Raw genomic sequence first — 58795 nt, 5'->3', positions numbered from 1 at the left:
TTGTCGGGTTGGCACTTTGCGATAAATAAGTGAGGTTTGGGTTGCAATTTGGGCACTCGGTCTCAAAAAGGTTCGCCATCACTGCCCTAGAAGAAACATATTACAGCTGAACATGCAGTTGCTTGAAAACCTGCCTCAGCCCCAATGGGCCATCTTCCCCGAAGCCCTATTCAAACAGCTACAAAAGGAGGCAAGATGAAGTAGAAAAATGCATAATTCTTTCCTCCAACCCTACACTCTCCTGTCCCATGTGTGATCTTCAAACACAAGTTTATTCTTTCAAAATTTTATCTGGACCCTGGATCAGTGTGAGATGTGATTGGGGTGCCATTTGGGGTGGGGGGAGAGAAAATCAGCAGGGAAAGTCCCCGGCCCCTCCATGATGCGGCTGGCCTCTACCCGGGCCAGGGCTTTTACGGCCCTGGCCCCTGCTTGGTGGAACCCTTCGGGGGTTGGGCGGTCTATAAGACTGAGAAATAAATAAATAAATAAATAGAAATAAACACTCTTCCATCAGATGTGCGGGCCCTGCGGGATCTTGGTGAATTCCGCAGGGCCTGTAAAACCGTTCTGTTCCACCAGGTCTTTGGTGAGGCCGGCCGCGGATTCCCCCTCCCGGATGCCCCTGTGCTGCATTTTATTGGCATTTTATTGAAAGTCATTTTTGCTCACCTTTCTAAGATATGTATTCCAGAGAGATAACAAAATAAGTTTAGTGGCACCTTAAAAGACTAACAAAACGTATATGTATTAACAATACCCTTCTACTATCTACTTTGTGCCTACCCAACATAATAAATTGACACAAGCCAGACCATTCAAACTCATAACATTGAGAAACTGAGGGGGAACACTGTAATCTTCCAGGACATACTGTTGTAGATTGAATGGTCACTGTTCTACAAAAAGGAGGAATCCAGTGTGAAAGTGTAGAAATAGGATTCATTAAAAAATTTAATGTGATCTTTATATCACCCTTGTATACTTGGTTTTCCTTATGCACTATAATGATTAACAACTCAGCATAACTCCCCTTTTGTAGATGTTAATCAGTCCTTCTTATCACATTATATGTCTTTACAGATATCAATTTTCTTGTGTTGTACGCTCCGCCTGAGCCCTGTAGTGCAGAGTGGTAAGCTGCAGTACAGCAGTCAAAGCTCTGCTCATGACCAGAGTTCAATCCCAATGGAAGTCAGTTTCAGGTAGCTGCCTCAAGGTTGACTCAGCCATCCATCCTTCCAAGGCTGGTCAAATGAGTACCAACTTGCTGGTGGTAAAATGTAGCTGACTGGGGAAAGCAATAGCAAACCACACCATGAATATAATTTGTCTAATAAATGTCATGATGTGATGTCACCCCACGGGTCAGAAATGGCCTAGTGTTTGCACAGACCATCTTTACCTTTACTTACCCTGCACTGTCCTTGACTAGACTTCATCTTTATCCTGCTCTGCCCTGCCCATCTTCTACAATTAGGAATGGCTTTATTACTGCTTTGACTGGATCTTTCTGTACCTGCACACCACGAAAGGCTGAAGCCTCTCCAAACGTCCATTATGTGCAGCAACCACACTTTTCAGTTCCTTTCACACCTTAGTGACTCACAACAGAATTTACAACAGATTCTGCTCTGCCACAATTCGCCTCGTCCTTCCATTTATTGCTGCAAAAATTTCTGAAAAGTGATTGCACACTCCACATACACCTGAAGAAGAGATCCTGACTCACAGCAGTTTATGCGGGAAAACTGTATTAATCTGGATTTGCCCGTGAACTTGCATGGCGGGCGTCGCAGTTCCTCAGGGGACTCTGATGCTTGGCCTAACTGTGATCACCTATTGCGGCAGCAACCAAATGTCACTCTGTAGCGGAAATGCCAGGAGGCCGCCTCGCTCTTGAGATCAAAAGGGGACGAACCATAAGCTACCCTTAATATGACTTCCGGCCTAAAACGGAAGTAGACCGTCTCCGCAGCTTTCTGGTCTGAAGTAAAGGATGTCACCATGGAGATGCCATAGTCTAGAGCGGCGCGTGAACTGTGGCCAATCACAGCCTTCGCGTTTTTATAAATGACAGTTTGAATCGTGCGTCATTCTGTTGTAGCGGCAGAAAGTCCAAACAACGGAAAACGCAAAGGATAATGCTCTGTAGACACCGTTACTGCTTCCTGTGCCGTTCGTCTTATAACTTCCGGGGTCTGTCTGGGGCGCCTCTGTTCTCCCTGGTCTGTTAGGAAGGTAACTTGCGCGCGAGTAGGCGTATTGCGCAACGATTCCACTTTCTCCCCTTCCTCATGTGCCTTTGCTCCCATGTAGGTGAATAAACAGGCGCCTGATGATCCGGCTTCGCCTGATGCGCCCCACACACCCTCTTCCCCATACCCCAGCGAAGTAGGAGGGAGGAGCCTTCAGACAGCCCTTCCCCACCGAGGCTCGGGGCGAAGCGGCGGGCGCATCTGTCGCGGCTTCAGTCTGGGGAGAAAGGAAGGAGCCCTCGAGCGCCCAGCCCGGGCCCTTGTTTTAGCCAAGGGCTCGCTAAACGCCTTCCCTTCCCTCCAGTCTGACGGTAATAATACTAGTCTGCCTGCAGGGTTGTTGGACGGGTTACTGTGACAGTGCATGTATGAAGAGCTTTGAATATTGAAGTAAGCGAATACTCCATATTGTTGCAAAAATGAAATTCATCATATCTTTATTGTTAGGACCAACTGAAATATCTCAACATAGCGTTAGACGTTCCCACAATTTTTGATGAAGCAGAATATTTTGTGTGGGTGGTGTTGGAAGGAATGTTGTTTTGACTGTGTCTCTTTGCTTGTAAATGAAACTTACTTAGATGTGTGTAAGTTCATTTTTCATTGCTGCTGCTGAGTTTGTATTGATTTTGTTAGGTGCGGTCCGTAGCATTGGAGAAATTCTCACTCTTTTGTTCTATCCTTCCATTTTATCTCTAGAGTACGCCTTGGCCTGAGTATTGATGCTTAAATAAGACTTTGAACACACCTCCTTTGCTCCAGATTCAGTACTTTAGCCACTACAACCCATTATCCAGCTGTTTTGAATTTTTTTAAAGAGTATCAGACCCAAACTAGTGCAAAGACTGTACCGTCTAACTGGTACTCAACTTAAACACTGAACTTCTTGGGTGGTGGCCTCCTCAATGGCTTAGCCATCAGTTCTTCTAGCTTTGCCAAGGGAAAGAAGAGTTGGTGACAGTATTGTAGAAACATGTTTGTTCTAGATTAGGCAGGAATTGATAAACTTCCTTCGTCTTCATTGGGTTTATGACATTTTGCTTTTTCCTCTCCTAGAAATCAGGTGCCATGTCCACCCAGGATGATGAAGCAGGAAAGGATGCGGCTTTTGGAGCAGAGCATCTGGCAGCGGAATCCATGGCAGCAGACATGGATCCCTGGGTGGTCTTTGACGCCCGGAAGACTCCACGGGCTGAATTTGAGGAATGGCTGCAAACCTACCAGCCATCCCGGGTCTTGCGCTTTGGCAATCCAGAGCGCAATGCAGAACCTGTGGGTTGGATTGCAGTCTATGGGCCTAGTTTCTCTCCTGAAAGTGGGGATGTGGTAGGGTTGCAGGAGGACTGGGAGCAGCTGCAGGTTAGTGGACGCCACATCACCTTTGATACCATCAAAGAGCTGGCCCTCAACCGGCGTGTGCTGACAGGGAAGTGGCTGATGCATCTGGACAGCGGCTTTAAGGTGGATCATGCCTGGTGTGGCATTGCCCATGCTGTGCTGGATGGACGCATTGGAGTGGCTAAGGCCAGCCCCTGCAGTCCTGAGCCGGAACGCAAGCAGGTCATCTGTGTCTACACGGATGATTTCACCAATGAGGAGCAGGTGTTGAGTGCTGACGCCGTCATTCGTTCCACGGGTATCAAGTGCTTATTGTCCTACAAGCCTGATGTTTATACTTATCTGGGCATCTATCGTGACAACTGTTGGCATCTCTGCCCCACCATCTATGAGAGCAAGTTTGATCTTGAGTGTATCCCCCGCCGCTCCCGCATCATCGACAAAGTGAACAACATGGAAGTAACTTAACTCACCCCCTTGATGTGCAGCACTTCCAGTGGGATGGTGCTATTACCAGGAACTACAAGTCCCAGCATGCAGTGCTCACTTAAAAAAAACAAACCTAGAGACCAGGTTCCTTCCAAGCAGTGGCTGGGAGGAGACCAGTGCAGCCTTTACAGACAGAATGGGTGCCGTATGTGCCACCCATGCATTTGCTCTTTTTAGCCAGTGCGCTGAAGGAACTATGTTTAAGGTGCCACAGAAAAGACATTTCATTTGTCTCTTAAAAGTGAACTTGTAGCCAGCGCTTGCTGTCCTCTTCTGTTTCTAAGTATCTGCTAATGTGCATTTTTGCACTTCTGCCTGTGTGTATCCTGCCATAAAGCCTCAGGGGCAGAACTCCAGGCTCCTGCGCTTCCTTTGGTGCTAAGCCTCTCATGGCTGCAGCCCTCCCCTGTGGTGGATCAGCAGACAGATTGCTTTGGGGGCCAAAAAGTGGCAACACAGTAAGTCATGTGTTCGACTTTGGATGATGATGTAGCAGTGTCCGAGTGCTCTACCTTCATGGCGCTTTTCTTGCAGCAGAATCACAACATATTCCATGAAACTTGAAAATGCATATGATAGGCTGGTTGAACAGAAGGTGTTTGCACTCGATGTGGGAGACAGCGATCTGTTTACAGAATGGTTGGAAAACGATGTCTTCAGTTTTCCAGCTTCAGTCTCTATCTAGGGCATCTCTTCCTAATGGAATGGTGTTTAAATTTGGGGGAGAAGCTAAAGGCAGACTTCTTCCTACCTCCTGCATGCACGCAGATTGTTGGGAGTGCTAGCGTCTCCTACAATTGGGGGTTGCTAAACACGTTTGGAGACTCACTGTTAAGTGAAAGACTCATTTGGTCAAAGAGGAAGTGGCTCTCTTGCATGTGTCCTGTTGAAGACGTGGCAGATACATTTGGCTCACTGAGGCATTCACTTGTAAAATGGGTTGAAAATAAAACCACATTTTTCTCTTCTGGCTCTGTGCGTATGTGTGAGTCGAGTGATGGTGGTGTGAAGTAATACAGGAACTCTGGGGTGGAGCACAGCTTCCACTTTCAGCCAGGAATAAATTCCTCTCCTTTTCCAGTAGGCAGCAATTGCTCCAGAATCTATTAGCTCAGGAAATGTGTCTGAAACTTTCTAGCAATGCTTAAATATACAGTTGTGGTTTTTTGACCACCCAGGCTCAGTGTGATTAGAAAGTATCGTTGCTGATTTCTCCACCCCTAGTAACTGGGATCTGCCTCTCTCACATAGCAGATGCCATGTCTCAGTGCACTGCACAAGTTTTGCTAGCTCTGCTTCGGCTGAGGTCACTTGCTCCTGAAATGGGCTGGAAAAGGAGTAGTTTTGGCCGATGTAGGGCACAGTTAGGCACAAGCTTACAGTTTGGCTGTGCTTGCATCATCTTGTGTTCTGGCAGAAAGAGTCAGGACTGTATGTGGCCTAGGATTCTACGGGAGTGGAGTCCCATAGACAGCCAGATTTCTGCTAATAGGAGCAGCTCCACAGTAGCTTAGGAGTGTGCCTGTTGGGGCATCCTGCAGCTTAAGGAGACTTGTGGGGAAAAGGTTTTTACAACTATCTCCTCTCCTGACAACTTGGGAAGATGATTACAGAAATGCTGCGTAGGCAACCTTGAATGATTGAGGTGGAACACAGAAATCAAGCTATTTGTGCTGCAGAAAACATCTAGGAAGAGCTCGTGCACAGCTGCACTATAAGTTGGTAAAGCATTTTTAGCCCTTGGGCTACAGACGGGCAGTCATTTGCTTTCTGTATGAGTTGCCAGCAGCTAAAGGCCCATTGGCACTCTTGGGGACGTGTCCAAAGGCCTTTACCAACACTGGCTTGAGAGAAAAGACTGCCTGCAGTCTGGGGGCCAATGCATGACAGGTGTTTCCTTGCAGCTTCCAAGGCTGTGGTTTAACACTCCCCCCACAATATTATTATTATTGTTGTTGTTGTTGTTGTTGTTGTTGTTATTATTATTATTTATTGTTTCGATTTATAAACCGCCCTATCCCCTGGGGGCTCACAGTGATTGTTTCAAGAGAATCTCAAACATCCCAGCCATGAGATAAACCTCAGCCTGGTACAATGTTCTTCAATTTATTAGGAGCTTACTATATAGAAAATGGTGAGTGCACCCTGTTCAGATACAAAGAGAAAATAGGCAATTCTGATAATAACAGCACTTAAGTGGTCAAACATTTTTCGCTCCTAATTCAGAAGAATCTCAAATGTCCCAACCATGAGATAAACCCTAGCCTGGTTGAATGTTCTTCAGTTTATTAGGAGCTTACTATATAGGAAATGGTGAGTGCGCCCAATTCAGATACAAAGAGAAAATAGGCAATTCTGATAATAAAAGCCCTTAAGTGGTCAAACAGTTTTAGCCCCCAATCCCCTCAAAACAGTATAAAACAAACAAGGCAAAAAATAAATTGGATGGGAAGACACAGTTACTCATTCCTGGAACAACCCAGCTTAAATGCCCAGCCATACTCCCAGTGGTGTAGCGACCAAATATGGTGCTGAGGCAAGAAGGGAGTCCCCCCCACCCTCCGCCTCCACAGCGCGGTCGCCCAGGCTTCTCTTGGCTAGGTGACAGGGAAGCCCCACATGGGGGGAGGGGCATCCTTCCTACCTGCCAGGCCCTCCTCCAGCAGCTCCCCTCTGATGGTCTGTTGGCCGAGCGCTCTACAAGCAGGTGGGGGGAGGGGCAGGCTTTTTGCATTTCTCCCCCGCAGGAGCTAGTTGGCAGCCCAACTGCGACTCCTGCACTTGCCCACCTCCAAGTGGGGCTGAGCTGGCGGCTTGGAGCCCACCCGGGGGGGGGAGGGGCTTCTGCAGTGGAGGGGGAGTGGGAAAGCCCTGCCATGGGGCTGCTGGAGTTCCTCTCCAAAGGTGGGGGAGGGAGGAGGGGTGTTGGGGGGCGATTTTCAGATCACCAGATGACTAAATGGGAATACATGGCCCCTGCATACTCCTGCCCGGAACCCCTTGAGTGTAGGCACTTGTCCATTATAGGTTGATGGGCTTCTTTCCCTTTCTAGAAGTCAGCTAGGATCTTAGCTCAGTCAGTTTTACTTGTGCGGGGAGGGGGAGAGAAGCCTATACCATCGCCTCTTGTGTGACCCTAGTCTTTGATGAGGAGGAACCATCTTTTTTCAGACTTTCTGTTGAATGGGATGATGGCACACCTGGAGGCTTCCACCACTCCTGAGTGAGCTACTGCGTAAGGTAACTGAAGGAAACTGACACCTCTGCTCCAAAACTGGGCCCAGGTCCCACCTCTTCCCCTTTCAGAGACCATGAAGAGCCTTTTGGGCAGCATCCTCAGCAGTCAGCTTCAAGAAGGGCAGTTCTCTCCCTTGTGAGAAAGGCAAAGATCTAAAACTTTCAGCCCATCTTTATCATCTACAAAGCTTTGCAAGTGGAGTCATGTGCATTCTTATGATTGAGTGGGAAGCTCTGTCTACATGACTCTCAGCAGCCCTGGGCACCACAAGCAGCAGGAAATAGAGAGAAGAACTGGTCCTTCTTCCATGTACAGCAGCCAAGTTGCTGGTTATACTGGTTTAAGAACCCACTCAGGAGGCTAAAAGTCCCATATAGTTGTTTCTCTTCCCTCCCCCACCCCCTTCAAAGGCCAAGACCTCCCCTAGAGAGCCCCTATGTACCCCAGTTCCAATTACCTCATGCTGCAAGATCTTTTGCTTCCTTCTCTGGAGTGAGTGACTCCAAGCATGTCCCCATTTTCTGCTTCTGTTCAAAAGTGGTTTTAGAAAGACCCAAGATAGAGGTGAAGAACTCTGGAGTTTGGAAGGCGTATGGGTGGAGTTTTTTTGTAATGAGTAATCTCCCATTCTCCAAAAAGCTGGTACAATATTTTTAAGGCATTCCGGCTTAAAAAAAAATTGTTTAGCAAATCATTTTCAAATAAGGCAGGTAAGAATTAGGTCTTCCACGTAACTGTCTCATCACAGATACATTCTTTCTCCTCCTGTTCAGAGAAAGAACCATGTGATAGATACTAACAGTTGCATTTACTGAGAAGCTGCTTGTTGTGACCTGAAATCTATCAAAAGGTAAGGAATTAGTAACACTAGCCAGCTGATATAAAAATACCCATCTGAGCATGAAGCGGGATAGGGTGCAATCCCCTTTTCCCTCCCCCTGCAAAAAAATATTAACACACACATCTGGAATTGATGTGAGCTGAGTGGGGGTAACAACAGCCAACTACCCCAAGCAACCAGCCATACCATTCCCAACATCTGGAACCGAATCTGCCCCTACCAAATCCAGGCCATCTGCTCCCCCAAAATGGTGTAGGCTAGGTTAGATTAAGTAGAACCTGTCCTAGTTCCAAAAAGACAGATCGCTAACCAAGTTGAAGGTGGCCTCATCCAGAAGTCTGGCTAGAAAAAGCCACCAGATGTAAGTACAAAATGCACATTCAGGCACAGGCAGAAGATAGTTGGCATTTGAGCCCAAGTCCAGGGAGACACGTATTATTAATTCAGCTGGTTCAGGATAGAGTTCAAGTCCAGGTCCACCATGGAAGAAAAGCTGTTCTCGCCTGGAAGGGTCCCCAAAATGCCATTGACAAGGCTGCTGGGGGAGCTGCCACCTCCACCGCCATCACCAGCCTCCTCTTCTGCCCGCTGCTGGCTCACCAGGCGTGTAATGGACTCGGGATAGGTGAGCAGAGTGCCCTGGTTGTCTGGGAGAGACGCAGGGATATTCCCCTCCGTGAGGAGCTGATGGAAATCCTCCGTGTTGATCCCATCCAGGCTGGTGTAGGGGGCGTCATCTAAGATGCCGCCGAGCTCCATGGCTCCCCCGTCCCCTCCCTCGAAGTGAAGGTGCAGGATTGCATCTGCAATGCTGGTCGTCGCCTCTGACTCGTAGGGCTGGACCCTCTGGGGCACACTCAGGCCTGACAGATCTTCCAGGTTTACTGTGCTGAAGAGAGGCTGCATGGCTGTCGCCAGAGGAGGGGTGTGACTGGGCCCAGGGAAGGAGAAGCTCGGGGAAGGCTGGGTCATGATCTGTGGTTTTGCAATGGGTGCTGGGAGTTGCCCTGTAGCCCCCAAGAGCCCTGGAACACCTGCAGAAGGATGGAAAAAGATTAGCCAATGAAAGAGAGCCACCTAACGGTGCCAGGCTTCTGTGCTATGCTTCCAATGGAAGGGAAAGGGAAGCACAGTTAGACAGGCATGTAGCAGCACAAGTTTTCCAAGCAGATCAATTCTCCACTAGTTAAGCAAGAGGTCAAGTCTGATGGAATGTTTTGAAGGGATGAAATCAAGGGGCTTCTTACCTCCAGTGCTGGGCCGGGCCGAACCATGCTTCGGAACAGCGATGCGGCGTGGGAGGCGGGAATCCGGAAGGGTGACTAGCAAAGAGAAAGGGAAGAAATGGGTGGAACAGAAAGCAACCACTTTGCTTTGTTTGTCATTCTGAATAGCTTACGGCTAAACAAATATAGTTTGTTTAGGAACATGGAAGTTCACCACCCATATGTCACTTGCTGCACTTTAGGGGACTCCATGGTAACCCCCCCCCCCTCCCCTTCTGCAGCTCCTTCCAGACAACCCTCCTTGCTTCCAGTTCTACCCACTTCATCATTTTCACACAGCTTCTGTTTTTCCCTCCCCACACAATATCCCTCCCTACCTGGAAAGGGTGCCTTCTGCACAAAGTTCTTGAAGGTCCCCAGCGTTCGTTTGCGTTTCTCCTCAATGCGATGGAAATCACCTACCAAGAAAGGCAACAACCTGCTTTGGAAGGGGCCAGGAGTGTCCACGGCCATTAATTTCGAAAATAACATGATTAATTTCTAAAATAACAGCAGCTGAGTCTGCCAGGCTAATCCTTCACATGTGTAGCCCATAAAAAGTTCTGCTGCTTTTTGTCCCATTTTTAAAAAAAGATTCGATAGTTACTTTCTGTACGGAAATATTAAAATAAATATAGTGAAAGGGACAGCCTTTGCTGATCTTTGTTTGGAAAGGATTCTTGTGGATTTCTTTCTTACTAGAATAACACGGTTACTTGCATCTTGTTTAGGCACTTTTAATTATTTTATGTTATTAAACCTGATATATCTGGGGGATTGCTTGTTAGTAGTAATGCCAAGCACAGTGTACATGTTCAGAAGCTTTCTCAGTATGCTGCATATTCCAGGTCTGGAGTTTTAGCATTGAAAAGAAAAAGGGTCAGAATCCTGCCTCTGGTAGCAGCTAGTCCCTACCAAAGGGAAGAATTTGGTTCCTCTTGCCCAACTCATTGGATAAAGAGGTTTCAAACAGCGAATGCTCTTCTTCTTAACCTGAAACAGATGGATAATGCCCCAAAGAAAAGTGTCCCTACAGAAGTGGAATTGTGTCTGCAGTGAAACACTTGACCCTATCCCAGCTTCAGAAGTCGAATCACAGAATGGGATGGGGCCATACAGGTCATCTGGTCCAGCCCCCTGCTCAGCATAGAATCAGCCCAAAGCATCCCTGACAGTGTTTGTCCGACTGCTGCTTGAAGACTGGCAGTGAAGGGCAGCTCACCACCACCCTAGGCAGCTGATCCCATTGCTGAACTACTCTTACTATAATTTTTCCCCCTAATATTTAGTCAGTGCCTTTCCACCTGTCATTTTTACCTGTTATTGCAAGTCCGATCTCATGCTGCCAACAGGAACAGCCCCCTGCCCACCTCTAAGTGACAGCCTTTCAAATACTTGAAGGGAGTAATCACGTCCCCACCCCCCAAATCCCTTAACTGCCCTTGTTTAAAAATGAAAGGACAAATGTACCCAGGAAGCTCTACTTCTACTGGCTCAGGGGCCAAATACCTTCATCAGGGAGGTAGCGGAACTCCATGGGGCCACTGACTTCCTTGTCCGACGGGCGGCGCAGCTGCATCTGAACGGTCACGGGTTCACGGAGAGAATGGTCCATGTAAGGGGGAGTCTTGAAGACGATGGCTACTTGGCGGTGCACGTCAGCTTGAGAGAAGGAGCCCTTTGCTTCCCAGGAGCCCTTGAAAAAGCGGACTTCAATGTCCTCTGAAATGGGAGTGGGAGACAGGTGTTACATACTCATGGGTCACAAAACCGAGAAATAGCAACAGCTAGTCCACTGCCTTGCCACAAGAAATTCCCTTCTGTTTTCAAACTGGGACTGATCACCAAATATTTTGAAGGAAACAGGCCAAATAGAAGAAGAGTTTGGATTTATATTTCCCCCTTCTCTCCTGCAAGGAGATTTATATCTCCCCCTTCTCTCCTGCAAAGGGTCTTACAATCTCCTTTCCCTTCCCCATCCCCACAACAAACACCCTGTGAGGTGGGTGGGGCTGAGAGACTCTGAAGAACTGTGACTAGCCCAAGGTCACCCAGCTGGCATGAGTTGGAGTGCACAAGCTAATCTGGTTCTCCAGATAAGCCTCCACAGCTCAAGGGGCAGAGCAAGGAATCAAACCCGGATCTCCATATTAGAGTGCACCTGCTCTTAACCACTACAACACGATGGCTCCTAGATAGTGTTCATCTCTAAAAGTAAACAAAAATGCTGGCAAACACAAGAGATCTTTGGGGCAAGCCTGCGTGCTAGTTTACTTTAGTGATCCTAATAAGAATTACTGCATGGCTTTTGTTGATAGGTAAGTTAACTCAGCCCCGATTGGTGGACCAAACTTTCCCCTTGGAAGTCTACAGCCTAGATATTGGTGGGAGAAGGAACAAAGGATAAGCTTAACCAAAACAATGACCCTTAGTTGTGATCCATTAAGATGGGGGTGAAGAAGACAAAGGGGTTAGGTATGTATCTCATAGAAAAGAGTCAGAGATGGTTCGCTATGGGTGTTCTAGGAGGGATTTCCAGACATAAGAGACAGGAAGGGCAATCCTCAAGACCTCAGATATTGCAAGCGTACCTTTCTGCACTTTGTCGCAGAGAAGAAAAATCTCGTCTCCCCCCAGGCAGCTCCCTGAATTACGGTTCACACGGCAGATCTTTAGCTCAGCTGTGTTGGGGGCACCTGGAGAAGGACGTCAAGTAAAGACCTGCATTAGTCACCACCAAATTGAAAAAAAATAATACGCACACAGGCTGGATTCATGCGACAAGAAGTTTACTCGGTTTAAGTCTCATGTTGGTGTCACTGGGAAAAAAGGCAGAGACGTTAAACTGAAGGGATAATCTAACACATCCTTGATTATTACTGAGTCTACTGGAGGCTCTGCAAGAGAGAGACTGGGATATTTAAACCCTCCTTATAGACTAATAACCTGTAACAACAAAGTTCCACAAGAAGGGGGATAAAAGCTGGATTTGGTGCAAGAAAAAAGGGCTGGCACACTTTTACCCTAACTTTTAATAACGGGGGTGCTCTGCATTTTTGGGTGCTTTTTGCTGATGAATGGGACATACACACACACACACACACACACACCCCAATCCCAAACTGACACTCACGATTATCATAGATTGGCTGCGACACAGACAAGGGCAACTGGACCAAGTGACCGCTGGCTGCATCTCGAATCCACACCTGGAAACACAGCCGAACAGCATTCAGGTCGTAGTCACCTTTCAGTTCTTCCAGAGGCACTGGCAGAGAAGAAAAGAGAAAGTGAAATCAGCTCAGTAGACCTGGGAAGACGCTCTCAACTCAGACACCCCACCCTCTGCCGCTGGGAGATGCCCTGCTCTGCTTCTCCTACCCGCTCACCATTGAAAGGGTTGTTACTGGTTTCAATCCGTTTGGCCACAGCTTTGTCCAGGTCCCGTTTCCGCACGCACTGAATCCCCAGGTTTTGGAAGCTAGAAAGAGCACATGAGTAGTTGCAGTTAGGGAATAGAAGACAAGAGTGTGGAATTTTTTTTAAAAAGGAGGTACAGAAGAGGAAGAGGGTGGGAAGGAGGGGGTGGAGAACAGGAGGGCAGAAGGCAGAAGATGGCAGAGAAAAAGCCACAGAGAAGCAGCCACCCCTAAATGCCTCCCAAGTGGATCCCCTCTCACAGGGAATCCAGCTCACCTTCCTATTTATCTCCTACATTTCTTTCCCTCCTTTCCCTTAAAGAATTCACCTCAGTATATGTGGGTCTCTCTCCATATTATCTTCACAACTATATGAGGTAGAGCCAGTGTGGTGCAGTGGTTAAGAGTAGGTGGACTCTAATCTGGAGAACCGGGTTTGATTCCCCACTCCTCCACATGAGCAGTGAACTCTTATCTGGTGAACTAGATTTGTTTCCCCACTCCTACGTTCCTGCTGGGTGACTCTGGGCCTGCTGGGTGACCTTGCATAACTCTCTCAGCCCCACCTGCCTCACAAAGTGCCTGCTGAGAGGAGAGGAAGGCAAAGGAGTTTGTAGCTGCCTAGAGTCTTCTTACAGGGGAGAAAGGGGGGTATAAATCCAAACTCTTCTACGCTTTCCCACTAAAAGATCTAAGTAGAATTGTAACTTCATCCATCGCATGCTGGACCGTCTTTGTTTTAGCCTACCAACACTAGGACCCAAGTGGAGCATTCTAAAACAGGGGTCTGCAACCTGTGGCTCGCCAGATGTTAATGGACTACAAATCCCATCAGCCCCTGCCAGCATGGCCAATTGCAGACCCCTGGTTCTAAAACAAAGACAGCCCAGCAAGCGGCGGATGAAGTTACAATTCTACTTAGATCTTTTGGTAGAAAAGAGTATAGTCACACACGTCGGTAGAAAAGAGCTAGTCACACACGTCAAGAGTGTGTGACTAGCTCAAATCCAAGAATTTGGCTATTTGAAACAAATATCTTCCTAGTCTGATAAGCTCTGTAGACTATGCCACCCTTGCTCCATCCTTCAAGAACAATCACCTGAAGTTGCCATATACCGAGTTAGACCATTGGTCTATTGAAGTCAGTACTGTCTACTCTGATTGGCAGCAGCTCTCTAGGACATCACATCACCTATTGCCTGGTCCTTTTTAACTGGAGATGCTGGTGACTGAACTTGGAACCTTCTGCACACCAAGCAGCTGCTCTAGCCCTAAGCTGTAGCTACACAACCAAAGGAACTGAAGCCAGAGTCTTGACTCTCTGCTTGCATCTGCCAACCTGTGGATGGAGCGCTCTGCTGCCAGCTCTGCCTCATAGAAGCCGTCTTTGCAGTCTTTTCCCACCAGGTCATGGGGGTGGGGCCGGTGGGGGGATTCCTTGGTCACCAGGGAGATGCGGACCTTGCCTGGACCCACATAATTATGGATCTAGGAATAGAAGCAGGGGAGAGACACAAACCATGAGTACACATCTGAGCTTCTAGACTCCCTTGATCTTGGTTGACACAGTGAACCCCATGTCGGCAGTCTACTCCTCCCCAATCTTCCCTTGAGCAGTCTGCATCCACATAATGATGGATTTGCAAACAAATGAAAAAGATGGAAACCATTAGAACACATCTGACAGTGGATGATGTCCATCCACATGATGCCACTTTCAGTGGGAGGCACATCAAGTCTGTTCTCGTTTTGGTACAAAATGTACACCAAAATGTTTTAAGAACATAACTCAAGATGGACCAGGGCAATTTTTCTGACTGAGGAGTGCGGTGGGAGATGGAAAACTAATTGCCAGCATTACTCTCGGTGAAGCCACACATTCACCAGTTCCCCATCCATTTGAAGATTTAGTTGATCTGACAGCATTTGCTCCCGTGCTTAAGATTTTAAAATTTGAGTGTGGGATTTTCTCTCCTTAATTCCCTGTAAACTGAATGCTAAGTGTGGACAATTTTGCCTTCCCAGCTTGGCTGGAAAATGGTTACACAAAAGGTTCTGCAGCTTTTATTTAAAAAAAAAAACCCAGACCATTTCTATATCTGGTTCTGGTGGGTTTTCTGTGTTGTGTGGCCGTGGTCTGGTAGATCTTGTTAGATTAGATTAGATATTTAATTTATATACCGCCCTCCCCGCGAAGGGCTCAGGGCTGTGCACAACAAAGTAAATAAACAATAACATAATAATACAATAGGACTAATAATACAATGTTTTGCCTGTATCTGTGGCCGGCATCTTCAGAGGTGTATCACAGAAGGAAGTCTGCCAGCCACAGATGCAGGCGAAACATTAGGAACAAGATCTACCAGACCACAGCCACACAACCCGGAAAACCCACCACAACCAGTTGAATCCGGATGTGAAAGCCTTCGACAATACAGTTCTATGTCTGTGTTTCCAGCTGTCTCAGTGTACATTTTTTCATATTATACTGATCCCCCTTTATGGAACCCTGGTGGTTTACACACAAGGGGCTTCCCAAGCAGTCTATTCTCCAGGCATTCATTGAACACCAGCCAGGCGCATCATGCACCTTCAATCATGCCCACGGTTGGGAAGCGAGGGGATACTCATGGCAGGACTACGGGCTACTCCTGGCAGTATCCCGCCGCATGAGTACAGCCACTGTAATGGCCTTTCCAGCAGTAAATCTGCTGTAGACACAGTGGGCGTCGAGCCAGTCCAATGTCATCCTTTCCACCCTTGCATTTCTCTGCCAACAGGGCTGCTGTCTTTGTTGAGACTTCCAGAATTTGAACCCGTTCCTCAGTACCAGTGATTCACCTTTCAAGAGATTGTGTTTGGTATATCAGTTGAGAGACTACGATCACTGCTTGAAAAACAAATGTGCTGGGTGTGCACTTGGGGAAATGGGGCTTAAGGTGCCTGATATCATCAGGGCGTCACTCATTGCTGATAGGTGCCTTCAATATATAGTCAACGTGTGGGTGTTAGCAGGAGCAACGTTGTGACTGGCAGCTGCCTGCGTAACTTACAGACTCTGTGGGTGTGGCCAACATGGGTGCTTTGCAAACTCTTTTCTGCTATTCTAGTTTTTTAAAAAATCTTGGATCCAGTAGTTACTCCTGAGTATGTTAAGACATAGCAATTGTCATTCTAACCCTGGACTATCAGCTTGGTCAACATGTTGGGCAGTTGAGTAGATCTTTGCAAAATGAAGTATTTTCAAGCAGAAGGGCGAATATAAAAACCAACAACTAGAAGGTGACAACTTAAAAAACTGCTGGTTAACTCAGGTCAATGTAAGAAATAGCTTTAGCTCCACAAATCCTCAGCTCTTTCCCTCAAGACTTCTTCATCTTTCCGGCAGCTCAGTTTGTTACTGCACTGCACAAGCCCTTCAGCCAAGTTGCTTCAGGGCTTCCTGCTTCCTTTGCCTTTTCCCTGGAACCCGGCTATTCTTAGCCAGTCTCTCAATGCCACCTGTGTTAGTAGCATGGCATTTTAATCCAAGCCAACTGGCATTTTAATCCAAGCCAACTGGCAACCTCACAAGAGGTAGACTGCAGACATTCTAACATTTTTATTCCTGGAGAAGTGGAACATCCAATCACTTCCTTTGTCGTCACATCCGCTCAGCCAAACAGAACCAGAGGCTTTCAGAAATCTTGAACACCTGCTGTTGATTTGGCAATGATGAATACTTTGATCACATCTAAGCTAGATTGTTATAATAGAATAGAATAGAATAGAATAGAATCTTTATTGGCCAAGTGTGATTGGACACACAAGGAATTTGTCTCCGGTGCATATGCTCTCAGTGTACATAAAAGAAAAGAAAAGAAAAGAAAAGAAAATGTGCTGTTACTTGGGGCTGTCCTTGAATACTATCCTTTAAACTAATTTGAGAAGTGGCAGGCTATTGTCAAGGACTGGTCAGAGGAATCGTATGTTGCCTGTGCTGAAAAATCTCTACTGGCTTTTTCCAAACACAAATGAAAGCCATCCCAACACAACACATCCTTCCAAGCTCAGTGGACTTAGAAGGGTGTAAACTCTGCTTCGGATGGCACTGTAAATGGCTTATGATCTGGGAACTTGAAGGATGGCCTCCTCCAACATGGTTAATCTGCCACTTAAGGTCTTCCTCCCAGGCCTGGCTCTGAAGAGGTGGGCAACCACCAGAGACAGCTGAAGAGGTGGGCAACCACCAGAGACAGGGCTCTGTCAGTGGTAGCACCTCATATCGTGCCAGCTTTACTGGCCTTTTACACATCATGCCAAAGCGTTTCTGTTCACCCAGGTTTTTAACTGAAGGCTTACTCCATTTTTTAACTTGTTAATTTTTATGATCTTGGTCTGTGGATTTCACTCCTTGATGTTTTATGGCTTGCTTTTATGCTTGAGAGGATTACTTCGAGCACTTGGTTTTGCTGGCTTTTGGTTTTGTGGATGGTTTTACTGCTTCAGGGTTGGTTTCATTGATTTATTGTTTTATTGCTTCTTTCGGATCACTGCCTAGAGAGGTATCTGAACAGGCAGCATAGAGAGCTTCTAAATAAATAAGATAAAACAAGATTCTTGAAGGCCTAGTCTTCTCTGCTCCTGTCTTCACAGTGCCTTGGCAACAGATGCTAGGATTCAAACCAAAATGGTAAAAGATCTGGAATCCATGCCCTACGAGGAGAGACTGAAGGAGCTGGGTGTGTTTAGTTTGGTGAAGTTCAAGAGGTGACATGATAGCCATATTTAGATGTCTGAAGGAATGTCATGTTGGTGAGGGAGCAAGCTTGTTTTCTGCTGCTGCAGAAACTGGGACCAGGAGTAATGGGTTCAAGGTACAGGAAGAGAGATTCCACCTAAACATCAGGAAAAGCTTCCTGACAGTACGGGCTGTTCAACAGTGGAATTCACTACCTCGGAGTATGGTGGAGTCTCCTGCTTTGGAGGTTTTTAAAGAGAGGCTGGATGGCCATCTGACAGGAGTTCTCTGATTGTATATTCCTACATTGCAGGGGGTTGGACCTGATGGCCCTTGTGGTCTCTTTCAACTCTATGATTCTATGATCCTCAATCCCCAAGGGACACTTCCTCCCCAAAAAATGTCACGGAGCAGACCTTGATGGTAGGATGAGTCTTTGTGGTGTCCGTGCTGCGTTCTCCAGGAATGGAGCCAGCCAAACGTCCTTCGCACTGGTAACGGAAACGCATGCCCCGCTGCTTGGGTTGTTCAATGATCTCCACAAAAGGGGCATTGCTGGGGGCCGGTTCTGGACAGGAAGCAGAAGAGAAGCAACACTGTTATCAGTGAGAAATCATCCCATCCAAGCAAAAACCAGGGACACTTGGCAATTCTTCACTTTTAAGCGTGTGTCTGAGAGAGGGAGCAGAGTAGAAAATTCCCAAGAGCTCAGTTCTCTACTCGCCCACTTAATCCTCACAATAACCCTGTAAGGCCCATTTAGAACACATGGCTCCAAGTCATCCAATGAGTTTCCTAGGAGAGGATTTTTTATCAGGATCTCCCGAGTCCTACGCCAAACTCTGTAACAATTGTACTGGATTCCATGCTTTTGAGATAACCTAGGTTGCACAGAGATGATAATGATGATGAGTAATAACATTTAATTATAAAATATTAATAACTAATAATTTATAAAGTAATTAATAATTTAATTAATAACATAATGATGATGATTAATAACATTTGTAGGCTACCCTTCCCCTTGAGGGCTCAGGGCGGCTTCCGTCATAAAACAATACAATGCAATAAAACCAGCATCCAGAAATCTAAGGCGCCTCTGCTAAAAATTAAATTCCCAACAGTGGAAAAAATCCAGAATCCCCTACATTAAGATGTAGGGAAAGAATGGGATGGGAAAGGGGAGGCCAATAGATGGTAAAACTATTCCAGTCAACACGATGAAGTGTTCCTCCCCCCCCCCTTCAAAAAATAGTTACAGGGGCTCATATTTACTCCAGACGTTATGACGTGTGACGAGGAAACATCTGATCTGAAAAGGCAGCATCTTCATGTACCAAGGAAACCAAAATGAAACTTCCCATGCTTACTGTTAAAGGGTGTGTTTTGCCACCCCACCCTCCCCCCAATCCTTAGAGTAGAATGGATCCAAAGAGAGTCTTTTCTGGCACCCAGTTCAAAACAGCTCCCATCCAGGACTTTAATAAAATGCTTTGGGGTTGGGGTATGTGGAAAAAGGCTGGACACCCCCCAAGACTCGAATCCTGACCTTTTGCTATGAGGAACACAGAGCTCATAATTTACTCCTCCAGCATTCCAAGACCTTTTGATCATCTTCGTTTGCTTTGACAAGAACTAACTGCAAAACAAAATAAGGCTTTCTCCATTTCTTGCATCCTTTAGAAACGCAGTCAGCCTAATAGGGATTTGCAAAAAAAGGGATCTTCCCTCCAAACAGACGGCTTGGAAACTCTTTGTCTAAGCAGGAAGAGGGAGGCATTGATGAAAGCTCTTTTGCTTCCCTTCTGCTCCCCCCACCCTGTTCTTTACATAATGCACTTCATATAACACAGCCCACAATCCAGCAACCAGCTTTTCAGAAAGCCAAGTGCTTCCCCGGTCCTGGGGATTTCCCCGATCCCTGCTTTGAGGCAATTTTGGAAATTTTACAATTCACACTGAAGTCACATTCACAGCAGAGTACAGCCAAAACCCACGATTACTGGCAAGAACCATTTCAGTTGCCCTAAAGAAGAGCCCTCCTGCCTTGGCTCCACCCATTTGTTTGTCTTCACCTTGGCAGGAGAAGGGATTCCTGTGTCATCCTCATCACCTGGATTCCTTCACCTAACTAAAAAATGCAGGGCGGAAGTACCTAGAGAGAGAGAGAGGTAAAGTCTCCCACAACTGGGGAATTCCCTCGACAGGGAGAGGCATACATATGTCTGGATCCACAGTTCATATAACTACTGCAGATAAGTTATCGGAGCCTTCCTGGACAGGGAATGTGACCCTGTGTATAAATACTATAGTTCTAAAAGCTGTGTCCAGGGTCAACATGTGGAGTACTTGGATTTTTTTTCAGCAGCACAGGTAACTTAGAAGCCTGCAGCCAGAAAACTGGCCAGGAGGTTTAAATCAAATTGTGAAGTCCAAGCCCAGCCTCTCAAGTGCCTCAGTTCTCACTGCCACTGTGTAGATCTCATTTTGGTCTCCGGGTTCGCTAAATTGCAATTTCTGGGACCTCTTCCCACTCCTCAGCCTGCCCCATTAGACTCCTTCTGTAGCAACATTCTCTGTCTCTCAGAGAAGCTTAGCAGAGACTACAAATGTTTTAAGTCTACTTCCCTACACTACTGTAATGTTGCTGGATGGGCCTGTTATTTCTCTAGCTCTGCTCGTTAATGTCCAAGGTTTCAGCCTCACAACTGCCATAAAATCTACACAGCCATTGTTTATCTGGCATATTTACCCAATACTACTGGTCTGAAATCAGAAATTCATCAGGTTCACTGCATTCTTCCCAGTTCTTGAATTCCCCTTCCATGCCCAAGTCAGACTTCCCCAACCCACTGGCTCCCATAAATCTATATACCAACATCCCCCACAATGATGTATGACAAGCAATATCATCTCTGACAACACCAAGGCCGACCTTCATACCGAGTTCTGCCAGTCTGTCCTCCCATGCAACTACTTCAGATTTGGGAAACATTTATTCCTTCAGATCAATGGCACAACCATGGGCCCTGCATGTTACCACAATACGCCAACATTTTCACAGCTAACCTGGAACAGAGCTTCCTCAGCTCTCATTAATTAACACCACTCTTGTACTCTATGATGATGACAACATTTGGATACATGGGAAAGAAGCACTGGAGAAATTCCACCAGGCCTCCAGCCACATCCACCCCACCATCACCCTGACTATGAACTAATCCACACAAAAAAACACACGACTATATGAATACATAATGGAAGTGTAAAAACCACCTTATACCGGAAACCTACTGATTGTCAAGCTTTTATACACACCTCCAGTTACTCTCCTAAACACATCAAACATTCAAGCTCTATGACCCAGCCAAATCTGTTCCAGTTCCTGAGACAGAGATTCTGCAGTATTTACACATTCTCGAAATCACAATGCCCACCTGATATAGTAAGGAAAGAGATCAACAAAGCCAAAATGATATGAAGGGATAACTTCCGTGTTTCCCCGAAAGTAAGACAGGGTCTTATATTAATTTTTGCTCCAAAAGACGCGTTAGGGTTTATTTTCAGAGGATGTCTTATTTTTTTCCATGATTTTGCGCCCCCCAAGTGACCAGATCAGCTGTACTGGGGAATCTGTAACTGGGGCTTATTTTTGGAGTAGGGCTTATATTTCAAGCATCCTCCAAAAATCCCCAAAAATCATGCTAGGGCTTATTTTCGGGGTAGGTCTTATTTTCGGGGAAACAGGGTTGCTACAAGATAGGCCTAAGCAAAACAACAGAACACCACTATTGGTTACATACAGCTCTCAGCTCAAAACAGTTCACTATGCAACCTACAACTGTTGGAAGCCATTTTGGGTCCCCACTGGGGAAAAAAGGGAGGGTATCAATATCTAAATAAAGATATTAAAAAACCTACACATTGCTTTAGAATTTCCTATTCCAAAGGACGACCAAACTAAACCATCTCTCAATGGATTAATTCAGCTGCTTTGGAAGGGAGCAGCAGTGGCGTAGTGGCTAAGAGCAGTGGCTAAGAGCAGGTGCACTCTGATCTGGAGGAACTGGGTTTGATTCCCAGCTCTGCCACTTGAGTTGTGGAGGCTTATCTGGGGAATTCAGATTAGCCTGTACACTCCCACACATGCCAGCTGGGTGACCTTGGGCTAGTCACAGCTTCTCGGAGCTCTCTCAGCCCCATCCACCTCACAGAGTGTTTGTTGTGAGGGGGGAAGGGCAAGGAGATTGTAAGCCCCTTTGAGTCTCCTAAAGGAGAGAAAGGGGGAATATAAATCCAAACTCTTCTTCTTCTATAGTAAATGTGGTTCAACATCAAAAGAAGATCCCGTAAACTCCAAAGAAGGGGTCAGACTTATTCCCAGCATGAAGTAACAGGCCTCCTTGCTACCACCCACAAATGAAAAAAACCCATTTCCAAATCTTTGGTGCCAACACTACCTTTAAATTACCTCACCCAGAAGCCATGTCTGTATTTTGAACCTACCCCGTTCATACCCCATTTTCACCTTCCGTACCCCATTTTCAGTGTGCCCCGGTCACCTTCTCTTCTAGAAGCAGCCCAAATTTATTCCAGTGGAATGCTTTGGACCCAACCCTAGCCTCTGCACCCCCCAACCCCACAAGTCTGGAAATAAAAGATTCTTTTTATTCTGTGTCCCACCTGGTGACCTAACTGGAGACAAAATCTTTTCACAGAGCATGCTTCTGACCTACCTCAGGACCACACAACTCAAAATTTCCAGACCTTCCTGATAGGACTCTACTTTTTAAATCACCTACAATCTTACCGTTTTTCAGAAGATTATATCCTATTTCCATGATTAATCCAAAAACATCCTACCAATATTTTCTTTATTCCTGAATACTGCCCCTCCCCCCAAATATTTAAAAGTTCTCTGTATATCTCTTCACTTCTTGTGTGCCTTGTGGTGGTGTTTCAGCATGCAGCCTAGGATCACTATTGCTTTGAAATGGTATTTATCTAAGGTGACCAGATGGTCACCTTTGTGATCCGGGACGGGGGAGGTGGCAGGGCGGGAAACGGCAAGCCCCAGAAGGCAGTGCACGCAGCCGCAGGAGCGCACAGCCTTCTGGGGCTTGCTGTTTCCCGCCCTGTTACAGGGTGGGAAACGGCAAGCCCCAGAAGGCCGTGCGCTCCTGCGGCCGTGTGCGCATGCGCTCCTGCGGCCGGGCGCATGGGAGGCTGCCGCACTGCCTTGCACCCCAGAAGGCAGTGCAGCAGCCTCCCAAAAATTGTGACAATTTGAAGAATCCGTGGGACGCGGGACAAGTTGTTTAAAGGCGGGACGGTCCCGCCAAAAGCGGGACGTCTGGTCAGCCTATATTTATCAGATCTGGGGGACTACAAAAGAGTATTTCCCTCCCTGACATTTGTTTTCATCAGTCTTAAAAATCTGACTCAGCATCTCTAAGAGTGAGGGGTCTGTGGTAGACAGGTTGCTTCTCCTCACTAGATTTCTGTGGCTAGTTTTTGGCTCTGTTCAGGGAGAGGGGCAATTTCACATGGAGGTGTGTCTCTGATTAAATGTGCTCCTAAGCACGTGAGTAACAATAGTCAGTAAATGGCTTATGCATGGAGAGAGAGTGACACAAATAAAATCACATGGAGCCAGGCACTAGGCTGAAGAAATTTTTTTTTTAATGTGCCATCAAGTCACAGCTGACCTATGGCAATCCTGTAGGGTTTTCAAGGCAAGAGATATTCAGAAGTGATTTGCCATTGCCGGCCTCCACATCGTGACCCCGGTATTCCTTGGAGGTCTCCCATCCAAATAATTACAAGGGTTGATTCTGCTGACCTGCTGAGATCTGGTGATCTCAGGGCAGGGGAGTCCAACTCTGGTGCTTCAGATGTTCATGGACTACAATTCCCATCAGCAAATTGGCCATGCCAGCAGGGGCTGATGGGAATTGTAGTCCATTAGCATCTGAAGCGCCAGAGTTGGACACCCCTGTCTCAGGGGCTATCCAGGTCAGGACAAAGAACATGTAATAGCATTCAAATATAGAGCTGAACCCAATATAGAGTTGGACTCAACAGGGTGTTTTTGCAGACAGAAGGATTTCTGTTCATAGAGTGTGGTAGAGTGACACTTGGCTAAAATGCTGCTCCTGGGGGAAAAGAGTCTGGTGGGAGCTGCATTTTGTGAGTATTGTGGACTGGAGCAGGTGAAGGAGGCAAGAACATTGCGCCCGCTTGGACAGAAATCCTTCCACCCACACAAACAATGCACAGCATCCAAAATGCAGACCTGCTGATATCCTAAGTGAGGTCAAAATAGCCCCTAAGTCACAATTCAGATGGGATGATCATTGGGACAGCGGGCCCATTCCAATTTTGGCTAATGTTATACTCTCTGGTGTTATTTTTATTAAGAGCTACCCAAACAACACATTTCTTGTTCATTCGACAGATAATGTTTCATATCAGCTACGGACTCTGGTCAAGACAGATACTGAACTCCGACCCCACAAGAATATGTTTATTAAAATAGCTACATGCCACCTTTCCCATTGTTGCTAGAGAAATCAAGGAAGCAACGGCACCATTAAAAACACAGAACAGTTCAATCATAGGAATGAGTAAAAATGATGAACAGTTTTTAAATTAAAAAAAAAAAAGATATATACAGCATCAGAAAAATACGAAGGGCCATATTTCAAGCAACACCATGGCAGGTGAACTCACTAATCTGCTTGGTGCAGAGTTGGGCTACTGGTCTATCAAGGTCTATATTGTCTCCTATGACTAGCGACAGCCAGAGGCATAGCAAGGGGGGAAAGCACCCAATGTACCGGTGGGTCCTCCGGCCACACCCCCATCCTGCCCCGCCCCACCCTTGCCATGCTCCCACAGGGGCGCATGCCTGGTGCGTTGCGACCCCCCTCCCCCTTGGAGCTACGCCTCTGGCGATAGCTCTGCAGGATTTCCGGCAGAGGTCTTCCACATCACTCCTTTGCTTTGTGATATCAATGGGAAGTGCAAGAAGTAGGATGCTTCACTTACCCTGAAGACCCCAGTTTTGATGAAGGATCAGTGGTAGCAGATCTAGAAAAAGAAAGAAGCAGCATTAATATCTGTGGGAGACAGGAAAAAAGCAGCTAGTTCCTGCCCCAGGAAATCCTGACCCAAAAGTAACAGGCCTACCTCAACTCCCCACCTGACGGGCTTGCACCACTCTGCCCGTAAACCTCTAAAAGTTATTATGCATCAAACTGCCAAACTCTATACAGCAGGGAAGACAGATTTACTTATTTATATATTTATACCATGCTTTTCTCAACAGTGGAGACCTAAAGCAACTTACAACATCATTCTTCTCTCCCTCATTTTATCTGAAGTCAGTTAGACTAGAATGGATCAAGATCACCCAGCAAACTTCCCTGGCAGAGCGGGGATTCAAATTCTTCCATGGTGTTTGAAACTGAAACATGGGAATGCATGTGCAGCATCATTTAACACAGATTAACTGTCATCACTAATTGCTTTTCAGTGGAATTGAAGGTTCAAACTGAAGAGAACATGCTCAGTTGAATCAGACGAAGGCCAAATCCTAGAAGTCACTAGGTGGTCCCTCCGCAGCCACTAACCTACTTTCTTCCCATTGCCTTTTACACAGACCATATGAATCATGATGCCCCTCACACAAGGCTACATTAGGCGGAAGTTAACAGAAACAGAGTCAATGTGGAGGAATGTCAAAGAATTGTCCAACCAATCTCATGCTTGAGTCTCTCCAAACCAACGGGTGGATCACCCTAGCAGTACTCCATCTATCTTAGGAGAATGAAGTGCCCCAGGAAAGGACAAACACAGAAGCAGTTCAATTCAGACATCCCACCAAATACCAGTTTGCACTAAGTGTGGTTCAGAACAGGGGTCTCCAACCTATGGCCCCCCAGATGTTCATGGATGATTCCTATCAACTCTGCCAATTGGTCACATTGGCAAGGGCTGATGGAAATCATAGTCCACAAACATCTGGAGGGCCATAGGTTGGAGACCCCAGGATTAGAACCACAGAACTATGGTTTAGAGGTGATCACCTGCTCTCATTTTCAACATCTGCTCCCCTTTGGCCATTGCACACCCTGGTTTCAGATCCTGGTTTGTCAGCCCACTGCAAGTTATCCAACTCAGACATCATGTCATGACCATAGCAAAACTTCCTTGGCATGATGTCAAAAATACCAAACAGAACCAAATCTAAGTATGTGGATGATGCAAGGACAGAGACATGCACCATCAACAGTGGATCCCTTGTAGGATTCAGGCTGGAGTTACAGATGGGTTGGGAAAGTTTTAAGCGGCTACTCAGACCCAAGAGGGAATCTGACAAGTGGCTCAAAAGCCGATGGTCATCCTAGGCAGAGGCCATTTTCCTAACCCCAACCTCAGTTCAGTATTCAATCAGAACCTGCTGCTTCCTCTCTCCATCAGGCACAGCCAACCCTCCCGCTTGCAGCCATAGATCCGAGTACTCCGTGCTCAAACAAACAAACCCCACATTGAGACAAGGTGATGTCTGCCACCATAACAATGAAGCCAAAGTGAGTGATCCGTTCCAATTCCAGAAGCCACCCCAACAACTGAAAATCATGCTGTCCCTACAATCCCAAGCATATCTTTGCAACCATGAGAGCTAGACACACCCTGTGATGTATGTTTAAAAGCCCTATACAGCAACCAAGCAAATATAATTAAAATCCAGGGGTTAAGGAGGCCAACCTCAGCAGTCAGGGATAATCTGTGTTTCATCGTCTGCTGCTTTTAAATATTATGTTTGCTGCTACTCTCTGCTAAAATGCTGGCAGCCCCGCCAGGCTATACAAGCAAAGGGAGAAGGCATTTATTTACCTGCAGCTTTTCAGCATGTCATTTTTCCAAGGAGCCCAAGGCAGCATCCCTGGCTCTTGCATCCTCCCTCTGCCATGCGAGGTAGGTTAGCTCTCCCTCTCATCTTCATGGCTCAGCAAGGATTTGAACCTAGGTTTCACTAGTCCAACAGTCTAACCAAAACACACAGCACTGGATTTCTTTAAAAAGGCTCTGTCCCAAGTCAAAGAAAGAGTTCAGATTTATAACTGGCCAGTGTGGTGTAGTGGTCAGAGTCTCAGACGAGCATCTGGTTCAAATCCCCACGCTGGTCATGGAAGTTTGCTAGATGGTCTTGGGCTAGTCACACATTTGCAGCCTAGAATCCCTCACAGGGCTGTTGTGAGGATAAAATAGAGGAGATCAGAATTACATAAACCAACCTGGGTCCCCATTGAGAAGAAAGGTGAAATGTGAATTAAGTTAAAAAAAAACCAGCATCCAATTTCAGAGGAAGCTCAAACATCAGAGATACTGCAGAAGAAGAAGAGTTTGCATTTATACCCTACTCTTCTCTCCTGTAAGGAGACTCAAAGTGGCTTACAAACTCCTTTCCCTTCCTCTCCCCACAACAGACACCTTGTGAGGTAGGTTGGGCTGAGAGAGTTCAGACAGAACTTTGACTAGCCCAAGGTCGCCCAGCTGGAATGTAGGAGTGCGGAAACACATTTGGGTCACCAGACAAGCCTCTGCCATTCAGGTGAAGGAGTGGGGAATCAAACCCAGTTCTCCAGATTAGAATCCACCTGCTCTTAACCATTATGCCATGCTGGCCAGAGGAGAGATAGCCCCCACCGCTGAGTCCCAACAGCATGCAAATCTCCAGGTGAATTTGCATGTTTATAGAAGCTACGCCTTGTCTTGCTTGCGCTCATTTATCAGTCTGATGCTGCAGGAAGGACAGGACAACATACAGGCCTCTGACTGCCAGCCAGGCTAAACACTCGGCTGCTGGAACAGCATCTCTTAAGTAACACCAGGAAGAACACATCAAACGCTGGCCTACTACACTTGAATCTGTGGTTATGCCACAATAACACAGGAGCACAAAAAGAACTTAGAAGGTCCTATTAGGGCCAAATTAAGCTTTCTGAGAAGTCCAGCTTCATTTAAAAAAGAAAGCAGAACAGGTTTCTAACCATCATGGCTGCAAAGACAAGCTTGAAAGCAGATAAGCCATGCCCACTGAGGCCACCTGGAAGGGTGGCTAGAAAATTTCCAGTGACAGAGACTGGGGATGTCAAAACTCGACTTATTTCCCCAGCGCTGCTACTGGAGAAGCAGTAAAACTAAAATAAACTACAAACATGCAGAAAAGTTTAAAATTTTTGGAAGGAAATTCATGCAGAAATTCAGAAAATTTTATAAATCAAATTTGCAATGGATACTAAGACAATGTTATTAGGTATACTGCTGAAAAATATACCAAAATTTTCAGAAGAACCTTTTCAATATTTGATAATGGCAGACAGAACAATACTTGCCCAAAAGGTAAGGTAGAAGAATGTCCAAACCAGGAGAACCAGGAAAATAAACTAATGGAATATGCAACAGTGGTAAAATTAATAAATTTTATGAATAAGCGACCAATTAAAGTCATTCAAGATAAGTGGAAAGTGTATTATCTACGTTATTTCTCTCCCCCACAAAAAGAATGATAGCAGATGAAGGATATTGTTGAAATGATGGGTATAAATTTTCATTAACCTTGATGATCGCTTTATTATACATTAGACTAAATGGGGGTTAAAAGAGAAATAGACAAATGATCCATTATTAATTATGTTGTAAAAATGAGAATAATATCTCATCATAATCTTTATCTGCTGAGAAAAAATTTAGAAAGTTAGAAGCAAGTTGTTAATAAATTTTAAAATATATTTTGGATTATTAGAATTCATATTAAGTACAGTCATTAGTAACTGTGTTTTGATTGGTACATAATATAATAGACGTAACATGGTTTTGTTTCTCAGTCTCTAGATCTAATTGTAACTATAATTTGATTTTGGTTTCTTTTTTGTTTTATTCATTTTCATTTATAAAAATTCTGTCAAGAATTATGTCAGTCAGTATCAGAGGATCAGGCACATTTTTGCAGACATCCATGGTTTAGCCAGGTTTAGGGTGGGTTTTTATGTAAAAATGTGGATGCTCCTTGAACAGAATTTTACTTTCATATACAATTGTGGAACTCTTTCTGCTGATATCTGGCAGGTGATAAAGAGTGTGAGGGGTTTTTTTTTCACCCAGGGTATCTTCACTCAGTTATAAATATGAGGCGATATTGTGCTGGTACTTTAAAAAGAAGTGGTTACTGTACAAACAAAAATTGCTTCCTACAGAAGAACATGCAGCAGCTAGAAAAGGTCGGCTTTTGAACTGAGAAATCAAAGTTCAGATTTCCTGCTCTGGTGTAATACTCACCAAGTGGTTTATGAGGAGCCCAGTTCACTCACATAAGAGGACAAAGTGGGAGAATGCCATGGTGGTAGAACAATGTTGCCAACTTATTGGTGAGGCATGGAGTTTCCCCAGGATATAATGGATCTCCAGAGTACAAATAACTCTTCCGCTATAGAAAATGGCAGCTTCGAAGGATGCGCTCTATAGTACCACATCTCGGGCCCCATCCCCAAATCTGTAATAATTTTCCAAGCTGGAATTGGCAACTCTATGGTAGAACAGCCTTATTGTCTCAAACAGAAGGTGAAGAGTCACATTACAAAATGCTTCCCCACATAGATAACTTTCTGAAACAGAACACCAGCAGCCCAAGTAAAGTGTGCGTGGATAGGAAGATAAACGTTCTCCCTGCTGTGGTAGCTTTCTACTTGCATGGAGTTTTTCCATACAAATGAATACTGAAAATCCATATGATGAAGAAGATGAAGAGGAGGAGGAAGAATAATAATTTGGATTTGTACCCCACCTTTCTCTCCTGTAAGGAGACTCAAGGTGGCTTACAAACTCCTTTCCCTTCCTCTCCCCACAACAGACACCTTGTGAGGTAGGTGGGGCTGAGAAAGTTCTTAAGAGAACTGTGACTAGCCAAGGTTGCCCTGCTGGAATGTTGGAGTGAGAAAACACATCTGGTTCACCAGATAAGCCTCCACCACTCAGGTGGAGGAGTGAGGAATCAAACCCAGTTCTCCAGATTAGAATCCAGCTGCTCTTAACCACGACACCACGCATGCCATTGGTCTATCAAACTTAGTATTATCCACTCAGACTAGCAGCAGCTCTTTAGCAGAACCTTTAACATCCGCTGGCCCTTTTCAACTAGAGATGCTGGAACCTGAAAATCTTCTGCATACAGAAGCTCTCCCATTGAGCCATAGCTCCACCGCTAAATTGGAAACACCCCCCACCCCTTAAATGGAATCCTCTGCCCACAATAAGCAGCATATCCACTCCGCCATCTCAGTGTCATCCATCATTCCCACACCATCGTCCTGCAGTAGCAAGTCAGGGTTTATCACCTGTTGTTACTCTGTTCCTCAGAGAAATGCCAGAATAGAAATCTCGTAAGAGAAGGAATCACACACAACTACCACCAATCTCTTGCCTAGCCCACAGCCTACAAGCCGTGAGAGAGGAGTTTCCACCAAGAGTTCCGGAGACTCAACAACAAAACTGAAAAGAGGAAGTTTGTAAGAGATGCACAATGTCAGGGGGGATTGTATCTAGTTGATTAAGATGCATTCCTAGCTCAAAGTAATAGCTACACAATATATGTAACCAGCCTGCTACATGTTATCACTGCCGTCCTGGGACATTCTTTCCTTGATCTTTGCTTTATGGCTTCGCATGCTGAGTAGATAACTAGGCTTTCCCCTAACACTTTGTCTCATGGGAAAAGGGACTGTTTCTGTTGTCCTGTGGGGGCAGGATGTCAGGTGGCTTTATCTCTGTCAATCACTGACCTTGGGGCGTCTTAGCTCCAAATTAACTCTTTTTCACATTCCTTGGGAAAATGGGAGGGGGGATTAACATTGGAATAAAACAGGTAGCAAAAGCCAGGTTCCCCAGAACTGACTTTGTCCAGCTGGGTGCTCCAATGCCTATCAATAAACTCTGCTGATCAACAATATTTATTGCTTCATTTATTGAAGCAATAAATTTATAAATGAATTTATAAATGAAGCATTTATAAATGAAGTAATTCATTTATTGCTTCAGGGTCCAAAATCAAGTTCCAAATGCTGAAAAATACAAGAGGGGCAGCTTTTGTTCCCCAAATTTATTTGTAGTTGGGTGGCTGGGTAACTCTAGAGCAGGGGTCGGCAACCTTTACCACCCAAAGAGCCATTTGGACCCGTTTTCCAAGGCCCTGAAGATCTACTGAGCCGGAGGGGGCTCCGCATGGAACCACCTCCGGTTCGGCCCCTCTCCTCACCTTTCCTTCCAACGCTGCTCTGGAGGGACACGCCCACGCTACCCTCCAACCTCCAGGCCATGCAGAGCTGCAGTATAAGGCTGAAAGAGCCGCATGCGGCTCCGGAGCCACGGGTTGCAGACCCCTGCTCTAGAGCCTCATCTTCCCAGAAAAGAGAGTTGATAAAGTCAGAAATTGAGTACAACCTGCCCTCCCGATTCTTAGTCAGGGATGCAAATGATACAGACCCCAAAAGCTATGGGATAGTTAAGCAGTATGTAAAGGAAGAAAAATGTCCATGCTTAATTGCCTTGTTAAAAAGGTGCTGATATTCAGGCCTTCCGGTAGTTCTATCCCTAACCCCAGACACAGAAGACAGTTCCTTCGCACTCTCTCCATGCTCAGAGATAATGTTGAATCAAAAATCACATTAGAGCCCAAGTTTGGGGCTACATTCTGAATGACAAGTCAGTTACCCTTGCTTTGCTTTTGAGCTATGGGTAATGTTTTTATGTTATGTTTTCATGTTTGGATTTCATTTATTGGCTTGGCTGGTTTAATTGGTATAATTTATTTTTACTGTCTTGACTTTTATTTGATGGTTTTCATTGCCGAAAGCAAATAAACAAAAGCAAGGTCCTGTGGAGAGACTGCCTACTCACAGAATTCTCTAAAGCGCACCAACAAACTTAGGGCGCGAAGCCAAGGTTGCCTTACCTTTAGTTTGGAACAGAAGAGCTCCACCAGAGACAAGGAAAGAAGGTTCTCAAGTCAAAGTCAATTTCAAATATTCAAAACTGCCCTATCTCAGCCCATCCAACACAGCGTCGCCTATGCGACACTGCAGAGTGAAGCACATCTTTCCTTCATTGGCCCTCAGAGATCCTATAACCAGAGAGGATGCAGAGTAAATCTGAATCCCTATGCCCATAAAACAAGTGCTGGACCACTGACTGAGCTATGAATTACACTTTTCCAAAGAAAAACAATCTGGACCAAAGCAACTTCAAAAGAGGCGGTATCCACCAAGTTTAAATCATGTGGACCCAAATTAGAGTTTCAAGATTTTTTACAACGGTATCCCCAACTAGCAAGACACCTAGCGACCAACTTTGAAGTCTTGAAACAATCCCCACCCCTACCCCAACCAACAAACACTCCATCTTTATGCACACAATGACCACACTCACACAGAGAATAGATTTAGGAGAAGGGGAAGGAAGAGGCTGCGCTTTCTTGTTTAGGGATGGAAATGCACCCCATATGCACTCAGAAATCACAAATCGCAGAGCCAGGGTTTGGTAGCCAGTCCCTGTTTGTTGGTGAAACTGGCCCCTCCCCTCTTCCAAGTCTTCAGATACATACACATTCTCACTTCAGGGCAGTCTTTGGAAAGGCTTGGAATCAAGCCAGAGGACTTGGCAGAGGATTAAGGCCTTTCTCAGAGAATTCCGGGAAGGGGAGGAGCAAAATTCCCTTGCTGTCCATTACCCCAGTCACCCAACAACTATATTTACAGGACCTCAAAGCAAGCATTCGGTGGCTGCCTTCTGGCTTTAGTCAAACTCCATGACTCTGCCTTTAAGATGTACAGACAGAGCTAGTCACCGATTCAAGTGATGCTACAGATTTGTAATCAAGAAAATGAGCGCAACGCACACATTCCCTCCAGCCTCGGTAGCCGTTCTGGAGCAAAGCCAACTTTATTTTGGAACTGTTCCTCTCTCACCACTCCATGTCTCTGGGACACAGAGAGGCTGGAAAATCAAACACTTCCTGTTGGATGCTATTTTGGTTTCCCGAACAAGTATGCTTCATTATTGTGAGATAGAACATATCCCAAGGGATTCCATAGAGCATTCTTGCAAAGCGAGCAGAAACGGCTTTCATGATGTCAGATGTAATCCTTGTGGTTTTGTGAAACAGTGGCCAAAGAAGAGGGAGACTCTGAGAATATGCAAAGACCCTTCTCCCCACTGTGACTAAAGCCTGGTCATTGTCCCTCCTTGGCAGGGCTCCCCCCTTCAGAGACAGGGCTTGGTACCCCTCCTGAAAGACCCAGTACCACCAGTCAAGGTCTGTAGAGTAAGGTTAGATGAGACATGTGATCTCTACAGGGCAGTAGCTCTTCTAGGAGGAAAGTGGCTCTCCTGCATCCTTCATAAATATGTGTTATTTCTTCAGTCATCCAGAGCTGACAAAGGACTCTAGACAGCTCGTACCACCAAAACCTTCGAGGTGCTACTGGACTCAAATCTTGCTCTTCTGCTGCTGACCAACACACCTATGCTCTGAAACCTTCCCCGGCCAACTGGGGTTCAAAGCTGCTTGATCTCTCCTTTCTCTTCCCTTTCATTGCCTTGCCTCCACATCAGAATTTAAACTTTAAGCTCCTTGGAGCAGAGACCAGTTCCTTTTTGAATGACATGACTGCGTGAAGGGCCACTCGCTCAAATGGTGCTCCATTTACGGCGACAAATGCATCTCCACCAAACCACATCAAGGAACGATATATGTCAGAACAGCAAAAACTAGCAGCTGCCTCTGCTCAAAACGGAGCGACAAACATGCAGCCAACTTGAATGCTCATCAGCACGGAAAGACCATTCCCTTTCCACAGAAAAGCTCGGGATACCGGGAGAGGTTTTGCGGTTTGGGAACCACAACAATAAAGGCCGCGGCCCTTTCCCCCTTTTTTGGCATTCCCTTCCAACCTGACAGGACACTGAGCAGCCCTTTAAAAAGAATAAAGGTTCAACAATTCAGAAACTAGCCCAAATCAGGTATGTTTGTATCATCTTAGTCACTTATTCTAGTGATACATAGAAGTAACAGGTGCTGATGTTCCGGCCTCCAAAATCATATAGCAACACTTGACAGGGACTAGAGTTGTGGGCTGTACTACTGGAGACTGTGGGTATGGGGCAGAAGACATCTTTTTGGATACGGTTCGTTTAAAACCTCTCTAGACACAGAAAACCAACAAGCTGGTTACACTAAAGTGTATCTAGCTTGTTGGTTTTCTGTGTCTAGAGAGGTTTTAAATGAACCATATTCAAAAAGATGTCTTGTGGCCCATTATTGGGAAGAGAGTTAAACACTATAAGCAGTGATATTTTTCGGCTCATGTGGGGAAACATGTTCTTAAACACTTTCAGTCTGAAGTTGCACAGGCTTGAATTCGGCCTTTCCCAAACAGCCCCCTCATTCTGTGACATGCAGATTGGCTCTTCCACAGCTACCTCTCTAGTTTCTAAGATTTCAGTCTTTCTCACAGGGTATCTCTGCATCCATAGAGGCTAGAAACCTTTTTTTTATCTAACCTTTTTTTCAAAAGTAGCTAAAATCAAGATTCTCAGCAGACTGAATTCTCCACACTGTTCCATATTGCATCAAATCATGAAGTACACCAAACAGTACCCTGTATTGGCCTCAGAAGCTGGGACAATTATTAAAGCTGGTGAACTGCTGGATTTACACACTCTTCATTTACTCCCTGCTAAGAGACAGGCCACGGCTGTGACAAGCTTCTCTACCTTTCCGAACGTAACCTTTCCAACTACGGTAGTACGTATTAATCCTGCCCTTCTTTCAAGCAGCTCAAGAAGCACACACAATGCCTCTCTTACCACAACCACCCTGCAAGGTAGGTTAGGCCAAGAGAAAGTGACTGGCAACACATCACCCAGCACGTTTCATGGCAAATTTAACTTGACCAGTCTGAATCTCTAATTCCTATATCTTAGCAGTTCTTGTCATAGACATAAGCATGTGTATCCAACTGAAAATGTTGAGCCACCAGCAGACAGAAGTAAAACATACACACACATGGAGTGTGTGAGCCAAGTGTTGGAGCAGAAATGCCTGCCCACGAAAGCAGGTTTTGATAGCGATACATTCTAGTATCGCTGCCTATTGTGATTTGATGCATTCATTTCTGAAATCACAATTATTATTTTCCAAATGCACTGAGGATATAGACATCTGCTACACAGACTATCTGAAATGTAGTACATGTTAACAACTGCAGTCTAATTTAAGGTAATAACCAGAATCTCAAAGATATATACCAAAGACTATTGATAGCCACCTATAACAACTGCTTGCCTCCACATTGGGACATTTACAAAAGCCATTTGGGATCATCAGCATCCACATGTAAATATTAACAGCTATACATTTTGAATTCCAGTGACAGTCACACACATTTCCTGCAAATAAATTGTTTATCAGCACTATCCTGAAACCTACTTTCCTGTTTGAATCTGTCAATAGATACAGCGCAAATGAAAGGAAAGTTCTTCACAGTATTTAAATACAGAATTTGTTCCACCTACACAGTTGTTATGTGGCTTTGGGTTGCTCCACTGTATATATCAGTGGTTCTCAACCTTCCTAATGCTGCGACCCTTTAATACAGTTCCTCATGTTGTGGTGACTCCCAACCCTAACATTTATCCATTTTAAAGGTGGAGAACACTGATGCAGAGTGTCTTAGGCGACCCCTGTGAAAGGGTCGTTCAACCCCCAAAAGGGTCCCGACCCACAGGTTGAGAACCACTGGTATATATGAATATTCCAATACAGAAAATGTTTGAAAGAGCGTATGTGCTAACAAGATCTGAAAATTAAAACTCCATAATGTAACAAATGTATGTAACATGCACAGTTTAAGATGTAACACCACAGATAACTGAAAGAACCACAGCGCTGATTCACTGACAGATGAACATACACTACCACCCAAAATAAAAGAACTTCCACATTCAGAGGCAGTCAGTCTGCTCTAGAGACTAGAACAGGGGTAGGGAACCTGCGGCTCTCCAGATGTTCAGGAACTACAATTCCCATCAGCCTCTGTCAGCATGGCCAATTGGCCATGCTGGTAGGGGCTGATGGGAATTGTAGTTCCTGAACATCTGGAGAGCCGCAGGTTCTCTACCCCTGGACTAGAACAATCAGCAAAGAATAGCAATCTCCATGACACTTCATGCAAACCTCCCTGTTAATGGTGCAAATGGCCAGTCTTGGAAAGCCTGCAGCAAGTCTTTTGTGCTGTATTTAAAGGCCAACTCTCCCTCCCGCAAGCCAACCAACAGCATTAAACTCTAGCTGGGAGCCAGATCTGGTATCTTTCCTTCCCTCCTGTATGCAAGTTTAGAGGCATCCACTCAATGATGAGAGGGAAGCACTCTGCACATGCTCCAGAACACTGCCTTCTTTATTATTATTTCCACAGCACGTACCAAAGGCAGTTGTTGCAGCCGTACTACAGGACACATTAAACTTCAAGGACGGGGAAAGGCGCGAAGCTGAAATGTAAATTGGGAGGAAGTTTACATTGTCAGCACATTTTCCAAGGATTGGAAGAAACAAACTTTTTTAAGGTGGGTTAATAAAAAAAGACCGCGGTCGAGACCACCCCTCTGTAATCACTTCCTCCCAACTCTGATCGATCTCTGCCAATTACACTACATACTTCACCGCCATCCCCAACCACCACCTCCAGCCCTCTTCTACCCCAAAGAATCTGAACAGCGTACTTCAGTACCAAAACCGGCCGCCGACTATCCCGCCCCAAACATTGAGACGCGCCGTCTATTCCTCCCCACGCGAGACAAGGCTTTTCCGTGCATGACGGGGGGGGGGGGATCCTTTCCCGAGCAGAGGGAAGAAACCCCACTGGACGACAGCAAAGAGGAAGAAAGGCGGGCTGTCACGGACCGGCACCAAAGCTAAGAGGGGGAGGGAGGGAAGGAGGCCCGGGCTCACCTTCCATGGTCGGAGAGGAGTAGGAGGACGGGATCGGGTCCAGGTCGTCCCCCATCACAGGAAGGAGGAAGTTCCGAAGGGAGGGGGGAGACGGTGCGAGGATCGGGGCCCGGTTGGGGGACCCTTGGCCCCGCCCCCTTCCGGCAACAGGAGCGGTCGATCAGAGGCGCGCCCGGCCCGTGGTGAAACTCTCGGTGCGCGGTAGGACTGCCTGGGCAGAGAAAACACCCCGCCCCACGTGACCCAACGCCCCGCCTCTCTTCTCCCCGCCCCTTTATGCAAATCTCCCCCAGTTCGGGAAAGTGCGGAAGACGTCACGGGAAGAACCCCGAGGGGTACGTGCGAGTTGCGAATTGTAGGAACGCCCACCTGAGCTGCTGGAGGGCTTGGGTGTAAATGTTATTTCCTTCATTTATATTCTGCCTCCCCCCCCAAAAAAGGGGCTTAAAGCAGCTGATCACGTTTTCCATTTCATCCATACAACATTCCTGTGAGGTAGATTGAGCTGAGAGCGTGTGCGTGACCCAAAGTCACCCGGCAATTTCCCATAACAGAGTGAGCATTACAAAATTAAAAGAAAAAAGCACCCCCCACCCCACCCCACCCCACCGTCTGTGTCTGGAACTGCTGCTAATAAATAAAGGCATAAAAATAAGGCCAAGGCCAATGATGCAAAATAAGTAAATATATATATTTTATTACTCAAATTCAAATTTCCTATGCCAAGAGGCTTCTTCAGGGGAATCCATTAGCCTTGCAATGGCTTTTCAAAGAAGAGTATAAGTCAGTAGTCCTTGTTTCCTGTGACGGGGACTGCTGCTAATAAAGGAAATATAGCAATATCTATGATACAGGTTGGCCCTGATTAATCAATCACAAACCGATAAAGCATATCAATAAACGACAACAAACTGGGCCAACATCCGGGTAATTCGAGATGGGCGCGTCACGTGACAGTGAGCGCAGACGCCTAATGACGTTCACGTCGGGTTGGCTCCCCATCACATGACAGACTTTTGGCTGTCGCCGTCGAAAAATGACGCTTCCCTTTTTGAATGGTGTTATTTCCTCTTAAATTGACACCGGAAGTGGCTCTCATTGTCATGGAAGAGATTCACGTAGACGCCGGAAGAGAAGGCCTCAACCAACGGCGAGGGTCCAAGATGGCGGAGGTGGTGAGTGGGGAGCCGCGAAAGGGGTGGGGGTCGGGGGCTGCCCCTCCATCGCTATCTCCGCCGCCGCCACCAAGCTTTCCTCTGTCTCCCTTGCAGGAGGAAGTAACTGAAGGTTGCCGTCTCCCTGTGCTGCGCCGTAACCAAGACAATGAGGACGAGTGGCGTGAGTGGGGTGGGGCCAAGGCCGGAGATTGGGCGGGGTCAAGTGTGGAGGGGAGGGACTGTTGTGTCTCTAGCCGGGTTTCCTTTATATTCTGTCACTATCTGTACTCAGATCATCTCAATAGTCCTTACAACAGTTAGATAAACTAGATCAGCTTTGCCATTTCCCAGTTATAGACGAGAAGCTAAGATGCAGAGTGATAGGGATAAGGTGCTATCATGAATGAATTTGCAGAAGTTAAATTTGATGGGGAATTTACTGGACCAAGCCTCCAACTTATGACCACCGCTCTGCCCATCTTGTTTATCGTCCTGTTTTACAGAGCAGCTAATCGGTTGGCAAAGTGTTTCTTTGTTGTTACCTGTGGTATGAAGAGGTTTACTGCCTTAAACTGTGGAGATTTCTGTTTGTATTCACAACCACTGGAACGGTTCTCCATCCTATTAAAGCCGTCCATAGTTGTGGTCATTACTACTGTGAATTAATTGCACAGTTAATTGCTGAGAGAAAAGTACTTCCTTTTGTCTGTTCTGAATCTATTGCCCATCAATTTCATTTCATGCCTCAGAGTTCTAGTATTATGAAAGAGTGAAAAAGTTTCTTTTCCAATTTTTGTATCCTATGCAAAATTTCAGAGTCCTCTATCATGTCCTGCCATCTTTTTTTTCCTGAACTAGAGAGCCCAAAACTTCTTAGCCTTTCATCATAGGAAAGTTGTTCCAACAACTTAATCATTTGCATTGTCCTCTTGGTATAGTGGTTAAGAGTGGTAGACTTTATTCTACAGAACCAGGTTTTATTCCCCACTCCACATGAGTGGAAGACTCTAATGTGGTGTACCAGATTTGTTTCCCCACTCCCACGTATGAATCCTGCTTGATGACCTTGAACTAGTCACAGTTCTCTCAGAATTCTCTCAGCTCCACCAACCTTACAGGGTAGGGTATCTGTTACAAAGGGAGGAAGGGAAGAGGTTTGTAAGCCACTTTGGACTCCTTACAGTTAAGAAAAGTGGGGTATAAATCCAAACTCTTTCTTCTAAGGCAGTGGTTCCCAAGTGTTTGGGAGTACACGACAAAATTACGTAATGGGTTTGCTAATATGGGGTACAATTTTAGGGAGATGAGTTGCCAAGAGGTATGCAAGTGGAAAAAAGTTGGGAACCACTGTTCTAATAGGTTTTGTTTCTAAAGTATTGGATTAAATATTTATAGCCCACTTTTTCCCCATCAGGTTTGTCCAAAGCTGTTTCCAAGGAACTTTGACTAGGATTTGTGTGTGTGTGTGTGGGGGGGAATTCATGGGCTTCTTGAGATGGGTCTGTGTTGAGAGAAGACAGAAATGTGAGTCAGTGTGTGTATTTGTGTTGGAGCAGAGTTCCAAAGCTACCACTAATGAGCGTGTTACTTCTGGGAGGAGGGCCAGTTTCAATACAAATCACAGCTGTGGCCTATTTTGAGCATTTGTAACATCCTTTCTAGTCCAAACAGATACAATATAGTGAGGCGTTAAAATCATCTGCCACTCATCTTTTGAGTCTATGCCTAGCAAGCTGGCTTTTAATATTCCCAAGAGCCACATGGCTGAGCAGGACTTTTAACCTGTCTCAACCCCTACCCTCGCCGTCCTATCTGAGTCCACTAAATGTGATTTGCTATGGTGACCACAACAGCCCTTCCTATTCTGAGATTCTCAACAGAATGCTTCCCCAATAATTGTAAGATTTTCCTTTTTTTCCTTTTGTAAACAAGAGCTCTTCCCTCCTCCATCTCTGCCAATATTGTTCCCTCTTTCAGCTTCCTCCAACATATTTTTTCCCTCTCTTCTACAGCACTGGCTGAAATCCTTAGCGTCAAGGACATCAGTGGACGGAAACTTTTCTACGTTCACTACATTGATTGTGAGTAGACAGCTGGGACAGTGTAAAAGGAATAGAGTTGCAGAAAGCTGTTCTAGAATAGGCTGTAGTGAAAGTGAAGATTTAAGCAGTTACACTTTTTTGAGTCCATTGAAGTAACTGAAGTTAGAATGATGTAACTGCTTAGGATGGCCGTGTTTATCAGGATGAAGTGTTGTGTCATTGAGAGCAGTGTAAGTGCTGTATGGTGAAATGGTCCAGCCAGATCCCCAGAGGCTGCAGCTTACGATGGTAACTGGTATCCTTGTCACAAGCATCCCTCTCATCTCTTAGCAGGATGAGATCGATGATCCAGGAGGTCCATGCTGAGGAGGGGTACAAGTGCTCAACTGTGTTGACCCTGCTTTGGAAGCACTCCAAGCATCCCTGAACTATTTCAGTGTTTAGCAAATCACAGACGAGCTGCAGCCCATTTCCTGGGGTGATAACTGAGATACTCCCTGACTTTATGCTATATTTTGGAGGCACTCAGAATACTTCTGAAGCTCAAAGCCTTACCTACCAAGGATAGCTGCTCATTTTTTTGTAGCTACTAAGGCCAACAAAAAATTGTAGATGCCTCTCTAGGGTCCTTGCTTTCTTGTGTCTCTGTGTGTTTTATAAGGAAATATGGTAACGGTACCAAAATACATGCTACTGTTGTTAACAGTGGGGTAAGAGACTCAGTTGGGAAGATTTGGTGTAATGTGGGTTATTAATAATCAAGGTTATGAAAGATTTTCGGACGTTAGCATATGCTTCAAGAAAAAGATACACCTTGTCTCAACTACACAGTTAACAAACGTCTGGATGAATGGGTAACCCATGATCGGCTGGACCTGAAGAAGATCCAGTTCCCCAAAAAGGAGGCCAAGACCCCCACCAAGAATGGGCTGCCAGGATCCCGACCCAGCTCTCCAGAACGTGACATGGTATGATGAGTTATGGGCTCAGCGGGGAGGGAGGGATGCTTTGAAAGGATGGGCGGGTGGGTTGTGGGTACAAACCTGGGGAAGAGAGTGCTCAAGCCCTACCCCTAACTCCCTGGCCATTTTTGGACCAAGGATAGAGACTTCCATGCTGTAAGAATGGGGCCTTCAGAAAAATTGGTGATTTTCTTCTGGTCTTGGCCCTTGTGCTGTCTATCTCTCTTGCTGCCTTGCCTGCAGCATGTGGGGACGGTGACCCCTGCACATTCACCCAGAGTGGCAGTGTTGCCCCTTTCCCATGTGTTGGTAACGCCCATCTTCCTCCCTACTCAGAGGAAGACCTTGGATCTGTCTCTGCAACCAGCCACAACTCCATCCAGCGGTAAAACCCTGCCCATCCCGGTGCAGATAACCCTCCGTTTTAACCTACCTAAAGAGAGGGAGGCCGTCCCCGGCTCGCCCGACCAACCCCTCTCCTCCAGCTCCTGCGTCCAACCAAACCATCGTTCAACGGTACGAACCGGCGCTCGGCCGCCCCGGCTCGCTCCTTTTGTGTCTTTGTCTACCCGGCACGTTCTCAACAGGCCGCACCAGCTGGGCGGGGTCGGGCTAGGTCTGGGCTGGCAAGGGAGGCCTCCAGGGAGAGCCCAGGGGCATCATAGCCTTCACCCTGAGGGCATTCTGTTTCCTCTCATGTCAAGTCACAGCAGCACAGAACCTTTTAAACCCCTTGTGGAATGCACTATGCAGAGTTCCACAGGTTCTCTTATTTAAAGCACACCCTGGTTTCATACAAATGTTGCTCAAACTGAGCTATGGATGCAGCCTGAAATCCAAAGTCTGTAAAGACCTTGGATAATTTCTTTTTTGCTGCTTTTTTTGGATGTTGTACATTATTTCACTCAGTTTGAAGTCAGTTTAGCTGCCATGGCTTCCCACAAGGAATCCTTAGGAATTGTGGTTTTATGGTATGCAAAGAATTCTTTATTGTAATTCTTTTTATAAAACTGCAGGCCTCAGGATTCCTTGCCCTATAGCCTAGAGCCCTAGACCAGGGGTAGGGAACCTGCGGCTCTCCAGATGTTCAGGAACTACAATTCCCATCAGCCTCTGTCAGCATGGCCAATTGGCCATACTGGTAGGGGCTGATGGGAATTGTAGTTCCTGAACATCTGGAGAGCCGCAGGTTCCCTACCCCTGCCCTAGACCATTAAGCAAATTTGAAACTGATTGGCACTTGTAACCTTGACATGCCATGGAGTTTTACAGCAGGTTGGCCAATAACCTTTGCCTAAAGGGACTGATTCTTGGCTTTGGGCAATGTGGGGTTGGAGCGAGGGCATTGAGCTCCGTCGTGAGCAGCCCTAGCTTCCTTTGTCTGGATTCCATCTTTCTACACAAATAAATATTCCCATGCCCTGCACTGTGAAGAGCCACTATATCATTGTTTAAACAGTCCCCAGCATCAGAAAAGAGAAAGTCACATAAAAAATGAAAGACACCTTTCTTTGCAAAAAAGTTAGTTTTTCAGAGTGGGACCAAAATGCAGCCCCAATTTCCTTTCAAGGTGCTTAGCAAGAGGTTGCTGTATAAATGGAGCCTCAGTTTCCAAGAGAGGATTGTATATATCTGTCCCTTTGTGTGACACTGCTTGTTCCCAGTCTCCCTTACTTTGGTGGTTGGTGGGAGTGGGGTTCCAGCATGTCCAAACCCAGCAGGGACCATTCCTTGCCAATAGTTGACATTGTCTTCACCTCTTGCATATATTGGAAATGGGGGTGGGATGGGGTGGGGTGGGGTGGGAGAAGATAGAGGAGGAGGGTACATTTGGGAGGGGGAGGGGCAGCGCAAAAGAACGTGTTTTACTTTGATTTCTTCCAGAAGCGGAAGGTGGAGGTGGTTTCCCCGGCAACCCCCATCCCTGCTCCGACAGAAACTACACAAGCTTCCGTGTTTCCCCAGGTAAGCTTCCAGACGTGCTCCACAGAAGCCAGTGTTTGGCTGTATACTTGAGCCTGGGTAAGAAATTATGTCCTTGGGTCGGGGCCTGGCAAATGCATGGAGGAATGACTGGAACTGTGGCACGAGACCATAGACATAGTGTAATGTTCATTAGAGCAAGTATAGGCAAAATCCTTTTGTATGGGATCATGTCAGTGTGGGCAAAGGTGACATAGACTGCAACGACATGCTCATTTCTTGACATGGGCTTTGTTTACGCTCAGGGTCTTCCTGACAGTTTTGTTTGGGGCAAGAGAGAGTTTCTCGGGTCAGATTGATTAGACTGTAGAGTGAGGACGTGCTTTCTTCTGTGTCTGGCATCTTCACTTGCTTGTGTGAGTTATCGGGAGCTAGTTGCTCACTTAATATCTTTCTAGGGCTGACCTGCACTCACGTTTGTAGTGCATTTGGACATGAATATCTGGATGTAGTGGGCCATCTCCCTTGGCACAAAGCAAGCATTGCGTCGTCTTAGAGATCCCTTCTAACTTAAATTCTGTATGAGCAGGGGAAAAGCAGTGGGAAAGCTTCCAGCTGACACCTCTCTGAAGTGGGTTTTCTGCATCTGATGCCTTCCTTGGTCCTCTGTTTCCCAGAATGGGTCTGCCCGGCGAGCAGTGGCTGCCCAGCCGGGCAGGAAGAGGAAGTCCAATTGCCTCGGCACAGACGAGGTGAGTGCTGGGGCTTGCGACTCCGCCCACCTGCTTTGCCGGGTGTCCCGGGCTGGAAGAAAGCAGCTCTTTTCCAGTTGTGAAGAATATTTCCCCACTTGTGAGCAGGACTCACAGGACAGCTCGGACGGCATTCCCTCAGCCCCACGCATGACAGGCAGCTTGGTATCGGATCGCAGCCACGACGACATCATCACACGCATGAAAAACATTGAGTGCATTGAACTCGGTCGACACCGTTTGAAGCCCTGGTACTTCTCGCCATACCCCCAAGAACTCACCACTCTCCCTGTCCTTTACCTCTGCGAGTTCTGCCTTAAGTATGTCAAGAGTCTCAAATGTCTTCAAAGGCACCTGGTATGTATAGCTTTCTGTATCCTCCAGCACATGGGTGGGAGAGAGGAGGAAGGAAGGAAATGTATGGAACATTTATTTCTTGTTAGGGTACATCTTCACATTTGCTAATGTTGTAGGCAGGTCCTCAGGAACCAACAGACAGTCCGGACACAGTGATTCAGCGAGTGCAGTTATTTAATGAGTACACAAGGGTGGGGACAGAGACCTGCAGACTGAAACACAATGTTGCTGCCACAAGATAACTCAGCTGCAACCTCTCTTTTATAGCCAGTCTCCCATTCCCTAGTGCAATAACCTCTTGCAGCTGGGTCATGCAAGCCTCCTCTGTAAGGGATCTCTAACAGCATCCAAGTCCAAGTTGCTCAGCCTCTGCATGGCTTGCTTACTCCTGCAAATCTCCTCACTCTTAGCTGTAACCTAGCACACAATCTTCTCATGCGTTGCTCCTGGGGCTCTGGAGACAGTGGAGGTGACGGGGCTGGCAGGGGCCCTTCTGGCTCATTGTGAAGAGGCTGAAGAGTCTCAGAGCTAGACCCTGGCTGGGGAATCTCAGAGCTTGGACCTGGCTGTGGATCCCTGGCGGAGCCTCTAGATTTGGTCCTGCAGGGGCTAATGACTGGTCAGGCTCTGCATTTACAGGGAGTGCCTGGGGATCTGGAACCAAAGCTGTCCCTTCCTCTCCATCTGAGGCTCATTCCGCACATGCAGAATAATGCACTTTCAAACTGCTTTCAGTGCGCTTTAAAGCTGTGCGGAATAGCAAAATCCACTTGCAAACAGTTGTGAAAGTGGTTTGAAAATGCATTATTTTGCGTGTGCGGAAGGGGCCTGAGTCTTCCTCCCAGCGATCCCCCACTAGACCAGGCTGAGCCATAACAGCTAACCAACTGGTCTGTCATGGTTCCCCCTCCAGGTTGACTGAGAATGTTTGTCTTTCTCAGAATTACTGAGCATTCTCCCTAAGATATTGTGTGAACAGTTATCCTGAAATAACACCGATTTGGGATGGCTACACCTGGGTCTACTTAAAGGTGTTTCGTTGCACAGCCCGATCTTGTAAATGGAGAGAATGGCAGCCCCCTTTCAAGCTGGGTTTGGGATCCCAGCTGTGTCCTAGGCTCTTTGGGTGACAGTGTTCGCAGCCTGCTGCTTTTGCCTCTTTGTTCCTTCGATTTCTGTGGCCAAGTAAGAGAATTTTACCCCCTGGAGCTGGTTCACAAGGGGCCAGGAGGCCCATCTGGACTGCAGTTTGCTGTAGTCAGAGAGTAGGCCCAATACAAAAGCAAGTGAGCCCGGGGAGTCTCTCCAGCCAATTGAACTAGCAGGAGAATTTTGTATTGCTTTCCAATATGGCAAGTTGCCCCTCCCAATTGGGCCAAGAAATAAGATGCCAATTTTGGAAGATTACTTGGCAGGAGGTCCCTCTCAGGACGACTCAGCTTCCAGTTCTCTTGTTTGCAGACAAAATGTGACCTGAGGCATCCGCCTGGGAATGAAATCTATCGCAAGGGCACCATCTCCTTCTTTGAGATCGATGGGCGGAAGAACAAGGTGAGCATGACAAAGGCAGGAGGGGGGGGGGGGGAGCTGAGAGGTGGAGACTTTGGGATTCTAGGAACCTGATTCCGTGGTGGGGGGGAAAAGACTTGATGGCGGCTAATGGCAGAAGTAATTCTTGTTTCCAGACAGGCAAAGGGTTGACAACACCTGGATCTTGCAAGCAGCCTAACATCCAATATGACACTGGTGATCACCCAGCCCCTTCTCATACTCTTAGCTCCCTGTTGACATGGAGCTTGTTCTGCTTTCCAGGCAACTGGCATTCAGACTCCAGATCCATTAGTCAGAACGAGGGAAAAATACAAAAGAACTCCTATGAGCCTGCCTTAGATTCCTAAGCACTGTAGAAAGAGAAAGGGTCTCATTTTGAAACTGCCTGAGATTAGCCCAGCTTCTTGTCGCCAGGAATGGATCCTGAGTGTTCCTTCCACAGGGGTGGTCCCTTTTTTTTCATGACTCCTCCCCCTCTCCCCTTCTTGCAGAGCTATTCTCAGAATCTCTGCCTGCTTGCAAAATGCTTCCTGGACCACAAGACCCTCTACTATGACACGGATCCCTTTCTCTTCTACGTCATGACAGAGTATGACAGCAAGGGCTTCCACATCGTCGGCTATTTCTCCAAGGTGACCTTCAAGGGCCGTGTCGGAACCATGGGAGCCTGCTGCCATGTGACCTTAAGAACGTCTGGTCTTCCCAGTTTCCCTGTTCCTTCTCTTCGGGGAAAAGCTGGAATAAACATATTGATGTAGCATTAACAACATGGAAGAAGGAGGCAGGAAATGTGCTGGGGAGGCTGTTGCAGAAATGTTCATTAGTCATGGGGCATGACTTGGCACCCTAGATCCCGTTCTGCCTAGCTTAGTCCATATTTGGCTTTACAGATATCTCACCAGGCTTTGCCATTTTTTCCTCAAGTTGTTTCTTGTAGCTGATAACAGCTACCAACTTGGGAAGCTGGACACCTGGTTTGATAAATTCTGCATCAGATTTGAGTGTTCAGATGCCTTGTGTGGACTCTTTCCAGGTAACTGGCATTCAGACTTCAGATCCATAGAGGATTCCACACCCATCCCAGTCTTGGGGCATTTCTGCTTGGTGTATATTGAGAAATCCATGGTGTAGTGGTTAAGAGCAGGTGCACTCTAATCTGGAGAACCAGGTTTGAGTCCCATCTCTGCCACTTGAGCTGTGGAGGCTTATCTGGAGAACTAGATTAGCTTGTGCACTCCAATACATGCCAGCTGGGTGACCTTGGGCGAGTCACAGTTCTTCGAAGCTCTCAGCCCCACCCACCTCACAGGGTGTTTGTTGTGAGGGGGGAAGGGCAAGGAGATTGTAAGCCCCTTTGAGTCTCCTACAGGGGAGAAAGGGGGATATAAATCCAAACTCTTCTTCCTTACAGGAGAGAAAGGGGGGATATACATCCAAACTCCAACTCCCCTTCTTTCCTAGCCGTAATCAAACATGAACTGCCACTTCTGAACAAAGAGAGATGGGTTGTTTGTAACTGATTGTGGCATGGTCAGGATTGTGTTAATGGTCAGGTGTCCTGGGGAGAGTCCAGAACAACTCTAGTCAGTGAAAAAGTAACATACTGCTTATTTCACCACTATAGGAGAAGGAATCCACAGAAGATTACAATGTGGCTTGTATCCTGACTCTGCCCCCCTACCAGAGAAGAGGCTATGGCAAATTGCTGATTGAATTCAGTAAGTGGAACCTTTCCTTTAACGTTGTTTGGTAAGCTCTTGGAACAACCCCATCAATTTTCCTCTTTTCTATTTGGATTGCTTTTTGGTGGTTTTGGGCTTACGTTGGGTGACAGGTTTAGCATTTGCTCTCAGTCTAGCTTATACAAACAGATTTATTTCACATATTGCCGTGAGCAGTGCTGTTGTGGTATGTAAAATGCCATGCCCCTTAGACATGGATCCTTGATAGGGGACAGTAGCAACTGGACAGAACAAAAACCCTGGTTTGCTCTTTATGGGGAATTCTTGATTATGAGGCAAAGCTCTTTCTGTAAATTGCATCTATTCCATGGAATAAGTATATTCAATTTCATAAAGGTCTTCAGAAACACCCTTAAGCTGCAGTCTTACAGTTATTTTTTCCCAGAGAGTTTCCCCTACTTCTTCCAGGAATCATGCTCTTCTGTGATGCATTTTCACTTTTTCAGGACCACTCTGGCTGTTTCTCATTGGTGTCAAGCTGGATCTGGTAGAGGGCTTTTGGCCCTCATGTTAAATTTTCAAGGCTTGGGACATACAAATGGAACCATTCCCTCCATTAGATACGACCACTCTTCTCATTGAATTTCATAGTAATTCCACTCAAATCGAATCATTTTCCTCTCCCCCAACCAAGGCTATGAATTATCCAAGGTGGAAGGCAAGACAGGCACACCGGAAAAGCCCCTGTCAGACCTGGGGCTTCTGTCTTATCGCAGCTACTGGTCGCAGACCATTCTCGAAATCCTCATGAATCTTAAATCGGAGAACGGGGAGCGGCCACAAATCACTATCAAGTGAGTGCCCAGAAGGAAAGTACTCGGAAAGGGCTGTGGGAGGGAGGGATGGAAGCCCTATTTCTAAGGCCTGAACAGTTACCAGAAAATGCCATCGTGTCCTGTGTCCGTTCCCAATGCATGCTGGGATGGTAACATTGGTGTCTCAGTGTTCAACCCTTCTTCCTATTTCCAGCGAAATCAGTGAAATCACAAGCATTAAGAAGGAAGATGTCATCTCTACACTGCAATACCTCAACCTCATTAACTACTACAAGGTACCGGCCACTAGTGGTGGGGTTGGGGTCCATTGGTGTGGATGGAGTTCAGAGTCCCCTTCATGAGCCTGTTTTAGGGTCCTGCTTGGTGGGATGTTTCTCAGGAGAGCAGAAATCTAGTTCTTATCTCTCTTTTTTTTGGTGGACTCCCTTTCTAGGGGCAGTATATCTTGACGCTTTCAGAGGACATAGTGGACGGACACGAGCGTGCCATGTTGAAGCGGATCCTACGGATTGACTCCAAGTGTCTGCACTTCACCCCCAAAGACTGGAGCAAGAGGGGAAAGTGGTGAGAGTGGAATCTGACCGTTCAAAGTGAAGAGTGGCTGTTGGCAGACCCTCTCGCACCAGGACAATGAGGGCCGGGGCAGAATGCTCAGACACTCCTTCAAAGACATTTTTCTGCCAGACCTGAACCACAGGCAGAGCTGACCAGGCCTGCCTGGTCTGGCCTGCCCATTTGTATATAGGACTGTATATTTTCATCTTGTACAGAAATCCTGAAAGCACAGACCAGTATATCTTTCCTTTTCTCATTCCGCCCTTCCCAATGCCAAGTTACTGTGGAGGAGAATGGGAACCAAAGATTTTTCTTAATCGAAGCAAATTCAGTAGCTAGAATCCTTGTGGATCCTGCTTCAAGAGGGACAAGATTCTTAGCAGTGGACTACTTTCCCATAATGCTCTGCTGCTGTGGGGCTGTAGTGGAGTAGCTGCTGTCACCACTGTTCTCCAGACAGAATCATGCTACAGCTCCCAGGTAAAACTGTTCTGCTTTAGCCCAAGGCCTGGATGCTCTTGCCCATGAGCCCAAGGGCCAGAAGCAACTTGTTGTGGCAGCCTTCTGTGAGTAAGGCGAGGGAAGAGCCTTTACCTTCTGCTGCTCTAAAGGTGGAGTATCTATAGCAGTAGAACACCTCTTGGCTAAGGAAAAGGGTTCCTTTATCGTGTCAGCCCAACACCTCTGTGAAACAGAGGTGGAGAGCTAAAACCCCATCTGGCTCTTGTTCTCAAAATAAATTAATGAAGTGTTTCAAAGACTATGTGCATTTTCATCTGTGCGGTTGGTTCTTCTGTGATCATAATCACATATCTAATAATTACGAATCTTATGAAACCTTACCTGTAGTTGAGGTTTTATAAGGCGCAGGCCTTAGGAACTGGGACACAATGAAGGGAGAACATTAAACACAAGTCTTATGCTTTTAATACAAGGTACGTTTGTCGTAGCTGCCTTTGGGAAGTGTATGTTTGGAAACAGGAAGCCATTCTAACAATTGTAGTACAAACCAAACTGTTTTCTTAGTCAGAATCCCTCTTACCTCCAAAGCAGAAAAGCTTTAAAGCTACCAGGGTGACCGACAGAGGAAGAAAGCCAAATTCTGCATCACAGTTCAGCCAGCATGTATATAAAATTCCACAGTGTGGGTTGGAATAAGCAGGAAAAAAAGCATCTGGTCAAGTTGGACTGGTGACCGCTGAGCAGCTGTCTCATCCAGGTTCTGCGGGGTTCCTCTATCTCCAGCAATCGGACCCAAACCCAAAGTGCTGTATATCTCCTTCAGCATTATATTTGCAGCTGGCTGTCTACCTTATTCTTCATCAGGCACGGGAGCATGGATCTGGAAGGATACATTGACCGTATTTTACAGCCACATTCCTGTCTCTTGTATGCAAAAAGGCCCTTTCGTATCAGTTTCAAGATGCTAGTCCTCAATAAAATCTCTAGTTTCTCAGCTTAGCAGAAAGGAGGCATCCAGTCTAGGCAATGAACAGCCGAGCACAGTTGTCCCCAACTATGTGGCGCTTTGGAATTTTTAGAAAGATGAGAGGGTAGAGCAGTTGTTCTCAACCTTCCTAATGCCACGACCCTTTCATACAGTTCCTCATGTTGTGGTGACCCCCAACCCTAACGTTTATCCATTTTACAGAAGGAGAACACTGATGCATAGAGTCTTAGGTGACCCCTGTGAAAGGGTTGTTCGACCCCCCAAAGGGGTCCTGACCCCCAGGTTGAGAACTACTGGGGTAGAGCAACCAAAAGGTTACTGTGAGAGGTGGGGCCAGTCACAAAATATCGGGAAGTCCCAAGCCAAGAATCCTCATATGATGCCAAAAGTTGTTTCTGAAACACTTCCTTGCTCCAATGAGATGAGGGAAAATCAGGGCTGGCTTTCTGCTTTAGGGAAGAAAGGGCCTGGGACCATATCTGAAGGCACCTTGAGGATCACTGGCTTAGCATATAGCAGTGGGGTTAGCCCCTGAGCTATGCTGCAACCCTATGATCCCTACTTTTCCAAAACAGGTGTCTAGCGGTAGGCAGAGGGGTAAAGAAAATGCTGCTCTGTAATACAGCTTCAGCTATTTAACATGTTATTCAAAGGGTTAAAGCTATAATGAAGTTGAAAAAGCTAAAATAAAAAAGGAAGTACAGGAATATTTTAGGTAATCCCAAGTGATTGCAGTCACCAACTCAGTTGCTTGGCTAGGTGTAGGTTTTTAAATAAGAATATAACCAACACTGCCAATTCATTTATGTCATCCTTTGAATTGCATTTGAGTCTTCCTTTCTATCTTACCTCCCAGTTTATAAGGAACAAGGTAATCTTATGTATTTAGATACTGATGCTAAGAGGGCTCCTGCAAGGTGGCTTCTGATATTGTTCTCTCCGCACAACACTGATCCTGTGAGGTAGGTTGGCTGAGAGTGACTGGCCTAAGTTCATTTCTGTGATAGCAGGAGGATTTGCACCTGGGACTCCCACACCCTTGTCTAGCATTTTATTATTTATTTATTAGATTTAATATACCGCCCACCCCCGAAGGACTCTGGGCGGTGTACAATACATATTAAAACTTACCAAGATAAAACCAATTACAAATAGTATAAAACCAATATAAAATTAATATACAAATTATATAAGATCAGATGGTGAGAATAGCATTCTAATTCATGTCCCGGGGGTGGTCACTACATGACAGTGAGTGGCAGCTTCCCCCCTCCCCCCCAAAAAATATCACATTTGCTAGTCACGAAACAAGCCCCAAACTCTCCTGAGAAGAATTTGAGAAGGACAAACCCTCTCCCTTTTTCTCTCAATATGCACTTTATGCACCTACACTGCATATACATTGAATACCTGGGGCCGCTAGAATAGACTGTCTGCAAACGTGCCTTGGGCCAGGAGAGCTGGGTTCAAATTTCCACTCAATTGCAATGCTCACTGAGCAGCCTTTGGACATACTACTATCTGTCAAGGTTGTGGGCTGGAGGAAGGTTGAGTGGGGGCAGGTAAGAGATAAGCCAGGTTAGTCCAATCTCAGCAGATCTGCGAATCTGAGCAGGTTTGGCCCTGGTGAGTACTTGGATGGGAGACCAGCAAGGAAGTGAAGGGCTGCTACTTGGAGGCAGGCAATGGGAAACCACCTCTGAATGCAGGAGTATACTGCCCAGGGGAACACATGGGGTCAAATGTCACCAGGCTGTGGAAAATTGTTTCCCCCCCTCCCCCCCCCCGGTCCATATACTGACTTCAAGACTAGGTGCAAAAAAAGGTTGTTTGGTCATAGTGGGGGAGGGCGACAGCGGAAAACTCAGATTTTCTACCGGGCTACATTTTTTTCTAGATATGCCTCTGTCTGAATGTATCTTGCCTTGAAACCCCTAGAAGGCTGTTGTAAGATGGCTGTGTCTTGACAGCATTTTCTACCCACCAAAACAGTTAAAATACTTACACCTGCTGCAATTTTGGGCCAGCTGAAGGCCATGAGGATCTCATCACTCTCATTGGGTGCCTGTTCCAGGTTCCACACAGTCATTGACTCAAAGGTAGACTTTATCTGCACATTCCGGTCCTGAGAAGAAAGGGAGCGCTTATTAAGGATGAATGACAGCCCTCCACAAACCAATTCAGAATAAATTCCTCCCCCCCCCCCACTCAAACTCACCTTTGATGACAAGTAAGGAGCCACCCCTTCCTCTAGCACCAGTCCCACATACCCGTTAGGGACAAGGACCTGTTTCCCCTTTAGCATCCGGCCACGGAAAGATACTGTTGACTCTGCAGGGGAAAGAGACTCAAATTGTGTGTAAGGAGTGGTCACGTTGCAGCTGACCTATAGCGACTCCGGATGAGGTTTTCAAGGCAAGTGATTAAGAAGAGGTGGTTTGCCATCACCTGGCTCGGCAGTCTTCCTCTGAGGTCCCCCAAGTACCAACCCAGCTTAGCTTCTGACTGGCCTACACTGTACCATTCCACATTCACAGCAAAACTGCAGGAGCTGGAAAAAACACCAGCATTTCCTTTAATGTGTATCTCTTAATGTTTTGAAATGTATCTGCTGCACTCTTGGTCAAACTGACTTGAGGCAATTACAAATTACATAATAAAACAATGAATAATAAACAATTAGATTAATCACCATTTGTGGTTCGCGGTATTACTATAACTGCAGGGTTTTCCCATGCAAACAAAGGACTTGAAGCCGAACAGCTGAAGGGAGTTAAAGGCATTGGGGGCGGGGGGGGGGGGAGCCCTGGAATAATCAAGGACTCTACTGAGGCCGACTTGTGCATCAGTTAAGGTGAAATGGGTGTGCTGCAAGTAGATCTTTTTGCAAGCCTAGGCCACAAACACGTGGCATTAAAAGAAGGAAAAAGAGAAAGGAATTTGTGGGAAGAGAAACTGGCAGGGACATTATACCTGAGCGTGTGGAATGAAACCCTGACAATCAGAAAGTTCTTCCAATGTTTCGGTGGAATCTCTTTACCTGCACCTTGAATCCATTACTCCGTGTCCTAATTTGAGGTGTTGTTGCCTCAGAGACTAGGGCACAGAGTAATGGATTCAAGGTGCAGGAAAAGAGATTCTACCTAAACATTAGAAAGAACTTTCTATCAGAGCTGTTTGACTGCCTCAGAGAGTGGTGGAGTCTTCTTCTTTGGAGGTTTTTAAACAGATGCTGGATGAACATATGTCGGGAGTGCTTTGTTTGCGTGTTCATGAATGACAGGAGATTGGACTTGATGGCCCTTGTGGCCTCTTCCAACTCTATGATTCCATTATTCTAAACCAGTGTTGGTGAACCTTTTTGAGACCAAGTGCCCAAATTGCAATCCAAACCCCACTTATTTATCGCAAAGTGCCAACCCAGCAATTTAACCTGAATGCTGAGGTCTTAGTTTAGAAAAAACCGGTTGGCTCCCTCTTCCTCCGCCCCACCCGCTCGAGCAGGGGCCAGCCTGCTATAGTCTCCAGCAAGTCCCGCGCACACCGTTCTGTGTCTCTCTAGCATCTCTGCCTCCTCTGCGCCCCCCCCCCCTTGGGCAGCAACCACCTAGAGCACAGGCACCAGGCCCACCAGCCAAGTCCTTCCTGCTCACCGCGGTGCACGCAGGTTGTGCTCAGTGGCCCAGGCCAGTCTAGATGTGTGTGCGAGTGCCCACAGAGAGGGCTCCGAGTGCCACCTCTTGCACCCGTGCCATAGGTTCGCCATCACTGTTCTAAACAGTGCTAGAATAACACTATGCCAGATACTCAAGACCAACAAAAGAAAGCACTAATCCACTCAGTGGTTGGTTTGCAGAACTCTCTGCCACAAAGTGTACACCATGGGCTTAGGTGACTTTTTAAAAGGTTTGGCCAACAGCCAGAGAGAGATTCAGAAGCAGGGGGCAAGTGAGGATTGTTGCCAGGGGCCCTACTAGTTGGGTGTCTGTCTGGCCACTGTTGGAACCAGGATGCTGGACAGACCATGGGCCTGATCCAGCGCGGCTCCTCCTACACTCTTAAGCGGGTGCTCTGCAAATAGAAGAGGGCAGGCATCAAATGCGGAGCAGCCCCAGAAACCTCCGTGGGGCAGGGCAAAGCGGGGTGGTCCTCCATGCACCCTCCGGCTCCGCACGGAATGCTGTCCGCCTTCCCCGGTCTCCAAGCCGCCCCTCGCTCACCGGCTCCCGGCTCCTGCGGACCACGGATGGCCGGCGAGAAGTAGCGCTGGACCGGAGCGGCGCCGTCGTGCTGCACGGCGCAGGGCAGGAGATGCAGCCGGTCTTGTGACGCCGCCTGCAGTGAGGCTAACGCCAGCCGCACCGGAGACTCAGCCTCCCCGGCCATCAGCAGCTTCCCTTCCTGGCTTCCCGCGCAGCTCACGCCTCTCCCCGCCCCGTCCAGGCATCCACTCCGGGCTCCTGCCGACTTCCGGGATTGGAAAGAAGCCCCGCCCACCTGGGGCAGGAGGCGGAGCGAGCCTTTTCCTCCATAAGAAGCTCGACCGGTTGAATTGTTCCAAGTTTCCTAAAGGAGGAGGTCCGGCTGCTCCAGTCTTCGTGAAGAAGCAACGCCCACTCGAGAAGTGCCCAAAGCAGCAGAGCGCACTAGCTTGGAAGGCAGCAGGCTGCTCTTACTGCTGAGCATGCTTGCCCCATGTGCACTGTGAATGAAACGTACTTACTTCCGCCTAATTAATTGCTCGAAAGGCAAGAGATTTTATACTGAACGTAGCTCGCCTAGGATTCCAGCCCCGCCTTCCTCCTGTTCATTTAGGACTGATATGTTAAAAACATTTCTCAACGAAGCTTTCCGCCTGGAATGTATGTCTGGGTTTAAGATCTCACTTTCGTAAATGTAAAAGGTATATATATTTAATAAATGTAAGAAAAAAATAAATTTATTGTGATTAATGAATAGCATCAGAAACGTCTACTAAATAGGATTTAGATATCAAAGTATACAGAAGACCACGGGGATTAAATAAAAATTTGCATAAGAGTGTGTCATCCCTGCTGCGCATGCCCAGTAGCTGGAATTGAAGCCTCCCCTGCTGCTCAGCCTTTTGGCCAGCCTTTAATATAGAAGACAGGAGAGCAAGAAAGAATTCCAGCCATGCTCTGCTTTCCTTGTTAACATCCCGGACTGTGAATGCAAACACAGTGAGTTTTGCCCTAACTAACAGAAGGAGGGAGATTGTTAGCATCACTTTGCAGGGTGGCACAGGACAAAGTGATATTCTGGAGGCCTCCAAGCCCCATGGGGTCATGTGTGCAGGTGGGTCTTCCAGCCTTAGGGCAGGCAAACCAAATCAACCAGCCTTCCTGCAGTGCAATACGAGGAAGAGCTACATGCTTCTGAGTCTTCTGGAAGTCTTAGCAGGAGGTTAATTTGCTTCAGACGGCACAGCTAGCCTCTCTCACTCATTCAGCGCATCTTCACTACCCACAACAGCAGAGCATTATGGGAAAGTAGCCCATTGTTAAGAATCCTGTCTCTTTTGAAGAAATACTCTGTTCCCTTTTTTCAAATGACTAGAGACCTTCTTGCCCTGACACTTTTAAGTGGCTTCAGTTGCAGAGAAGTGTCCTGTGTGAGATTTCCAGAGAGCAATTCTGGGTATTAGGGTATCCCCAAACTTGAACTGACTTGCAGTTCAAGTATTCTATTATCTAAGTGGGGGAGACTGTCCAGGGCCACCGGCCCTGTGAGATATTACAGCAGAATTCCAAAGCATGGGTTTAGCCATTACATACAACCCTCAGTTCCGCATCAGAAACACTATACTAAGGCACTCCAATCTGTACAGGATCCCAAAATATTACAGGAATCTAGCTTCTACTGGATCCTCTTGTGTCTACAAGGGTGCAAGACTTCATGGTGCACAGAGACTTCTTGGGTGGAAAGCCAGGGACAAAGAAAGATCATCAGTTCCTGTCATGACAGCAAGTGCATATCAAGTCCTTTTGTTTTCCAACAAAATTCCCTTGCAGCAGAAAACCCACAATATATTGCCAGAGGGACTACACAAGACATGATATAAAGTAGAACCAAGTGCCAGATTAAGGAGAAAGGTAGCTTCAGCCTGCAGCACAGCTTCAGTTCCTTTTCAGGTTTTTGTCCTACTGAGCACATGAAGCTGCCTTAAACTGATTCAGATTATCTGTCCATCAAGGCCAGTATTGTCTACTCAGACTGGCAGGGTCTCTGGCAGAGGTCTTCCACAGTATCTACTTCTTGATCCTTTTCACTGGAGACATCAGAGATTGAACCTGCAACGTTCTGCATGCCAAGCAGATGTTCTATCATTGAGCCAAGGCCCCTCCTCTCCTTATTAAAAATATACATGAAGTAAATAGAAAACCTTTTCTTTATACAAACACCCATATAGCGCAACCTTGTCCTGAGTAAGACCATTAATCCACATATTTATGTGGATTTATATAGAACCATTGGCAGAGGCATAGCTGGGCCATACTGTGCCTGGTGTGCACGCTGCGTTTTCTGCCACTGCCCCACCCCCCGGCTTCACACCGTCACTGCCCCCCCGCCCACTTACCTGAAAGTGAAGGCTGGAAAAAGCAGTCTGTTTACTTGAGGCTGAAAACGGCTTGGTGGGAACTATACTTCCCAGGAGACCCTGGGGCTCACAAGGTCTCCTGGGAAGTGTAGTTCCCACCAGGCTGTTTTCAGCCTCAAGTGAACAGGCCGCTTTTCCAGCCTCCACTTTCAGGCTGAACTAAATTAAGTGTGGGAGGGTGGGGCGGGGGGCGCTGTGGGGGGCGATTTCCGCTCCCCAGGCACGCGCCCAGTGCAATGTGCCCCCTGGTAGCTCCGCCTGTGATCATTGGTGTGCATGAATTACAAGATGACATATTCCTGTCCAGAGGAACATGCTGGTGGTAAAAAGTGTCATTGAATCACAGCTGACTTATGGCAACCCTGCAGGGTTTTCATTGCCTGCCTCTGTGTACTAACCCTGGACCTCCTTGGTGGCCTCCCATCCAAGTACTAGCCAGGGCCAACCCCAATTAGCTTCAGAGATCTGATGAGAACCAGGTTAGCCTGGCCCATCCAGGTCATCTTACGCCCTAAAATTTGGAGAAAGGTAGAGATGAAGATGAAAGTCATTAAGGTGGGTTTGGGGAAAGGGTTCGAAAGCAGGGAGCCAAGAGGCATCACACAGTTATTGTGAGAGGTAGTTCTAGGCACAGGGAGCATCAAGGAAGGAAGGATGTTGTCTGATGACTTTAAAGTGTTGCTTTTGCTGAAGTGCTTTTGCTGAAAAGTGTTGGTCTTGTTGAAGTGTTGCTTTTGCTGAAAAGCAAAGTTGCAAAGCAGAGGGATAGAAGAAATCAGAGGGCAGGCACATGGCTTTGGAGAGCTTTGAATATAAGGACAAGGAATCCACACTGGACCTGGGAGCAGAATGCCTGTTCTCTGAACTGGGGATTAAACCTGGGGCCTTTGGCACACAAAGCAGGTGGTCTACCATGGGTCCCCTAGCAAAAGAGAGACTGCCTTTGGGAGAGGTGAACATAACAAGGTGCCTTGTACCAACTCAAGCTGTTGGCCCATCAGACTTGGTATCATTTCCTCTGACTGGGTTGAAAACTCCAGATTCTCAGGCAGAGAAAGGCCTTTCCCAGCAGTTGGTACTCAATGACCGTTTAACTGGAGAGGCCACTGGGGGCTGAACCTGCATTCAAAGCCCTGAGCTAAATGCCCTCCCTTTCTAAACATAAAAACTGCTCTATCCCAAATGCGACCACTGATTTACATAGCTCAGTGTGGTCAGTACACTCCCCTCAAGGTCTAAGGGACAGAAAGGGTTTTCCCAGTCTCTGCTACCTGAGATTTCTGTAAATGTGGAAATGTCAGAGATTAAACTAAATCTTTCTACGTTAAATAATGTTTTGGGGAGTATCTGACCCGAACAGAAAACAATATAACACCCCGCTAAGCAAACCTCGATATTACAAAGTGCAAAATTTAATGGTGTGAAAGAGTGAATATAACAACAAATTATCCATTCATGTATGCACCACATTCATACCAACAACTTTCAAACAACTTTCAAACAGCTCATATCCCTCTCACTGAATACCTACTTAGAATATCTCTGATAAGTGAATAAATAAATAAATCACCACTTAAACTAATTACAATAGAAGGGAAATAAGTAAATGTAACAATAATTCAATACAAAAAGGTTCTCCTGGAATCTCCAGGATTCATGTTGTTTGCAAGTTGTTGGTATGGATGCGGTGTATGTATGAATGGATAATTTGTTATTATATTCACTCTTTCACACTATCAAATTTTGCACTTTGTAATATCAAGGTTTGCTAAGCAGGGTGTTAATGTTCCTTGGTGTTGGAGTTTTCCACTGCCACTAGCACTTTTGTTTATTGAGTATCTGACCCTCCCAAAGTCTTTGGCCTTGAAGCTTAAATAGCATCCCTGGTACAGAATGGGAGCTTGCCAACCACTTGAGCATAGATTTCTGGGAGATGCACGGAAACGACTATAAATAAGGCACGGAACGCATGGGATTATTGATATCGTCACAGGCCTTCTTTCCTCTTTAGGAGAACCACAGAGAAAGGTTTGCTGATGCTTTCAATGAGCCACGGGTCAGCCACCACATCCCTTGTGCAATGCTGGGGGACACTCAACCCCCCAGTCCCTTTCTGAAAACACTCCAACAGGCCCCGCACAAAAGTTCCCCTTCCCCATCCAACCTGTATCGCAGATGACTTGCAAAAAGATTTTTATTTTTTCACACGCACACCCCGAAATGAGTCCCAACAGTCCCTCTTCCCGCTCACCCGGCCTCCACAAGACCCAGC

At 46.5% G+C, this 58795-nt stretch overlaps 5 protein-coding genes across 10 annotated transcripts in view; 2 read left to right on the top strand and 3 right to left on the bottom strand.

Annotated features, from left to right (window-relative positions):
* The first annotated feature begins 1980 nt into the window (after window positions 1-1980).
* On the top strand, window positions 1981-5055 carry LG01H11orf68 (linkage group 01 C11orf68 homolog). Of its 3 annotated transcripts, XM_048515454.1 has the most exons (3): window positions 1982-2241; window positions 2320-2648; window positions 3315-5055. In XM_048515454.1, exon 3 carries the CDS (start codon window positions 3327-3329, stop codon window positions 4062-4064), a length of 738 nt encoding a protein of 245 aa, XP_048371411.1. In that variant the 5' UTR covers window positions 1982-2241; window positions 2320-2648; window positions 3315-3326; the 3' UTR covers window positions 4065-5055. The 3 variants fall into 3 exon arrangements, with proteins under 3 accessions (XP_048371404.1, XP_048371411.1, XP_048371394.1); XM_048515447.1 differs by having other exon boundaries at window positions 1981-2569; XM_048515437.1 differs by lacking the exon at window positions 2320-2648 and having other exon boundaries at window positions 1983-2241.
* A 2884-nt stretch (window positions 5056-7939) lies between these two features.
* On the bottom strand, window positions 7940-36861 carry RELA (RELA proto-oncogene, NF-kB subunit). Its single transcript, XM_048515395.1, has 11 exons — window positions 36638-36861; window positions 24619-24660; window positions 17985-18136; window positions 14188-14336; window positions 12819-12910; window positions 12563-12697; window positions 12021-12125; window positions 10939-11151; window positions 9768-9848; window positions 9412-9486; window positions 7940-9198 (listed from the first exon to the last, which is right to left on the bottom strand). Exons 1-11 carry the CDS (start codon window positions 36690-36692, stop codon window positions 8603-8605), a joined length of 1695 nt encoding a protein of 564 aa, XP_048371352.1. The 5' UTR covers window positions 36693-36861; the 3' UTR covers window positions 7940-8602.
* A 786-nt stretch (window positions 36862-37647) lies between these two features.
* On the top strand, window positions 37648-49212 carry KAT5 (lysine acetyltransferase 5). 4 transcript variants are annotated; one of them, XM_048515369.1, is made up of 15 exons: window positions 37649-37812; window positions 37909-37975; window positions 39807-39875; window positions 40668-40804; window positions 41135-41314; window positions 42683-42763; window positions 43399-43473; window positions 43582-43830; window positions 45292-45381; window positions 45873-46013; window positions 47006-47099; window positions 47758-47917; window positions 48093-48174; window positions 48333-48463; window positions 48761-49212. In XM_048515369.1, coding segments are annotated over exons 1-15 (1677 nt in total). In that variant the 5' UTR covers window positions 37649-37692; the 3' UTR covers window positions 48762-49212. The 4 variants fall into 4 exon arrangements, with proteins under 4 accessions (XP_048371311.1, XP_048371326.1, XP_048371333.1 ...); XM_048515361.1 differs by having other exon boundaries at window positions 37652-37812; window positions 48333-49212; XM_048515354.1 differs by having other exon boundaries at window positions 37648-37812; window positions 43399-43830; window positions 48333-49212.
* Window positions 49213-49358: 146 nt separating this feature from the next.
* RNASEH2C (ribonuclease H2 subunit C) lies at window positions 49359-54390 on the bottom strand. The gene is made up of 4 exons (XM_048515384.1): window positions 54125-54390; window positions 52123-52235; window positions 51910-52029; window positions 49359-49796 (listed from the first exon to the last, which is right to left on the bottom strand). Exons 1-4 carry the CDS (start codon window positions 54288-54290, stop codon window positions 49767-49769), a joined length of 429 nt encoding a protein of 142 aa, XP_048371341.1. The 5' UTR covers window positions 54291-54390; the 3' UTR covers window positions 49359-49766.
* A 4309-nt stretch (window positions 54391-58699) lies between these two features.
* The window catches only part of AP5B1 (adaptor related protein complex 5 subunit beta 1), a 6781-nt gene continuing 6685 nt past the window's right edge, over window positions 58700-58795 (bottom strand). The window contains exon 3 of the mRNA XM_048484503.1: window positions 58700-58795. This exon is cut by the window's right edge and continues 2546 nt beyond it. Coding sequence (XP_048340460.1) covers window positions 58771-58795 — 25 coding nt within the window. The 3' untranslated portion in view covers window positions 58700-58770.

The sequence above is a fragment of the Sphaerodactylus townsendi genome, linkage group LG01, assembly GCF_021028975.2.
Source record: "Sphaerodactylus townsendi isolate TG3544 linkage group LG01, MPM_Stown_v2.3, whole genome shotgun sequence".
NCBI lineage: Eukaryota > Metazoa > Chordata > Lepidosauria > Squamata > Sphaerodactylidae > Sphaerodactylus > Sphaerodactylus townsendi.
The sequence above is the reverse complement of the archived record's forward strand: the minus strand, read 5'-3'. Positions and strand labels throughout refer to the sequence as shown.

Coding starts and splice junctions, on each gene's coding strand:
- RELA (XM_048515395.1), bottom strand. CDS start 36,692: ATGGGGGACGACCTGGACCCGATCCCGTCCTCCTACTCCTCTCCGACC. Junction 18,137..24,618: donor TCAAAACTGGGGTCTTCAGG/GTAAGTGAAGCA, acceptor CTTCCTGTCCAG/AACCGGCCCCCAGCAATGCC. Junction 9,487..9,767: donor GCAGAAGGCACCCTTTCCAG/GTAGGGAGGGAT, acceptor TCTCTTTGCTAG/TCACCCTTCCGGATTCCCGC.
- LG01H11orf68 (XM_048515447.1), top strand. CDS start 3,327: ATGTCCACCCAGGATGATGAAGCAGGAAAGGATGCGGCTTTTGGAGCA.
- KAT5 (XM_048515354.1), top strand. CDS start 37,693: ATGGTGTTATTTCCTCTTAAATTGACACCGGAAGTGGCTCTCATTGTC. Junction 39,876..40,667: donor CTACGTTCACTACATTGATT/GTGAGTAGACAG, acceptor TCAACTACACAG/TTAACAAACGTCTGGATGAA. Junction 42,764..43,398: donor AAGCTTCCGTGTTTCCCCAG/GTAAGCTTCCAG, acceptor TCTGTTTCCCAG/AATGGGTCTGCCCGGCGAGC.
- RNASEH2C (XM_048515384.1), bottom strand. CDS start 54,290: ATGGCCGGGGAGGCTGAGTCTCCGGTGCGGCTGGCGTTAGCCTCACTG. Junction 52,236..54,124: donor TCCGCAGGAGCCGGGAGCCG/GTGAGCGAGGGG, acceptor TTTCCCCTGCAG/AGTCAACAGTATCTTTCCGT. Junction 49,797..51,909: donor GGCCCAAAATTGCAGCAGGT/GTAAGTATTTTA, acceptor GTATCCTTCCAG/ATCCATGCTCCCGTGCCTGA.